The 72,089-nt window shown below is 38.0% G+C and overlaps 1 long non-coding RNA gene across 1 annotated transcript; it reads left to right on the forward strand.

The window, feature by feature from the left end:
* The first annotated feature begins 8,257 nt into the window (after window positions 1-8,257).
* LOC130456502 (uncharacterized) lies at window positions 8,258-35,809 on the forward strand. The gene is made up of 3 exons (XR_008915477.1): window positions 8,258-8,468; window positions 28,748-29,026; window positions 29,454-35,809. It is a non-coding gene; the product is annotated as an uncharacterized LOC130456502 (long non-coding RNA).
* Window positions 35,810-72,089: the final 36,280 nt, after the last annotated feature.

Here is a 72,089-nt window from a genome sequence, read left to right on the forward strand (position 1 = left end):
TAAGCTTAAAGTTCCCCAAGAAAGTTATGGGCGTCATCAGGAAAGTGGACAACTATGGTTTTGGAGAAATCAGATCTGGCAAACATCAATGATATGCCATTGGGACCAAGTCTAATCAGTTCAATGTATTAGGAAAAGGAGAATACTGTAGACTATAAACTGGAGACCATTTAGACACTATGACAATATTTGCCTCCTGGGTAGAAACCTACTGGGAGACAGAAGCCAATGGTCACAAAATAAGCATTCGTTAAATGCTTGGTAATTGACTGATGGATGGGCTTATTGAGACAATAGTGGAAGTTGGAGCTATGCAATAGAATGCTATATTGGCAATTAATTCCACTAATGGTACCAGAAAGCAATTGGTTCTACCCAAGGCATTTCAATCTATGGCAACGACAGTAGTGTACAATGATTTAAAATACTTGGGTTGAAAAAGGACACCTGAGCTAATAGGAAACACATTTTATCTGTTCAAAATGTCAACAGACATCTGCAAAAAGTATAAGACTTGCGCCTGTTATATTCAAACAAAAGAGCTTCCAAACCATGCTGCATACTTGGAGATTATAAGTAAGCCATTGGAACCTCATAGATAAACTTTTTATTTCAGGATGGAGATAGGAAAACTATAAGCAAAACTTCAGTGGTGACTGACGTGGTAGGCATGATAGTTTGAAAGTATTGACAGTGATGCAGGACAAATATTTCTTTGCATTTGAACACACCTCCTTGTATAGAAAAGTTCCCCCATTTTTAGCTTTATTTAAAACATTGTTTCCTTTAAAAATTCATTCCTTTCCATCCTCCCCAGTTGTTCTATTTATACATAATGAAAATTCCATAGCCCATGATGTCATCAGTAGACCTTGAAACTATTTGTTAGATCTCCAGACTGGCTACTGCCTTCAACTCTTCTTCTTCACCTACCTCTAGGCAATTTGAGGAAATTCTTATTGGGTGGAGAGTACTTTTAGCACTGATGCCCTTCATCTCACAGACTCAACAACACTGCCATCAGCAGGCCCAATGAGCTCGAGACTTATCTCAATTGTGAAAAAGTCAGGGCTTCTTGATTTAAAGAATGGAACAAGTGTTCATGTTTCCCCTCCCTTCTTCCCAATTTTTGAGCTGAGACTACAAAATGAAAAACTAAAAGATCATAGATAGCAGATTATATTATATATGTTGCCATCTTAATGTTTGCACAGATCTACTACACTAACAATAAGACTGTCATTGTGGTACAAAACTGCAATTTGACTAAATTATAGACCATTCCCACTTAAGAGAAAAAACACAAGCTAACATTGGCTTGGATAGTTTCAATAGTACCATGCCCTGAGACTGGGGAATGACTTAGATGATGTCAGAAAGTCCTTATGATTTGATGATTTCAGAAAATTTGGGGGCAGAGAAATTCATTTTGATTATAGAATAAATAGAAAATATTCTATTTCCTTGTAATGAGAAACAGGTCATTGATAGCCTAGAGAGCCTTTCATACCCTATTCATAGCTTTTACCAGAAATGGGACTGTCAGAAAGTTGCTTGGTGTCTTAAAATGCCTAACATAGCTATGCTGTTCTTGGTGTAGTGGTCATGTCGTATATGGTGTAGTGGATCACCTTAGAGTCAGAAAAATCTGAATTCAGGTTCCACCTCTGACCCATACTGGTTGTATGACCCTAGGAAAACCACTTAACCTCTGTTTCTCAGGCAGTTCTCTAAGACTACAAATTTCAGAAGAGTTTTTAAGCAACTATCATAGCAGGAGTTTCTTTATCAGGAGGCAATTACACCAATGAAATCACAGGTCTAGACCAAAAGAAAAATGAAAAAAAAAATCCTGTTGTACAAATTCTTCAGAGGTAGTTTCCCTCAGGACCAATAAGTGGCTGGCTATTCCTGGGCTTCATATTAGCAAGAATTGCCATTTCTAGACCATGCTAAGTTTGCCACAATACTCTCTATCCATCATCATGCCATCCTGCCTTGATTTACTCTTCTTTTATACCCCATCTCTTAGCTTTCCAACTCTGCCTCTGGCAGCATAATCAACGCACTATAGACAAATTAAAAATTGCCCAATGATTCAATTCACTATCCATCCCTATGTCTTTCCTATTCAAAACACTTCCCCCTGGAAGTGCTCCTTGGGGAGCACTTGGGGAACACTACTCCCCATGTGTCTTGTCTTCTATGATAATATAAGCATATTGAGGAAAAGGACTATTTAACTCATATTTGTATCCCCAATTCTTAGTAGCTCTTGGCATATAGTAAGTGCTTCATAAATGCCTTATTTATTTTTGGCTTCTGTGACCTCAGTTTTATCATCTGTAAAATGACAGTAATACCTATTTCATGGGGATTAGTGGAAAGAAAATGTTTTGTAAACCTTAAAACATTACAGAAATATGAATTAATAAAATTTATCAGATATTCACTTATATTCTAGATGTGCTACAGAATATACACAGCATTATCTCTGACACTGAGAAATCTATAACCAGTATCAGAACATTAAAAATGCCAGGGAATGTCAGAAAGATATTCTGTTCAGCCTCTATGTTTTTGGCAAGGGTACCAAGAAGCCATTTGCTGAAGACCATTGCACCCTCTGTGACAAACAACTTGAAAATATTGGGGAGGGGAGCAGCTAGTTGGCTTTTTAACTATTCTGTCCCTTTTAGGGTGTTTTATTTGTGGGGAGGGGGTGAAAGAAGGGTAATCAATTATTTCTTGGAACTTGGCATAGTGGTTTTCCAGTACTGGCTAGAATGCAAAGGCTCAGACTCAATTTTTTACTCTGCTCCTTACGATTTGTGTGACCTTGAACATGTTGTAGTAAAAGAACTCTGAACTTGTAATAAAGAGGCCTACTTTCAAATCCCACCTCGTCCATTTACTAGCTTTATGGCTATATATCAAGCAGTCGGTTCCCAAGCATTTACTACATTGTGGCCATTATGCTAAGCACGGGGAATATATGGCCACTTCTCACAAGGAGTTTACATTTTAGTGGAGGAGACAATACACAGGCAAATGTGAGTGTCTAAAACAGATAGATTAAATGAGGGGTGTACAGGGTGCTCAAGGAAGGCTAGAACCCCTGGACTGAGGACTGTTCATCTTCCTTTGGCATTCTCCTGCCACCTGGCTTTCACCTTGGATTCAAGAAACCGTAGATTGTAGATTGTCGTGGCCAAACCCCAGGAAACCATCTCTACAGAGAGATTAAACCAGATGGAGGGGAACTGACAACGTTCAAACTCATTGGTGAATTAGAAGGACGTCTACACCAGGCATGTAAAGACTTCCCTTGGTGGAGGGGGCAGAGGAAAAAATTTGCTCCAGTGGCCATGAAGGCAGAAGAAGTAGGCGTTGTGGAGGGCTTAGAGCTTTTCCTTCCATTGGACTTTGATGACTCTGGAAGAGAGTGAGGCTGATGACTTTGTGTAATTCTGCATCATTTAAATTCAATTTATGTATGAGTCAAAAAACATTACCAGTGGTGTCATTTCAGTCTTTTTTGAGGACAAAGGATAACAACCAACCAACCAGGGTAAATCAAAGGTAATCTCTCCTATTAGAAGAAAGGCAGAAATTAAGCATTCGTGGGGAGGGCAGGAGGGGATAGAATGATCTGAAAAGATTTCTTGGAAAAGGGTAGGATTTGAGTTTAGTCTTGTAGGAAGCCAGGAGGCGAAGGTGAGAAGGGAGAGCATTTCAGACTTGGAGGATTCACTTAAGGCTTCTGGTCCCCAGACTCCTCTGTGATTTCTAGTGCTCAGCATAGTGCCTGGTGCAGAGTAGACATTTAATAAATGCTAATTGTCATACTGATTGTGAAGTGAAGGATGGAACTAGATGGTTTTAAAGGTCTCTAAAATCTCACAGTATCCATGATTCCTAAGGGGTGGCCCCTTGTTCTCTGAGTGTATCCCAGGCCTTACTGGACAAGGTCATATTCACATCTGACTGTAGCTTACACATCTTTGTAAGATGTGGTTATGTTATTTCAGGCCTTGTCTGTCTGGACAAAGATAGAAAGGTATATAAAGGTTAGCTATTATAACTAGCGAATCCCTCTCCTTCCCCAATTGTGTTTGTATTTTAGAGTTGACTGAATGAATCTTCTGAGATTAAGCAGAATAAAAAACGCAATTACTATTCTCTACCAACCAAACTCCCCCCCAGACACACACACACACACACACACACACACACACACACACACGTGCAGATGAACACACACACACACAATTTCCTCAATCACTTCTTACTTTTGGTGTCATTCCCTCAAAGGGCCAAAATCCACAAAAGTCACTCTGTGGTCCCCTCCCCATTCGCTTCATATTTGTATTTGTTCCAGCCTCCTGGCAAAACACAGCAGATGCAAAGAGAGCATTAAGTAGGCACACACCCAAGCTGCTGTTATCTGACTCTAAGCTGCCAAGCCCCTTCAGCATCTCGAATGTTAAGGCATCAGGCTCCTTTGAGGGCCGCCAGCATCTCATTTCTGGTCTATAAAAGGCAACTGATAATTCCGAGTCTTGTACATTTCAGCTCAAGTGGAGCCAGGCAGGATTCTGGTCCTGCTGTCCATTCCCAGCTCACTCTCCCTACTGCACACCCAGGCAGAAGCTTCATTTACAAACCAAGGATGAGTCATTATTTTTTCATTTATTGCCATAGATCATTGCAGACTCCCAGTGGCCTGGCTGCTGCCCCCTGGAAATTCTGGTTTCTAAGCATCTTATCTCATCAAAGGATACTGATGGAATAGAGAAACAAGACTGCATTCTTCACACTGAGTCATCTGTGTATTCACTTCAGTTCAACAAACATTTATTGAGCCTCAGCTGTGGATAGGGCACTGAGATAAGTCTTGTGGAGGGTGGAGTTAAAAAAGAAAAAGAAGATGACACATCTCAGCTCTTCAATAAACAGAGTGTATAAGAAATACAGGTAACTATTGCATAACAGGGAGAAAATGAATGGCAAATGGAAAGTACAAAGTATTACCAAATAATACAATTTAATAGGCACAGATATAACTCGGTTAATAAAGATTAATGTAATGTCTTATAGTTGGGTTTAAGAAATCAGTCTCTTGCATTTAGGGTATGGAAATGCAACTAGACAACAGCTCCACTAAAAAAGATCTGGGATTTTTAGTAGACTTTAAGGTGATGAGGGATCAACCAAATATTTTTAGATAATATTAGGCAAGATATAGCATCTAAAATCAAGGAGGTGATGATGGTCTTGAGTTACTCTGGACTAGTCAGACCACATCCATAATGTTCTTCAATTAAATATATCAGGAGCAGCTAGGTTCCACAGTGGAAGAGCAGCAGGCCCAGAAACAGGAGGTTTGGAGTTCAAACTTGACCTTAGATAATTCCTAGGTTTGTGGTGTTGGGCAAGGCATTTAACCCCAATTACCTAGCCCTTACCACTTGATACTGATACTTGGTATTGATTCTAAGACAGAAGGTAAGGGTTTAAAAAAAGTCTATATGCCATATTTTAGGAGAACATCATTGGAAAATGCAAACACATCCAAGCAAGAACAACCAGGATGGTTAGGGAGAGATAATTATGTCAGAGAGGATCAGTTAAAAAAGCAAGGGATTTTGGCATAGGAGAGATATAATGGCTATTTAATACCACAGATAGCCAAACATCACAAGGTGAGAACACGGGGTTCACCAAATTCCTTTCTTTTTACAGGTACTTGTGATTTGCCCTGGGTTCATGGCTCTGAGGTTGTCTAACTCTTCAAAAAGGGAACTAGGTTCCCTACCTCAGATTTCTAAGGGTCTCTAGATTAAAGGGATACCCAGAGTACCAACCCAAACTAGTACAGAACAGGCATTTTCTCCTCCCACAATGAAAAGTCAAATAAAGAATCATTGAGTGTTTATAATCAGTGAAAAATCTAGTATTCAAGCCTTACTGGGAAGTTTATAGCCTGACTGCTCATTATCTATTTCATTTCACCTATGCTGAGTCAAGTTGAGTCAACAAGCCCTTTTCAAGGGCTTACTATATGCTTGGAACTGTGCCATGTAAAAGGAAAGACAAATCTTAACTTCAAGGAAATAAATGCTAAGACAAGGTGGATGGGAGAGGACAATACATGGGAGGAAGAAAGGGGGAAGGAGAAGGAGAAAATAGTCTTGAGGGGGAAAGGGTGGAAAATTTTTAGGGAATTAGAAATTGAGTTTGGACAGAGATGAAGACTTGGCTGGCCTGGGCACTATGTTTAAAATGGAGATTCTGGGAGGAATCAACCAATAAGAGCAAGAGGCTGGAAGAGCAGAGTAAACTGCCATGATTTGAAGATTGCTGTGGTATGAGGTAAAGGGGAAGTCTAGGGGGGTGTGAATGGACCCCCAAGAGAGAAATCATCCATTAAAAACTATATGCAGTCTTTTCTTTTTTCTATTCACAGCTCCTTTTCTTCTTCATTGTTTTCCTCTGCCACTAATTCCATTACAACTGCTCCAGCAGATGGTACCATCCTTGTCAAGTGTCCAAGAAGCAGAGAAGACAACAATTGCTTACTGATATCTCCCAAGGTCCTGTAACAAAGGAGAGATCCCAAATTGGAGGTGGTTATAGACACAGGCTTGCCAGGAATTCATGGCTTGGGACCTGATGGGGAAGGGTATCCTCCCAGTAACCCTCCTGCCAGAGCCCAGCTATAAGAGAAGAGCTTAAGGGCATGGATTAGTCCTTTATGATATACTTGGAATTTTGGCTCAGTAGCCAATTTAAAGGGTTGTCATTGGCCTATTGTAAAAAATTCAGAAAATAGTACTGCCTTTTATGATGTCAGAGTGAAGGAGGAAAGTTTCCCCTTTCCTCTTTCCCCTGCTCCCCATCATACATCTGCAAGGACATACTGCAATTATCTTCAAATATTTAAAGGTTTTACAAGTAAAAGGAGATTATACTTTTTCTATTTGACCTTAAAGGGAAATATTAGGAGCAAGGGGTGCCTCTCATCAGTTCACCTCTATCTTCAGAAAGGGAAATAGAGAATAGACCTTCTCTAGGCACTTTTAGTTCTAGCTCAGCAGTTCATGAGTCATTGGGATGCTCAGGCAACCAGATTACCCAGTACTTGACCCTTGGTCACTCCTAGCTAGAAGGAGACTCTCCCCAGCTCCCCAGCTAGTTGGATTGGAAACAGCAGAGGATATCTGTATATGGTCCAAGGATTAAAACCAGGTAGGGAATGCCTGTGCCTTCCTCAAGAACTGCTCCCCTACCTGGCCAGTCTCTACACTATTAACAATCAATACTCTAAAATAGTATAAGGCGGCATGTACCATCAGTCACAACCACTTTCTTAGGCAGTTTTGTTAAACTTGTTTGGAGAAATATATTTGGTGTGTGTGTGTGTCGGGGGGTTCTTTGCATGATTTTTTGGGAAGTATGGTCCTTGGCACATAATAGGTGCCAACTAAAAATGTGTTGACTGACTTACTATGTAACACTGTGTCACAAGGCACTATGTATGCAAAGAGATGCCAGACAGTCCTTGCCCTCAAGGAGCTTACATTCTAATGAAAGAAGATAATTCATAAAGGGGAACAGAAAAGAGGAGGAGAGTATGTGATGGTTTGGTTTAAGGAAAGGTGAAGCAAAAAGCTCACCTCTCAGAGTCTACTATAGTTTCAGGGACATAATCCACGATCCCCATGAGAGAGGGATGAGGTTCATGATAATGGTAGGGATGAAGGAAGAGTCTGAGGTCGGGAGAGGTGAAATGATGTGCCCAATATCATAAAAGTAATAAGTGGCAGAGACTGGAAACCAACCCAAATCCTTTGATTTCAAAGCCTGTGATCTTTCTGTTGCATCATGATGAATAAGGAGACCTTGACTCTAGTTGTGACTCAACCACTGGGCAAGTCATCTACCTCTCTTAGCAACTTCCTCACTTGAAAAATGAGTATAATAATACATTCCATCATAGAAATTTCAGAATTAAAATAAGTAAAAATGCTTTGTAAACTGTATCAAACAAACTATTCCCACTATCACAGCCATAGAATGATCCAGGCTTTCCTCTGCCTCATCTTACCTTCTCTAGCTCTGGGGATTCCAATCTTGTTATTAACAGGATTTGACCCAGATTTTTAGAACATGATGTTGGTGGTCAATGCCAAGGCCAGGATCCTCTTTGGAACATTTAGCTTCATTCTATTATACCAGCCTTAAACATTCAGCTAGAACCTCCCTTATATTGGTCAAAAGCAGGACTAAGTGAGAGGCTGTGCAAACCCAGCCCTACTACTGGAGAAAATATTTCAAAAGTGGACTTTTCAGGAGTAAATGGATTGCTCAGTAGATAGAGAACCAGGCCTGGAGACAGGAGGACCTGAGTTCCAATGTTACCTCTACTTTTGCCTTGGAACTTAGTACAGATTCTAAGACAGAAGGTAAGAATTTTTTAAAAGTGACTTTTCAGTTCATTTTTCCCCTTTCCCATTTATACCCCTAGGACATCTTTTAAAACTCCTTTTCTAATTCAATCCTGTGTTAAAAAGAATGATCTATATTTACTTTTTTATGGGAAGGGAAGGAGAGAGGAAAAACAGCTTTTTGTTCATTGAGAAAAATATAAAATTTACTTTAAAATATTAAAAGAATGATGAATGGAATTATGTGTGAATTATATTTTTAGCCTTGCAACAGAGAGATTTATTGAGGAAAAAAATATTTCAATTCACCGGAATGAAGTGTGATATAGTTCAGAAACAGGAATTCACATCAGGTGGCCTGGGTTGGCTTCCTAGTCCTGCCAATCACTACCAGCTGAGTGACCTTGTGCAAAATATTTATTTCTCTTAAGTTTTCTCATCCATGAAATGGGAATAGTAACATCTGTGCTGTCTCACAGGACTGCTGTAATAGAAGCATTTCATAAACAGTAGAGCTCTTCATGAATATGAGCTCTTCTAAAAAAGTCACTGGTTCAGGTTTCCCTAAATGCTTTTTAAAAAGAGATATGGGTCATCCAAAATATTCCTCCAAAGTCCTTCTAAATTTGAAAAAGCCAAGCAAATTAGTGTTAATGAAAATTTTAATGTTTGTTATTGCAAAGCCAAATTTATAATATGGTAAAGTAGATTTTTATATACTGTATATATACTTTAATACACATCAGGGTCCTTTCTATAATCAATATGTATGATAGGCTCAAACTCATTTAATAGAGTTAAAATAAAGAGACTGTGATATAATGTTACCTAAAGAATATTGAATGGGGAATCAGGAGACCTGAATTAAAAATCCTAGCTCTGTCACTGTGTGACTTTAGGGAAGTTATTTAACTTCTGTCAGCTTCAGTTTCCTTTCTTATAAAAAGCACAGTTAAACTAAATTTTCTCCAACTCTCCAATTTCCTTCCATTTCTTTATTCTATGGATGTTTGGAGAAATTTGTACCACTTTTTATTTGTTGAGTTACCATTTGTTTGTCTTTGCTTTCACAACATATTGTCAATCAGATCTTTAAATTTTTTGTGCCAGACCTTGGTTAAGAATGTTATTCTCAATCATAACATCATTTCTCTAAGAGAACACAACCATCTCCTTTGCAAATGTTTACTTTATGATAAAGTTTTCAGGAATCCTTTGGGGCCAAAAATCAAGCAAACAAGCATTTTTAAGTGTTTAGTATGTGCTAGGCATTGTGCTAAACAGTGAGGAAACAAAGAAAAAGAAAAAACAGTCCCTGTTCTCAAGATGCTTACATTCTTATGGGCAAGACCAGATGTGCAAAAATGTACATAAATACAGAATAAACACCTTAGAAGGGAAGATACTGGCATATAGAGAGAGCAAATAAGGCCTCCTGCAGAAAGTAGCATTTGAGCCAAGTCTTAAAGGAATCAAGAGATTCTAAAAAGTGGAGGGAGGAGAGAGAGCACCCCAGGAATGATAGACAGTCAGTACAAAGACACAGAGATGGGAGATGGAACATAATGTGTGAAGAATAGCCAGGAGGCTAGAATGGTTTGAACAGAAAGCACATGAAGAGTAATAGTAATAATAATATAATAGCTGGTATTTATATTGTGCTTTAAGGTTTGCAAAACAGTTTATAAATATTATCTCAATTTATTCTCATGCTATCCCCAGAAATAGGAACTACTATTATTCCCATTTTACAGATGAAGAAACTAAGGCTCAAAAAGGTTAAATGACTTCCCTGGTAACATACAACTTATAAGTGAATAAGGCTATATTTGAATTCAGATCTTCCTGACTCACAGTCCAAAACTCTATTCACTTTGCTACCTAGTTGTATAAATGTAAGGTATACTTTTTAACTATAATTTAAGTCTTTTTAAGACCCATCTAATAGGGAGCAGTTAATGCTGACAATTTCTCAGGTCATAGAAATTTTTGTATGTGTGTGTAGAGAAAAAAATTAATAATGATTGGCCAACGATGTGGGATGTTGCTGACATAACATATGAACATTTTGATGTCTGAGACCAGTAGAACAATGGTTTTGTTTTTAACATAAACTGTGAAAATATGTGTATGAAGAAATACAGCTTTCAAATGGAATTTTAGACATTTTTCAAGAGAAGATGATTTCTGAGAGCCAGGACTAGAGAAGGGAGGTCTTGGGTTCAAATGTGACCTCAAATACTTCCTAGCTGTGTGAATCTGGGCAAGTCACCTCACCCCTATTGCCTAGCCCTTACTGTTCTTCTACCTTGGAATCAATATGCAGTATTGATTCTAAGATAGAAGGTAAGGGTTTTTTTTTTAAAAAAAGAGAGAAGCTGATCTCTTGGTGGTATAGATTTTAGAAAATGGCTCTCTGTGGAAACATGGTAGAATCATGCCTCACCTGTGTGGGAACAGACTAATGCTATAATCAGAAAAAGATCTTTATTATTTTTTAAGAGAGAACTATGGATGTAAAGAAACAGTTGTAAGGGCACTGAAGAGATAGGGAAATTGTTGGATATTTTTGAGCTAAGGCATGATGATAGGGCATGATATTTCCATTGATTTTCTAAATAAACATATATAATATTAAATACTAAACTAATGTAACAAGACTTAATTTCTAATATCTTTATAATATGTACTTATTGTATGTTATATATGTAATATAGTATGTACTTGTACATATGTGTGTATGAGAGAGACAGAAAGACAGAGAGAGACAGAGAGAGGCAAAGGCAGCAACAGAGAAAGGCAGAGAGAGACAGAGACAGAAAGCAAGAAGCAGAGGCAGAGAGAGAGTCAGTGAGAGACAGACACAGAAAGACAAATAGACAGAGAAAGGAAGAGCAAGAGAGAGAGAGGAAAAGGGGGAGACAGGGAGACAGAGACAGAGAGAGACAGCGGCAGAAACAGAGGCAAAGATAGACAGAAGAAGAGATGGAGGGAAAGAGACAAACAGAAAGACAGAGAAAGGGAGAGAGACAGACAGACAAAGACAGAGAGACATGGATAGAGACTGAGATGGAGGCAGAAACAGAGAGACAGAGAGAAGAGGTGGAGAGAGACAGACAGACAGAGACAGAAAGAGGGAGACAGAGAGACACAGAGACAGAGACAGAGTCAAGAGGCTCTCTAATGTATTGAAGAGACTAAAGCAAGAGAAGTAAAACCTGAAGAGTAATAGACAGAGGAGGGAGAATGTAAAACAATACCTGTGAAATTGTGGTTGATAGAAGCAGTCAGTGGAGAGAAGGCTTCAGCTTAGTAGTTCCTGATTGGTCAGAGAGAGAACTGACCGTCATTGGCCAAGAGCTCCAGTAACTGCTATTGACCATTAGCACCACCTAGAGTTGGAGAAAGATTTTGTTTTCCACAAGCACTTGTTGCTCTGTGCTGCCACCTCTGTTCTGAGCAGGAAAAACAGAGGAAGCTTTGCATTTGTGGTACCCTGGTGACTGGCTTAGGATAAAACCTAAATTGTGTTGCTGGGAGCTCCTTTCTGATTGGACAGCAGCATCTGATGAGTGAATGACTTGGCTCAGAAAACCTGTGAAGCATAGAAAGATCCAGTTTGATGAGCTTTGAAGATACCTTCAAATACCTTAAGGAGAGCTGCTATTCATCATCAAGCACTAGTATTTGTAAGCACCAATGCCTTTTTAAGGATGATAGTTAATTGAAAGAGTTTCTAAAGGCTATGTTTGAGTAGCAAGAGGATTTCCTTCTTGGAATGATGTTTTTAAATGCATAAAATAAAATACATAGGATTATTTTTAAAACCCATTATTTTGAAAGCCAGTTATCAAAAGATTTAAAACACAAAACAAAACATTCATGGAGCCCAGGTTAAGAATTGGCAATGTGGATACTCTGTTGTGAGCAGAAAGAATGCTAGTTATGGGGATGAAGAAAGATCTGAGCTTTAAATCTGGGCTCCATCACTAGCTGTATGACTTCACACAAATCATTTAGTCTTTCTGAGCTTTAATTTCCTGGTCTTCAAAAACTGGGAGAATAACTACCTAAATAGCATGAGGGAAAGATGGCATATGGGGAAAGAGTTTTGTAACTTTAAAAAATATTCTGTATTTGATTTATTGCCCTTTTCTACCTATTCTATCAGTTTCTGGGACTTCCTACCACCCTCTCCAAATTGCCTTCTATATATTTTTCTATTTAAATGTTGTATTCCCCAGTAAGATATAACATCTTTGGTGTTTTTGTATTTGTATTTTCAGTGCCCAACACTGGCACCTTGAATATAGTTGGTACTTAATAAATATTTGTTGAACTAAATGGACTGCATCCAAATAATTACTGTATCCTATATTATTGTTGTTCAGTTGTGTCAGACTTTTTGTGACCCCTCTTGGCAAAGATACCTGAAAGTTTTGCCATTTCCTTCTCCCACTCATTTTGCAGATGAGGAAACTGAGGCAAACAGAGTCAAGTGACTTGTACAGAGTCTTACAGCTAATAAGTGTTTGAGGGAAATTTTTAGCTCAGGAAGTTGAGTCTTTATGACTTCAGTTCTGATACTCTATCCACTGTGCCACCTGACTACCCCATTTTCTACAGGAAGTCTTTCCTAGTCCCTCTAAACTATAGTGTTTCTCTTACTTTTTTATATTTATCATGTTATTGCAAGGTAATGCTTAGTGCATAAGCATGATTGACAGGCAGAGAATTTTCAGCACTGTCAGGGGAAAGATTCCAAACGGTTGAGGAGACTATTGGACTTCTCTCTTGGGGGTTGGTAGCTACCAAAGAAGCTGGAGGTGGCTGATTGGTGCTCCTAGGACATCTTTGGATCATCCTACAAGCAGCCCTCTGAAGCAGGAGTGAATAGGAGCTTTTCAATACCCTTAGGTGGACTAAGGGACAATATTGGGAGCTCCAGCCATTCTCTGGACCACCTAGGATTCCTCATCTGGACTCCAGCCTCTCCTTGCCAAAAGACTCTATATGTAAGATCTCTGAACTTTCTGTTGGACTGGCCCTTAGGAGTTTAGGATAAGATAAGATAGGATTATTAGTGAGGAGTATTAAACTAAAGGGTTAAGTTGTAAGACTTCCTTCTCCCCCTCCCTCCTTTCCCAAACCTCTAACCTCTGTGGAATAAAAGCCAAAATATTTATATGTTAATCCCTATGTGTTTTCCATCCTAAACCCCTCCAAATTAACATTGTTATTTCAATGTACATAGTTTTTTTTTCTTTTCCAGGTCAGCAATATTTTCTTTTTTTCTAAATTACATGTTGAAGCAATTTTTAACATTTATTTTCTAACATTTAGAGTTCCAAAATATTTCCCTCACTTCCCTCCCACCTCCCCAAAATGGTTAAACACTTTGATAAAGGTTATATATATATATATATATATATATATATATATCATGTATATAGTTTATATACACATATATAATTTTTTTCTTGTTTTCTCCTCTTTTAGACTATGAGCTTCTTGGGAGCAAGGACTGTCTTTTGCCTCTTTCTGTGACTTTAGCACTTAGTGCAGTGCCTGGCACTTAGGAAGTCTTAATCAATGTTTATTGACTGACTAACCATTATCTTTCAATTCATAAACATTTTGCCTGCCTAGGGTAGCCCTTTACAAAGAACTAGGGTTCCATTCCTCAAGAGGGGCATATTCTATTTAGGGAAACAATATGCTGATAAGTCTTTGGGACAAAAGAAAAGGTGGAATATGTTACAGGAGGCCCCAGAATTTACCCAGGGCAAGGCTTAGCCCCAGGGGGATGAAAGTTAGAGGGCACTGACAACATCTGGACTCCTTCAGAAGATAGCAAGAACTGGACTCAGTATTTTATAGGAGAAGATATTGAAATCCAGAAGGATCAACTGACTTGTCCAAAGTCATATGGGTGGCAAACAACAGTTACAATGATGGCCACTCCAAGAGGCACCCTGCCTCTATATTCATCTCTTTCCCCATAAGATCTTTAGTCTCCTTCTTTCTCTTACTTAAAAAAATGGACTTGAATGGGGCAGACAGATGGATCAGTGGTCAAAGAACAAGGTCTGGAAATGGAAAGTCCTGGGTTCAAATATGGCTGGAGACACTGCCTAGTTGAATGATCCTGGGCAAATCACTTAACTCCCATTGGCTAAGCCGTTAGTGCTTTTCTGCCTTAGAACTGATACACAGTATTGATTCTAAGATGGAAAGTAAAGATTTAAAATAAAAGAACTTGGAGGGCAGCTAGGTAATACAAGGGGTAGAACACCAGGCCTAGAGTGAGGAAGACATGGGCTCAAATCTGGCCTCAGACACTTTATGACCATTGGCAAGTCACTTAATCCTTACTGCTCTTCTGCCTTAGAATCACTATTTGGTATCAGTTCTAAGATAGAAAGTCAGGGTTTTTCATGAACATGAGGAAGTTCTTCAGGCTATTTACTTTGAGCGTGTTTTATGATATTTCATGCTATTTGTCTTGAATATGTTTTATTAGCTAGTTAAGCCTCAAGGATGGATCCCCCCTTTCCTTATTAGTAACAATCCCACGAAAACTTCAGAATGATGGCTGAGAGTTTGTTTCAGGAACAGAAGAAGAGATAAATTATGAGCCTGTGTTCAGTAAATGTTCTTCATTACGTCTTCTAAAGAGAGGATCTATCTAATGAACCCCAAAGCTTTGTAGAGCTCTCTCAGCATATTTCATGGTGGTTAGTGCACTGCATTCACTGTCCATGAGATCTTTTGCTAAATGACATTCCTGTATTCCTGAATCTAAGAACAGATCTCTCTCCAGGAAAGGTGCTGCTTCTCTTTCAATCTTCAAGGTGTTAACAGACTGTTAGTGGTAACTGACTCGATCACATCAATATAGTTCACAAGTAATAGAGAGTGAAAACCCAGTAGGGAAGGAGGGGAAAAGACAGACAAAGTGTGAAGGACTAATTAGAAAAGGGTGACAGTCCTGATAAATACTTGACAAGTTGAGAGCTTAACAACTGCCCCAGGGGAAGAATTATGCTAAACAGTAATACCAGGTGTGCAAGTCTTGTAGATTTTATGGTTTACCATGTGTTTGTGTGTTCAGGTTTGTCTGTACAGGATGCATTTCATTGTTGACAGTGCCCAATAGCTAATAATGGCACCAAGAGCTCACAGGCCCTGCTCTATCTAATTGACTCCTGGTCTAGTGTTAGTTTATGCATTGTTCAGTTATTTCAATCATGACTGACTCTTCCTGACCCCTTTTGGAGTTTTCTTGGCAAAGCATTAGAGGGATTTGCAATTTCTTTGTCCAGCTTGTTTTATAGATGAGGAAACTGAGATAAACAGGATTAAATGATTTGTCTAGGGTCACATATCTAGCAAAGATCAAAGGCCAGATTTGAAATCACAAAGATGAGTCTCCTTGACTCCAGGCCTGGAACTCTATTCTATGCTCCCATAGCTAGTCATCCCCAGTTCATACACAGGGAAAATTAATCATTTGGGCTCAGGAACAGATCCAGGTAGCAGTATTGTAAGAGTAGACCCCTATCATAGGAAAATAGGCCACTGTGATGACTCTCAAATGACAGAATCTGTGTTCAAATCCAACCTCTTGTACTTAATGCCTATGTGACCTTGGTAAGTCATTAAACTTCCTTATACTCCAGGTTCCTTATCTGAAAAATGAGGTGGTTAGACTAGATGACCCCTGAGGTCCCATCTTACTCTAAATCTATATACCTATAATCCTACCTTCACCAGTTTCTAAGCAGCTTAGGGTGAAAGGCAAAGCCCTTTAAAGAGTTGGTCAGTGCTGAGAGGAATAAGAAGGGAAAGGGCTCTCCTAAGGGATGCCTATATACTCTGATAAGCTCTATGCACACCTATTGTCATCTGGTGAGATGCAGTTTTGGTAAAAGGGAATTAATACTTAAAAAAATACTTACTGTCTTAGTAACAAGTCCAAGAAGGGCAAGGGCTAGGCAAATGGGGGTTAAATTATTTGCCCAATCACACAGCTAGGAAGTGTCTGAGGCCACATTTGAACTCAGTGTGTCTGGACTTTTAAGTCTGACTCACTTATCCACTAAGCTACCTGGCTGCCTGCTAGGGGAACTAATAGTTAACTTAAAGTAAGAAATCCTAACTGAGAGTCAGGGTTCCACTCACCTTTTTCTAGCACTGTCCTTCTGGGTAAGTCACTTAACTCTTGAAACTTCATTTTTCTCATCTATTAAAAGGGGATGGAGGATGATTTTCATGCTATTTACCTCAAAGAGATGGTGGGAGGATCAAATCTAATAATGAAATTGTTTTTCAGGTTAGGTGCTAAAATTACATAGAGAACAAAGCACTGAACCTTGTAGAAAGGAAAACTGAAGCAAGTTTTGGACCTTCTGCCAATCAGGTGGAACAAATAGCAGTTGAAATGTTAGAGAGAAGATATTGACAAGAATGACAGTTGGTGAGGGGAGGGGACTTGGAGTGGCAGTTGGTCTCAGAAAGCTCTCTCTTCCTGGCCCTCGGACTGGAAGGAGCCTCTTTCCCTGTCTCAGGATAGAAGTACCTCTATTCCTGGATCTTTACCAACTGTGTGCTCTACTTGGATTCCTGTGATCCTGTCATTGAACAAAAGGATTGAAGGGGAGCAGTTTGAACTGTAAGGCCAGTCTTTAGGGGTGTCAGCCTGAAGAGACAGGCCCAGCCAGCACTGAAGGTCAGAACCTTTTCTTCTTCTTGCTGTCTACTGCTAAAGACTTTGAACTTAAGAAAGCTAGCACAGATTAGCTTAGACAGGAATAAAATAAACCCTCCACCAGTCTGCAAGGCCTGGCCTCAGCTCAAAAGCTGAGAGAAACTCAAACCCCATCTAGGGAAATCCCAATTCCCTCTTCCCTGATAACTCCCTAATACAAACATGTTAGTAAAATTCATCTTTATTTAAATAAACTGCAGTCAGATAAGAGGACTATCATTTCAGGGGGACATAGAGGGAGCTGAACCTCAGGACAGCCATTCAACCATAAAAGGTCCTTATTGGACCCCTACTGGGTGACCTTGGTCTGGGAGGAGTCTTGTCTCTCAGTTATGGGTCCATGCTTACCTGCTCTGGGGTATCTTCAAAATCAATGAATAGAGAAGACATCCCCTCAGGTGACCCATTTCTTGAGAACCCCAATTATCAAAGATAGCCTCTCAAAAGGGGTACCTCTCTCCTTTTACCTCACCAGCAGCCATATTCCCTCTTTCCCTTCATTCCCTCCATTCCCTGTTACAAAAACCTTCTTTATTTCCTGTCTCTCTTCAGTTGTATACAATTCCCATTAAATATTACAACCTTTAGCTTCACTGGTATAGGAATATCCTAGATGAGGAAATTCCATCCACTGATATAGGTCAGCATCTATGGCACTGGAGAGTTGCCTGGGACACTAAATGTTAAAGTACTGCATGCAAGGTCATTTAGTTGGTGCTTGTCAGAAGCAAGTCTCCCTGGTATTGAGACTAGTTCTCTATCTACTACATTAAGCTCAACAAACAGTAAATATATTTTATAAATATACACTTTTAAAATTATTATTACAATGGAAGGAAAGAAGAAAGGAAGGAAGGAAGGAAGGAAGGAAGGAAGGAAGGAAGGAAGGAAGGAAGGAAGGAAGGAAGGAAGGAAGGAAGGAAGGAAGGAAGGAAGGAAGGAAGGAAGGAAGGAAGGAAGGAAGGGAGGGAGGATATAACCTGACTATACTAAATCCCCAGCCCCAACTATTTTCCTTGAACCCCTAAGAGTGAAAGCAAATGTCACTGGAAAATACAACAAAGTCAAAGGATGAAGACTGTCTGACAGAAAACATAGACAGTGAGAGATCCCAGATTGCCTGCAGGTTGGAACCTGGACCTGCCTGGCTGCTGCCTGAATATCCCTTTGGGCCATGCAGCTGGCTTGCAGGAACTGATCTCAGCTTGGAAAGCCAGGTGTAAGATGGGAAAATAGTACCCGTTAGAGCTGGGAGCAAGCAACTGATATGGAATGAGTCTAAAAAATACCCTTAACAAGGTATTTATTCCCACAACTCTCCTTCATTACTAGGAGAGTGCTAACCATATGCCCTACTTGCCCCAGAACAAGAAAAAACTTCCTAGGTCCAGGATTGTGTCCCATCAGGCTTTTTGTCTGGGAAGAATCTTTTACATGTGGACAAATGGGCTATTTCCTGGTGTGGTATGGATTAAGGGGATTCTTCTTTGTGACAAAAAGAAAAAGGGAAAGTCTAACAAGGAGGGAAAATGGGATTTGTCTAAAGAGACCAAAGTGAATCCACAGAAAGAACCAAGCAAATTTGATTTTTTTAAATGTGCAAAAGATGGAAACAAAGCCAGAATATGAAGAATGAATATTTAAACATGTAAAAAACAGGAATGATAGAGCTCAGAATGAAGACTGGGAAAGGAAGCCAAGGACAACAGTTATTTTTTAATAGTTATATTTGATGATCAAAGAAAGTCCAAGACCTGTTGTGTATGGGATGATGATAACCTACAACAGAGAGAAGGCAGATCTCCTTAAATCTCACTTTGCTTATCTGCAAAGGAGAATGACTTTCACCCTGGAAATGAAAGAACAAAAATAACAGGGAGCTGATAAACAACACAATTAGGGACAGAGTAAGAGTGCACCCGGGAAGGGAGACAATTGTGATTAATTCAAGTCACCTGGCTCAGCCTTGAGTTCTTAAAAAAAAAAATAGCAAATGTGATGGGGGAAAAGCCCATGGAAAATAGGAAAGGTTCCTCTAGGTTGTTGAAGAACAAATGTCCTGACATTAAAAAAAAAAAAGGAAGCAGCGTCTTCAAACTATAATATAGGGGAATTTGATTTGTATTCCTGAGAAAATTTCCAGATGATACAAAGCTGAGAAGCATAGGTAATATGGTAAATGAGAAGCATAGGTAATGTGGTAAAGGATCTTGACAGTCTAGATGTATAAAGTAAGACAAAACTCAAATGTAAAGTATTATATTTGCACCAAAAAAAAATCATCTTTGTAAGTATAAATAGGAAAGGATGGATAGAGAGCAGTTAATCTGAAATATGGGATTTTCAATGGACTGCAACCTCAGTATGAGGCAGAAGTGATATAGCAGCCAGAAAAGCCAATGCAGTGTTGGGCCCACTTAGAGATCTTGCTTCCAGGAATTGGAAAGTGATAGTCTCATTGTACTCTTTTCAAGTCTCATCTGAAATATTGTGCTTAGTTGGGGGCAACGACTCCTGGTCACTCTGGAGGATGTTCAGAGGAGGTCAACCAAGATGATTTCCTTGGAGAGGAGGAAGCTCTGGAGGGGCATGATATCTGCTTTCAAGTATCTGAAGGGCCTGTCATAAGGAATAAGGGATTTCACTTAATCCATTTGGTCTCAGATGTCAAAATTTGGATCCAGGGTAGAAGCTGCAAAGAGACCAATCAAGGCTAGATGTCAGGGAAAACTTCCTAAAAATTAGAACTATCCAAAAAGCAGGCAAGGGTGATGGCCTCCCTCTACTTGGAGGTTTTCAAGAAGAAATTGGATGTGTATTTCTCAGGTATATCATAGTGGGGATTCCTTCTATTCATAGATTGGATTAGATGGCCTCTGAAGGGCCTTCCAACTCATATACTGTGATTTAGATAAAATTGCCCCCTTGTGAATGCCAGGCCAACAAGGGACAGGATGATGAGACAGCTGTTTTTGCCAGTGGCAGGGAGGGGAGGGATGGGCACATGCTTGTTCTTGTTCCAGGTGTGCTGCTGGAATAACAAGAAAACACCTGCCTTCCCAGCTGGCCCATTACGCTTTGTTTGCAACTGGCTTAAGGAACCCAGCAGGCCAACCAACCACTGACTCCAAATCATGAAGGCTGTTTTCTGAAAATAGGACATCAGTTGGCTTAAAAGGATTCATATAACATAGCTTTCCACAAACTCACTCAAAAGCGAATGGGGAAGAAAGAGTGTCCACGACTGGAGAAAGAATTCTAAAATATTACACTGACTAGCTAATACCAAATACCACATTTTATGGGTACAAACCCTTTCACAAAGTGGGGTCTTAAAGCACATTACTCATTTTGTTTGGTATTAAAGGCTAAGATTTCTACTATAATAATGGAAAACTAGACCTACACTATGGGAAAATAGTTTTCCTGATGTCATCAGAGAAGAAAGTGAAAGATAAGTGACTCATACTAGAGCTAGAAGGAACTTTGAATGACTGCTAGGAGGTGAATTGGAGGCTGACTATAGAGTTTGCAGTTGAGAAAGAGATCAATTATAATTTTCCAGTCTAAATATTTTCCCCTATCCCCTGAAATATGTATGCTATATAAGATTATTTGGGGAATTGCTACTATAGAGTCTTTGAATCAACCTTTGAGATGGGTAACATACATATTATTAACCCACATTTACTTTACTAAAATTATGCAATCATATTTTAGTCAGTCAACAAGTATTTGTTTATTAAGCACCTACTGTGTGCTAAGCACTGTTCTAAATATCAGGTCTACAAAAAATGAGCATAAAGAAAAGCAACCCTTTGCCTCAAGGAGATTAAATTTTAATGAGGAAGACAACACAGGAAAGAAAGTTATAAAGGAATTGGAGAAGGTTCTTGGTTTGGGAGCAAGATGGAGAATTCCAAAGGACTTAGCTTAGTGTTATATCAATTTTAGGAAACTAAGAGGAATTAAGTCACCTTTATAAATAGTAATAATAAAATAATATTCTATTATATCTATTGTACTTAAAGGTTTGCAAAGCACTAATAAAAGTCATCTCATTTTATCCTCACAGAAATTCTGTAAGGCAGGTACTATTATTATACCCATTGAACAGATGAGAGAAGTAAGATTGGCAGATGTTCAGTGATTTTCCCAGAGTCATACAACTAGTAATTATCTGAGTCAGGGTTCAAACTCAGATCTTCCTGTTCCTGTCCAGTAGTCTCATCTCATGGTGCCAGCTGAGTCACATAGTCACTTGTTACCTCTAACCAAGGTGATACAGCTAATAACAGAGCTGTGACTCAAGCCTAGGTTTAGTGGGAAGAACAGTGGATTTGCAGTCAGAGACACTAGGTTTATATTCCAAGTAGTGCTGCTACTTGCAAGCATAGGAAATACACTGGCTTTTTCTCCCAAAGTCTGTCTTCTATCATCTTTCTCAGGATTCCATTAAAATCTGAGTGTTATGGGGTTATTACTTCTTAAATGCTATAGATTCAAACCCCCCACTGGATAGCTTCTTCTTTGTTTAAGTGCCACTAAATACCTCTGGTTCCAATGAAGTAATTGTTATTGGATAGTTTGTGTCCTACTTTTAGTGACACCATTTGTAATTTTCTTGGCAAAAATATTGGAGTGATTTGCCTTTCCCTCTCTAGATCATTTTATAGATGAGGAAACTGAGGTAAACAGGGTTAAATGACTTGCCCAGGGTCATATAGCTAGTAAGTGTCTGAGTCCAGATTTGAAGTTAAGAAGACGAGTCTTTCTGACTTCTTTTTTCTTCTTGATTCTGTTATTTCATTTTAAGCATTTTTTAAATTTTAAATTTTTAAAACTTTTCCATGGTTCCATGATTCATGTTTTCTCCCCCTTCTCATCCCTTCCCCTTCCTAGAGTTGACAAGCAATTCCACTGGGTTATACATATACATACATATATATTATCACTTGAATTCATTTCCATGTTATTCATTTTTATAAAAAAGCAAATCAAGTCTTTCTGACTTTAGGTCTGGCACTCTATCCACTGGGCTACTGACAAAATTAAGTAATTACTAAGCCTCAATTAGCTTTTACAAAGGGATATTTTCTTCAAAGATATCAGCAACAAAAGTATAAAATATTTACCTCCAATATGTCGAGAGTACATTCTTCCCTATTCCACTTCTGTTTCTAGGGGGAATTGGCTCACCGTTAGCTCAATTTCTATATATAACATTGGTCTAACCAAATTCACATCCAGATGAGGCATACCTGCCAGGTGATTCCTCTTTTCACTCCCACAGGGCTGTCCTGAAGGTCACATACAAGGTTCACTCCTTGATCCTTTGGGTATCCTTTTTAATTGGCTGCAAAACCCAGCATGAGGTCATATTCCTGGGCTCCCAGAGACTACTTCTCCATATCTTTCAAAATTCATCATTTCAAATACTCCTTTACCTAAAATGGAAAAAAGAAGAAATATAAAGCCAAGGACTAAGGTTCAGTGGATAGAGAGCCAAGCCTGGAGACATGAGGATGTCCTGGGTTCAAATTTGATCTCAGATACTTCACTTAACCCTAATTTCTTACCATTCTTTTGCTTTGGAACTGATAGATTCAAAGACAGAAGGTAAGGATTTAAAATTTTTTTTTGAGAAATTGAGAAATGTTTAACAAAATAAATAAAAATGCAATATAGATAATGTTAACTGGTGGTTTTCTAAGTTATTTTGCCACCTACCCAAATCCTTTCTACTTGAATTTGATACCCCTGACCTAAATGATAGCTAAGGCCAAGAGCTAGACATAACTGAAATGACTGAACAAAAACAACAAAAAAAGATGTCCAGCATGTCAAAGGACTTTGAGATCATGTTATAGGGACCATCAGAGGGAATTAGAGGTATTTGTCCTATATAAGTGAAGACTTTTTGGGAATAGGGGTGATAACTGTCTTCAAGTAGTTGAAAGCTAAATTTGGAAATAAAAAAGGATTAGAATTGTTCTGTTGGGCCAGATAAGAAAAACTAGAAGCAAAGGATTTAAGTTTCAAGGCACATAGTAGGTGCTTAATAAATATTGATTGATTGATAGTTTATAAAGCAACAAACAGGCTTGGAATGAAGAAAAACTTCCAAAAGTTTGAACTATCCAAGAAAATAACGGCCTGACTCAAGACGTAGTGGGTTCTCCTTTACTGGAGAATTTCATACAAAGTTTAGATGACAAGGAAGGTAGGTTGCAGTAAATCCTGAGGTAGTATCTCAAGAAACAAAAGCCAAATAGAAGCTTAATTAGAAAAAAGTGAGCATGCCACCATTGTCCATATCTAGGATAAATTTGGCAAGAGCCAGATTTAACCATCCAAGATTTTTTTAAAACTTTTAAGAATTAGTGAGAAGCCTCCCCTCTCTGTCTAACTTGACAGATTAGTAGGTATGGGGAGGGTACAGTTGATTGCTTAGTTCTCTATTATGTCAGCTAGATGGTGCAGTGTGACCCAGGGCAACTGTTTGTCTCAATTTTCTTATCTCTAAAATGGGGATAATAGTACCCACCTCCCCAGGTTGTTGTAAGGATCAAATAAAATAATATTTAAGTGCTTAGTACAGTGCCTAACATGTTGTAAGTGCTTAATAAATGTTTTTTCCAAGCAACTTTCAGATGAAGAAATCAAAGCTGTCAATCATATGAAAAAAATGTTCTAAATCCTTCTTGATTAGAGAAATGCAAATTAAAATGACTCTGAGGTACCACCTCACACCTATCAGATTGGCCAAAATGATAGTAAGAGAAAGTGATAAATATTGGAAGGATGTGGCAAAATTGGGATACTAATGCATTATTGGTAGAGTTGTGAACTTATCCAAACATTCTGGAGAGCAATTTTGAACTATACCCAAAGAGCATATGCTTTGATCCTCTAATACCACTACTGCCTCTGTATCCCAAAGAGATCATTAAAAAGGGTAAAGGACCTAATTGTACAAAAATGTTTACAGTTGCTTTTTTTATGGTGATAAATAAGTGGAAACTGTTGGGAAATTGGGAAATGGCTGGACAAATTGTGAGATATGTTGATGATGGAATATTATTGTGTTTAAGAAATAATGAGCAGGATTATATCAGAAGAAGCTAGAAAGAGCTACATGAACCAGTGCAGAATGAATTAAGCAGAACCAGGAGAACATTGTACAGAGTAACAGCAATATTGTGGAATGACTAACTATTAAAGATTGCTTAGCTACTCTCTGCAATGCAATGATCCAGGACAATTCACTTAAAAAAAAAATCCTTACCTTCCATCTTGGAGTCAATACTGTGTATTGGTTCCAAGGCAGAAGAGTGGTAAGGGCTAGGCAATGGGGGTCAAGTGACTTGCAGGGAAGTGTCTGAGGTCAGATTTGAACCTAGGACCTCCCGTCTCTAGGCCTGGCTCTCCACTGAGCGACCCAGCTGCCCCCCTAAAGTACTTATAACAAAGAATTCTATCCACCTCCAGAGAAAAACTGTTGGAGACATATGTGGATTAAATTTTTCACATTGGTTTATTTGTGGTTTTATTTGGGAGTTTTGGTTTTATATGAGTTTCCTCTAATAACAATGACTAATATTGAAATCTGTGATGGATACAGGTATAATCCAGATCAAATTGCTTACCATCTCTGGAGAGAGGATAGGGAGAGAGGGAGGGAGACAATTTGGATTGTATACTTTCAGAAAAAGTATCTTGAAAGTTATTATTGCATGTAAAAAAAAGTTGCCATTTAGCAAAATAAATAAATACTCATTCCATCCTTCCACTACCTTATCAAGAAGTTCTCAAGGAGAGTACACTTGGGGGTAGTCTTTTTGGATTAAAAAGAATTTTGAAATAGGACAGTATGTCTTTCGACTCCACTATCCTTGTCCATCAAGAAGGGAACATACAAGGAAGAAAATATGGAATGACAAGAAGTTCAATCTCATTCTCAAATAGTAGGAAGAAATTGCAACCAAGAGAAAGAAGAACATTCAGCAACTCATTGAAAATGGTCAAACTTGGTATCTTCTCCACAGGGAATAGGTGGGGAGATCTCATTCAGTGTCGTCTTCCCCTCTATATTCATAGCACAAGCATGTGGACAGAGTTGTGATCTTTGACTGAAGACCTTCTCAAGCGTAAGAGAGTGATTACAATGCAAGAATCTCTGCATCACAACTACATGTTGGACATTTCCACCTGGATGTCCTTTAAATATTCCTAATTAATTATATATATTCCAATATATTTTTCATCCTACACTTGCCTTTCTCTGGACTTTCCCATTTTTGTTGTGAATAGCACCATCTTCTTAGTCACCCTAGTTCATATCCTCAGATCCACATCTGACTCTTGCTTCCCTCTCATATCTATTCTGTTGCCAAGTCTTATCAATTCTAAGCAGCCAAATGGCACAGTGGATAGAGTGCCAGGCCTGGAGTTAGGAAGACTCACTTTCCTGAGTTCAAATGTGTCTTCAGACACTTCCTAGCTGTGTGACCCTGGGCAAGTCACTCTACCATGTTTAACTCAGTTTCCTCATCCATAAAATTAATTGGAGAAGGAAATGGCAAAACACTCCAGTATCTTTGCCAAGAAAACCTCAAATAGGGTCAGAAAGAGTCAGACATGACTAATCAACAAAACAAAAAAATAATCAGTTCTATCTCTACGATATCTCTCTCATATGTTCCCTTTTCCCTATCCAAATAGCTGCCATGTTCATTCAGGTGCTCACTATCTCTTGCCAAGACTAATAAAATAGCCTCCTTATTAATCTCCTTGCTCCATTCTTTTCCCATCCATAATCCTTAACACTGCCAAATATTCTTCTTAAGACAAAGATCTGACCATGTTACTTCCCTTTCCAAAAATCTTCATTTGCTCCCAAATATCCAAAAAACACAAAATCATTAGCCTTCTTTTAATGTCATCTATCACCTGGGTCCCACTTTCCTATCTAGTTTTATTTTATACTACTCTTCTCATGGACTTGTTGCTCAATTCAGCATCTCTCACCTCAGTACATTCAAAAAAACCATTTCCCATGCATGAAATGGTCTCCCTCTATACCTCTGTCTCTCAGAATCCTTCCTTCAAGAATCAGCTCAAATGCCATAACCACTGAATACCACAGTTAGTTGTGTTAGTAAATGAATGAATGAAAAAGCATTAAGTGCTTACTATGTACGAAGTGGCAACTAAGTGGTGCAGGGGCTAGAGTTCTAAGTCTAGAGTCAGGAAGACTCATCTGAGTTCAAATTTGGCCTCAGACACTTACTAGCTCTAAGACCCTAAACAAATCATTTAACCCTGTTTGCCTCAGTTTCCTCATCTGTAAAATGAGCTGGAGAAAGAAATGGCATACCCACTCCAGTATCTTTACCAAGAATACCCTAAATGGGGTCATGAAGAGTCAGAGGAATGAAAATGACTAAACTCCAGACTCTGCTCTCAAGTTCTCACTTAAATGTTCTCAAAAGTTCACATTGCAAATAAAAGATTCCATCTGCAAATCTTTCCCCAATTTTTCATGGACCACACTTGTTTGTGTACATAATGTCTTCCATTAAAATGCAAACTCTCTGAGGGCTGTGACAATTTTTTTCTTTCTATCCCAAGGTTGGGCACTTAGTAAATGCTTAATATATGTTCACTTGAGTCATGAGATCATAAAGGTAGAGATAGAAGAGACCTCAGAAGCCACCTAATCTAACTCCTTTCTTTTAAAGTCAGGAAAACTAAGGATGAGGGAGATGGGATGATTTAGATATAGTCAGGTCCTCTGACTTCAGAGATGGAGCTCTTTTGTCTCTACCATACTGCCTCAAAGAGAGAAGGAGACTCTCAATTTTAAGCAATTCAAGATTTGGGGCCTCTGGGCCCCAGGCCAGACATTTAAATGATCCCTTGGGACTCTTAGAAAGGAATTCCCTTGCTTATTCTATTTCTGTGCTACTTTGCAGGAAAGGAAAATATGAATTTTTCTATTTGGGCAAAATTCCCATGCCACGAAGATAATTAGCATATTTTATTTTGAGTTAAAGTGTTCCCTAAATAATCAATGTCTATTTTAATCTTGTATGTTTAATAAATATTCATCCTTGTTTTAAATGGAGAAATAGTTCCACTATGTCACTTATTGCATATAATTTAGGGACTTGTGGAATTGCCAATTGTCAAAGTATCCTAGGTTTACAAACTAGTTTTGCTGGTAGAGCTATGAGTTTGATTATCGGTTCTGAAGAAGAATAATGGCTCCCCAGCAGAGTCTGAGGAGACTTGATAACATGCCCTTGGTTTTCCCAATGCCTTTTTGGGGTGGGAATGGGAAGGGGTCACAGTCAGAGTGCTATCTAGGCAGGCAGGAGACACTAAAAAAGGGAGAAGAAGAAGAAGAAGAAGAAGAAGAAGAAGAAGAAGAAGAAGAAGAAGAAGAAGAAGAAGAAGAAGAAGAAGAAGAAGAAGAAGAAGAAGAAGAAGAAGAAGAAGAAGAAGAAGAAGAAGAAGAAGAAGAAGAAGAAGAAGAAGAAGAAGAAGAAGAAGAAGAAGAAGAAGAAGAAGAAGAAGAAGAAGAAGAAGAAGAAGAAGAAGAAGGAGGAGGAGGAGGAGGAGGAGGAGGAGGAGGAGGAGGAGGAGGAGGAGGAGGAGGAGGAGGAGGAGGAGGAGGAGGAGAAGAAGGAGGAGGCGAAAAAGAAGAAGAAGAAGAAGAAGAAGAAGAAGAAGAAGAAGAAGAAGAAGAAGAAGAAGAAGAAGAAGAAGAAGAAGAAGAAGAAGAAGAAGAAGAAGAAGAAGAAGAAGAAGAAGAAGAAGAAGAAGAAGAAGAAGAAGAAGAAGAAGAAGAAGATGATGATGATGATGATGATGATGATTTAGGAATGCACTGACTCAGGAATTACTGTAAAACACAAAAAGACCTGACCATTATTTTCCTCTTTCTGGACTGGTGTGTAGTTATTTCTATTAATGCAGCATAACTATTAATGCATCAGGTCTTGTATTTTGCTTTTCAGAATAACCAAACTATCTGGAAGCTAATATTCATTGAGCTTGTGGTGGACTAAAACTTCTAGACCTTTTAAAAATGCGGTCCAATCAAGCTAGCTCCCACCCCCCTCCTTGTTTTTGTTATTTAATCATTTTTCAGTCATGTCTGACTTTTCATGACATCATCTTGTGTTTTCATGGTGAGATCCTGGAGGGGTTTGCCATTTTCTCCTCCAGCTCATTTTACAGATAAGGAAACTGAGGCAACAGGGTGAAGTAACTTGACCAGGGTCACACAGCTATTTGGTGTGTTGGAAGCCAGATTTGAACTAAGGAAGATGAGTCTTCCTGACTCCAATTCTAGCACTGTAGAGCACTTACTCCTAACCTTTACTTGTCATACTCTAGACTTGGATGAGTCAAATACCTAAATATGATCGATCAGTTGACTTTCTTCTTCTTCTTTCTCTCCCTATTCCACCTTCCCTCCCCACCCCCCTTCTTGCCTACTCCCTCGTCTTCATCTTAGTGAGGAGAGATCAATAAGGCTCCCATGAAAGCCAGAGCCACAACACAGAGATGGAGTGAGTCACAACACGTCAACTCCAAGCAAACTCCCAGGATCAAACCTGCAGTCTGAGCCCCTGGGTCAGCTAAGGAGGGAGGAGAGAGACACGGAAAGATCTGAGGAACAGATGCTCTGCCAGCAGATGATTCCTGTGGGGCTTCCCTCTCTCCCTCCCACCTTCTTGACAGACTCAAGACAAAGAGTCCCGTGCTTTCCTGGGCTCATTAAATGTTTATCTGGGTGAGCTTCAAACAGTTGGATTAGTGCTAGTTCCAGCTCGGAGAATCTGCAATGCTAATCGTGGGGAGCAGAGCGGGCAGGGAGCCAGAATCCAAAGCAACTGAATCCCTGTACGCTGGGAGCCCAGCAAGGACTGCCAGAGCCCGCTCAGCTTAGGGGATCTGGGAAGGCAGGCAGGCAGGCAGGGAGGAAGGGAGCCGCGGAGCCTGGGAGTAGGGAGGGGTCGGGAGAGGAGGTAGAGCCGATGCCTAATTTCCTAACAGCGTGTTGTACTTGGATTACCATCGGAACAGCTCGGAGCTGGTTGCAGATGTTGGCTTCCTAAACTTCATTAATATCCCCAGTGAAATAGGCAGGTGGCAAATAGCACTCACCTTGGTTTTGGTTTTGGGTTTTTTTTTTTTCAATTTTCCTTTATTTCTTACAGGACATTCGGGGAAACAAAGAAATGGAGAACGAAGGAGACTTTTCCAGAATCGTCCAGTCGCTGGATTATAGCAAAAGGGACACTGGATTTGGAGTCAGAGGCTTCCAGTCCTTATTTTTTCTGTCATTCTCCGAATGACCTTGGCGAAGACACTTTGGAAACTTTAACCTCAGCTAGGGCTAGTAGATGGGGTCTGTAGTTAGGAAGAACCGAGTTCAAATCCAATCTCAGACACTTATTAACTGTGTGAGCCTGGTTGAATCATTTCACCCCCTTTGCCTCAGTTTCCTCATCTGTAAAATAGATGGAGAAGGAAACAGAAAACTACTCCAATATTTTTGCCAAGAAAGCCCTGAAAGGGTTCACAAAGAGCTGAACATGAATGAAAATTACTGAACAATTCTTCCTCTGAAAAATGAGAGCATTGAACTAGATGGCTTCTGAGATCCTTGAAAGACTATAAGGATACTGAGAAACAATGATTAGGGAAGAGTGCATTTTAGGCATGGCAGACAATTTGAGCAAATGCATAGATATGTAGGAGACTAATGCCTGTTTCAAAGAATAGCTAGTTATCCAGTTTAGATAAAATGTAGAAAATGAAGATGAAAAGAGAGCATGGCAGCTAGATAGCCACCTCAGAGCCTGACTCCAGTCTCAGACCCTTTTAGCTGTGTGATCCTGGGTAGGTCACTTAATCTCTTCCTACCTCAGTTTCCTCAACTATAAAGTGAGGTTAATAATAGCACCTGCCTTCCAGGGTTGTTGTGAGGAAAAAACATAATAATGATAATTATTGACATAATAATTATTATGATTATATATATATAAATAATAATTAATGACATAATAATGGTAAAGAGGTTAGTACAGAGCCTAGCACACAGTAGGCATCTAATCAATGTTTGTTTCCTTCCTTCTCCTAAAACCCCACATAGTAGGGTTCATATGTTAGGATCATAGAATCACACATTTGGAGCCTGAAAGAGGATTGAAGTCTTTTATTATAGCCCCTCATTCAGTGGATACAGTAACAAAGATCCAGAAAGTTTAAGTGAGGTGCCCATTGTCAAACAGCTGGTAAACAGTACTGGTGGAATTTGAACCCAGTGCCTCTGACTCCCAATGCAGCAGTCCTTCAATGTGGGAATTGCTAAAGGGTCTATAAATCAGAAGAGTGCATGATCTGCTATGTGTATCATTCATTTTTCCTTTTCTTGAAATAGCCTTTAACTGATCCTGAATAAAGCCTGGGAGGTGGTCTAAACAGTCTCTAAAGGACCTTTACTTCAGGGTCCCTTCCCAGTTTCAGAGATGCTCAGTGCCTCAGATGAAAATAACACCACTGGAAATGGAAACCTCAAAATGTAGCAGAGGAATCCAACCCAAAACTGGTAAAGGTTCTAAAGCTTGTAAACAACAACAAAATGAAGATGTCCAGAGGAAGGATGGCACAAAAGACAGTTCTTGGCAGTGGAACTTTCCTACAAACCCTGAAATTTAGTATCCACTTCTCCAGTACCTTCAGAGGTGGTGCAGTGGACAAACTGATGGACCTAGAGTCAAGAGACTCATATTCCTGAGTTCAAATTTGGCCTCAGACACGTATGAGTTATATGACGAGGGCAAGTCATTTTAACCTGTTTGCCTCAGTTTCCTCATTTGTAAAATGAACTGGAGAAGGAAATGGCAAACCACTCCAGTAGCTTTGCCAAGGAAATCCCAAATGGACTCACAAAGAGTTGGACATAGCTAAAATGACTGAACGTTTAGTGTTTATCTAACAGAGAGCATGCAAAACCACAAACATGTACTTAATAGAACAGATTTGGCATTGGGGCAAGGAAGAACTCTGATACAGAAGAGGGAAAGGTCCCTTCTAATAATCCAAGACCCTTGCTTTCCATGGTTCCTTGATCTCCTATTGCAAGGGTCCCTCATCCTCTGGCATTAGAAATCCCAAGAAAATGAGGAAAGGCTCAAATGACATTGACAAGGATGTTGTTGCTGACCCTGTGAGATATGAGTGCTCTCTGGGCATGACATACCAGGCAACTTCCAGCACAGTTAAGTACACAAGAATCCCCAGATGTATACATAAACCAACAAAAACAAATGCAAAGGGAAACTATGTGGGAACGCCAGACCTTTGAAGCTGCCTTTCTGCCTTCAATAGGTTATTTAATACTTTCTTACTGGTTTCTTCAGAGGCATATGTGCTCTTGCCCAGATGTGGCTACTAGGAATGGAGGCAAGGAGTAAGTGGAGGTGGATAAACCACAATAGGAAGAAATAAGACCAGAGCAAAAGAGACTTCATTATTGCTTGTTCTGACTCTAGTGGAATACTAACTACCAAGATCTTGCCTACATTTGTTTGCTCTGAATAAACATCTCTACTAGATGTAGAGTTGGAAGGGATCTCAGAATTTATTTAGTATAAATAATCCCCATATTTTCCAGATGAGGAAAATGAGACCCATTCAAGGAGAAGCAGTTTCTTATCTAAGTAGTAAATTCTTTCTGAATAAATAGGTGGATGTAGGATGGATGCCTCCTGTCCTTCTACAATTTCCCCATCCTGTAAACTTTTACTCTTCTCTAACTCACCCTTGGCACTGCCTTATATTAAACCAAGATAATGAACATTGATTACTCATTCAGTGTCCTTTGTCTGTAGACAGAAACAGGCTTAAAATTAGGTTCTCTGACTTCAAATCGAGTTCTCTTTCCACTATATATCAGCGTCCCCTAGAGATCTAGAAGTACTATTGGCTAATGACCATGAACCCTAATCTCTTCCTGTAACCTAAGGTCTTTCTTTGTCTGAACCACCTCCACCAGTTCACATACATGTTCAATCATTCTTGCCCTCTCCTATCTGAGTGTGAGTTTCCCAATATCCCCTATCCTTAATGTGATACTTTCCCTTAGCACCTAGATTCCCAGCTACTTATTTTATGTTTTCTATCACCTTTGCTATTACTTTACTTAATGATTTAATGTCAGTTAATGTCTTTTTACACTGTAACCACTTCTCCCTAACACACATCTTTCTGAAATCTTGTGATGATATTCCTAGGCTTCCCACATTCTACTTCTGGTAGTGAAATCTCTGGCAAAGAAACATGTAATTCACTGTAAGACATCCTCCTTGTTCATAGAGAGGTGCTACTGTACATACAGATTAAATGCAAATCCATAGGCAATTCTACTCAAAGATCTCCTAGTTCTCTCATTCACCTGGATGTGAAGATCAGAAAAAGGCTCAGAGACTCTCCTGTTTGACAAGCTACCAAAACCAGCCTCTAGGCATGAATACAAAATCTTAACTGGCAAAGCATCAACTAAGAGTGGGAATGGAAGGGACCAGTTTGTTCTCATGAGAAAAACAACATGGTGGGAAGTATTTAAAAACTCAATAGACTGGCTAGTTTTCAGAGAAGAATGTTCAGAGGTTTTTAGCAACACCAGGTTTGAAATACATGTCTGTTTGCAAAAGCTAAAATCAATGGATAAATTTCAGTTGTCTATAGACAGAGTGCATTGTATGAGTAATTATTGTTCGTTATCTTGATTCAGAGGTAGGGATGGGGTAGAGATAAGTGAATGAGACAAGTTTACAGGATGGGGAAATCCCAAATGGACAGGAGGCATCCATCTTATGCCCATAAATTCATTCAGAAAATATTTACCAACTATCAATTTTGTGCAAGACACTGAGCTGGGTACAAGATGGTAGTCAAAAACAAATAAGATATAGTTAGGGCTTAGTGAATAAAGTCAAGCTTAGAGACAGGAGGTCCTAGGTTCAAATCTTATCTCAGACACTTCCTAGCTATGTAACCCTAAGCAAATAACAACCCTAATTGCCTAGCCCTTATTGCTCTTCTGTCATGGAACTGATAACTAGTATTGATCTAAGACAGAAGGTGAGGATTTTTAATTATAATAACAATAAAAAGAAAACATGGTCCATGAGAAATGAAAGATAATGCATTCTTTCCATAAACGGATCTTTTGAAGGAACTAGAGGTTTTCAACCTAGAAGAAGAGAAAGAAGATTCAAGATTGAGGCAATAATAGGGATATGATTGAGGATGTAGACTCTAAATGATCACCCTGGTGCAAATATCAATAATATAGAAATAGGTCTTGATCAATGACATGTAAAACCCAGTGGAATCGCATGTTTGCTATGGGGGGGGCGGGAATGAAGGGAAGGAAAGAACATGAATCATGTAGCCATGAAAAAATATTCATTTTTTAAACCCTTACCTTCCATCTTGGAGTCAATACTGTGTATTGACTCCAAGGCAGAAGAGTGGTAAGGGATAGGCAACGGGGGTTAAGTGACTTGCCCAGGGTCACACAGCTGGGAAGTTTCTGAGGCCAGATTTGAACCCAGACCTCTAGGCCTGGCTCTCAATCCACTGAACTACCCAACTGCCCCCTCATGGAAAAATATTCTAAATTAATTAATTAAATAAAATTTTTCATTAAAAAAAAGATTGAGGCAATAACTAACCAAGTATTTTAAGAGTTTTCACTTGGAATTAGATTTATTCTGCTTTACCTCAAAATGCAAACTGAGAGAAATCCTTTAAAGCTACTAAGAGATAAAGTTAGGTTTTATGTTAGGAAAAAAGATTTCTTCATAATTAGAGTTGTCCAAAGTAAAACGCCCTGCCTTAGTGTGGTAGTGGGTTTCCTCTCCCTGGAGACCCATAAGCTTGGATGATCACTTATTAGGTACATTATAGAGAGGGTCTTTTTTAAGTATATGTTGGATTTGAAGGCCTCCAAAGTTCATTTAAACTGTAATTATGGGATTATGTTATGGGCCCTCCTTGTGAGTAGCTTCTAATCTCATTGGGGAGATGACATATATGAAAATATCTATAATGAGAGACTGAGAATTCTAAATAAAAAGAGTTATCCCTTCTCTTTGCCAAGGACAACTCCTATGTTTACATTCTTTATTCCATTCCCTTCCATAGTTAGTAGTAGTCTCTCGGTAACCGAGGATGACGATTGTCTTTGTGTGCTTTCATCTGTGATGTAGATGAGTGTGCACAAAAACACTTGTGTGTGAAGGAGATTTAAGTGGAAAAGCCAATGCACAGACAGTCCCACTCTCTCGGCATTGGAAGCCTGGGTCCAATGGCACGAAAAGTCGTTACACCTGGAGACTTCCTCAGCTGCATTGGATGGCCGTGTTGTCTTTTGTGCTCCAACACACCCTAAGCACTCCACAGTGCTTTGCTGCGTTGCCCTCTCAGCCGTTGAACCTTCTTATTGGTTTCTTCCATCTGTTCAGCCGAAGCAGTCTTCACATGCTGGGTGAGCAAAGCCCTGGTACACCAAGGGTAGACGACCTGATGGCTACCCTCACAAGGTTTAGCCAGCCTGTCGAAGCCTTTCCATATTCCCCATCCAATTGCCTACATTGTCAGATCCCTCTCTCTTTAATTCTCAATCTCTCTTTATGTTATTGGTCACTTCTCTGCTCCTTAAGAACACACCTAAATCTCCAATTTTTAAAAATTCTTCACTAGTTCTTATGATTCCTACTAGCTGTCATCCTATGTATCTCCTCATCTTAACAGATAAGTCCCTTGAAAATGCCATCTACACTTAGTGGCCCTACTTCCTTCCCTCTCATCTTCTAAATTCCTTGGAATTTGACTTCTCATCTCATCATTCAACTGATATGACTCTCTCCAAAGTGAACAATTATCTCTCAAATGCAAGAGACTATTCACCCCCGATGACTTTCCTTCAAAGCTGTATCTCTATCTCAGGAAATTATACCAACCTGACTTCACAAAGATCTTAAGGTCTTCTGCGACTTAGATCCATAGACCTGAGCCTCAATCCTTGAAGAAACTTTAGGTAGAAAATAGGATAGGGATTTCCTATTTCCCTCTTCCCTAACATGCCTTTCCAGACTTATCAACTAATAAATAGATCTTATAACTTAAAGAAGAACTAGACATATTTTCTTCAATTATATTGAGGGGATCACAGATAACAATCATCCAAAGAAAAGAACAGAAACCAGAGATTGAAGAGGATTTCCTCTTACCTTTCAGCTCTGGAAAGAGATCCAGATTCACTTTCTCTGAGGCTACTCTGTCTGGGAGAGGAAATAATGTTTCTCTTTATCTGTTCCCTCCCTCTCAGAGACCTGTCAAGCTTTGGTTCCTGATCCCTGGCTAGTAAAGCAACAATTGCCATTCTTTGTCCACATCTCCCATAAATATCCCTATTTTTCCACTCACACAGGTACTATACATATTTAGAACTTCATTACCTCTTGCTTGGACAACTAAAATGTCCTTCTAACTGATTATCCTGCCAAAGCTCTCTCCCCACTCCCATCCATTCTTCACATGGCAAAAGAAGTGATTTTACGGAAGTAGAGGCCATCCCATGCTAGCCATATATTCAATAACCCTCAGTGGCTACCAGTTACCAAGACTGACTCCAAACTTTTCTGTTTGCCCTTTAAAGTTCTTCACAACTGGGTTCCTTCCCATCTTTCTAGTCTTCTTACACATTACTTCTCTCTATGCCCTCTGGGGCCAAGTTCTATCGGATTTCTTCCAATTCCTCAAACACAATTCAGCAGTAAATGCCATACTTTGTATTAGCTATTACAGATGCCTGGAATGTTCTCTCCTTCCACACCTCTACCTTGTAGAATCTCTGTCTTCCTACAAGATTCAGCTCAAACACCAATTTGGGCAGGAAGCTTTCCTAATCCCCTCAACTTCCAATGCTTTTTCCTCTAAAGTTATCTTACATCTACTTTGTATGTACCTACACATATGTCATAGGTATGTGTATATATATTTGTTTTTGTTGTTCATCCTTCATTTTCAAAGAAGATGAATGACACCATGGGGTGATGTCTTGACTTGCACCTGAATTGAATTTAAGTGAGGCAGAATTGCACAGTCATGAGCCTCACTCTCTCTTCCAGAATCATTGGAGTCTGGTGGCAAAAATAAGGATGCAGTGGATAACCTTGGTGTCTGACCAAGCTCTAATACTTCACAGCACCTGCTTCAGTGGCCCTTGTGGCCATTGGAACAAATTGTTCTCATATATCCATTCCATTAGGGGAAGTCTCCACATTCTTGGGGCAGACATCCCCCAACTCATTGATGGGTTGGAGGCCTATGGTTACCCACAGGAATACACACACGTATGTGAGAATGTAGAGTGTGCAAAGAAGAATCCAAATCCAACTCTAAATAGATCAGCAGATGCGTAACAGTATGGAACTTTGGACTGGGTGAATTCATCTTGTTCCCATTTCAGATAAATGAAATCACTTTCTCCCAGGGATGAGATCAGTAAGTTCTGTTTTTCAGGTAGTGTGAATAGCCAGAGGCTTGGTTTTAATGGAAACTGGTCATTAGAGAGAAAGAGATAGTGGAATACTATCCATTAAGAGAACTCCAGCCTGTTACTCTAGCAAACTGGAATGCCAATGTGCTGTAATAATACAGTCAAGGTAAAGAGCATGTTTTTCAAAGCACCAGCACAACTATTCTCTGTGAGCTGAACATATATGCAAGTTCCTTTTATATATGAAAGGAAAGAATTAAAAGACATCAAGCTCTAAGAAAAAGTACTTTAAGTTCCTCAAGAGTAGGAATTGTTTTAGTCTTATATCCCCAGCACCTTGGATAGTGCCTCAAACTTACTAGATGCTTAATAAATACTTGTTGATTGATTATTTTATATCTTTCTATGGATGACGATGATTGTTTTTCTTTTTTTGCAGCTGAGATATAGAGTTTGAGAATTAACATGCATAGTGGAGAAAGAACTGGCCTCAAAATCAGAAAGAACTGAGTTTACGTCCTGCATCTGATTCCTGATGGTTATGAGATTCTGGGTTTTAGAACTTGGACTTTCAATGCCCCCAGGCAGCTCTCTAAAACTGTAAGTATAGAAAATAGCTGCTGATAGAGGCTCTTCCCCACCAAGAGTTCTTAAACTGATGAAGTTACATATATATGTGAATATATCATTCATGATCAAAGTAGTCACACTTGTTTGCAAATATATATACAAGTGACTACTTTGATCACGAATGACATTTCTAATGTACTGGTACAACTCAAAGCCTGGTCCAGGATCTGGACAGGAATATGGTTGGGCAGGGTCCTTAGTACTGATTTTCCTAGCTTGAGGGGTTTTTGAGTGGGTAGCAGGGAAAGGTAGAGGAATTTCAATGCAAATTAAAGTCTAGAATGTGATGCAAAAGTTTACAAAGAAGGGAGAGGGGGGCTGGGGAAACAGTGCCAAAGACAGAATCAGGGTTGAATTGAGGAATTCACAGCAAGCTACAAGACTTTCTCTTTTCTTCAACCAATACAAATAAATCTCCAATGAAGAGAGCCTCCATGTCATCTAATGGCTTTCAAGAACTTCTCAAAAGTAGACATTGGACTACTTGGTTTGTCATTGATTTGATAAAGCAATTCTCGTCTGGTTGAAGTAGTTCCTTTAAGCACAGTGGATCGAGTGTTTCAATAGGGAAGTTTTGGCCTTGTTCACACCTAGTTTATGCCTCTGGCTGATTGTCTTTTTTTATATATAAAATAAATACAAGAAAAATGGAAGATGGGAGCATTAACAGCTAAGACCTCACATGGGAAGTTTTTCAGTTGAACTTTAAAGGAAACTAGAGATTCAAACATATGTCTGAGATGTAATTCTCACCCAAGAAATGAGAAACTCTGTGTAAGTACCTATGTGTCTACCCTAAAGCCAAAATGTTAAGGGATCATATACTTTTGATTGCTGATGAAACAGTCCATCAGCTACCAGGTACCACAAATTTATGGGGAAGCTCAAGAGTGGATATAATGGATAGCTGGCTCTGAGAATTGGCATCCTGCTTGTAATCAGATCATTTTGGAGTGATCTTGGTGGGGTTATATGGCTGTGAAGTTTTCCTAATGTAGCTTGCTCTGTGCCAGGTACTGTGCTAAGTCCTTTACAGACATCTCATTTGATAGGAAGAAGAGTATAGTCTAGCTTTCACAACTGGGCACCTATTCTTTGCAAAGGTTTCAAATATATACCAGGATGAAACCAAGGCAGTTGAAGAAAAGCAAACACCTTCTTTATCAGTTAGTTGAGTTTTCAAGACTACTGGAAAAGTTCCAGTAATGACTGAATTACTATGGCGCTTTGGACCCCATCCAAATAATGAAGCCAAGCCTTAAATGCTGCCTTCCTGGTTAGCAACTGTTTCTCCCAAATTGTATAATTTCTGTCAGCTGCAGAGAGCTACCATAAAAAACTATGCATAAGGTTTTAGGTTTGGGGTTTTAGTAACCTCATCCTTCTAATAGAAGGCATATAGTTCCACAACTTTTAGAACTTTTAGAGAAAGTGTGATGTGGTATAAAGAGTGATGGACTTAGAGTCAGGGAAGCCTTTTAATCATATCACATTTCTGACACTTATTGTGTTACTATGGACAAATCATATGACTTCTCATGACCTCAGTTTTCTAATCTGTAAAATGGAGAAATAAGTCATTTTTTGTATATGTGTACTGTTAGGAAGATTTGTAATACCTGTCTATACAGGGCTATTGTGAAGAAAATGTTTTTCAAGCATTAAAGGGTTATATAAATGCAAGTTATTATGAGCATTATTGTGAAATCTTGGTGTTTTAGTAATCAGTCTCAGGGTAAATCATCTAAATTCTCTAAAATTTTCTCAGCCATGATCAGAGTGTCAAAGACTTAAGGTTAGAAGGGATGTTAGAGTTCAAGGCTAACCCCCACCTTTTACAGAAGAAGAAACTGAGGTAGTGGGAGGTTAAGTGATTTACCCTGGGATACATACCTAATATGTCTTGGGCCAGATTTAAACTCAACACTTTCTGACTTCAGGTTTAGAAATCTTATCCATTGTGCCATCTAGATGCCTCTAGGCAATTTCCCTGAGGTTGACATTAATCCATTCATTCAACTAATTCCAAATCCACTTAAATGTTATTATCATCTTGCCACAAATCCCTGCAGTACTTGTCCACAAAGATAGCAAGATAAACTTTGCCAAATGTCTCATTGAAGCACAGGCATATTAAGTCTACGATATTCACCTGCTATATGAATCTAGTGACCCTGTTAAAAGAAAAAGGAAATGAGGTTAATCTAGCATAACCAGTTTGTGATGAAGCCATCTTTTGGCTCTTATCTCTTATTATTTCCTCTTCTAAATGCTGACAAAGCACCTTTTTAATAATATACCCATGAATATTGCTAGGAATACAAATCAAGCCACCTGCCAATAATGTGAAGACTCCATTCTCCTCCTTTTTTTAAAAAAACCAGGACATTTGTCCTTCCTCTACTTTAATAATCTTTCCTGTTCTCCATGTTTGTTGGGGTTTTCTTCAAAGATCTCTGCCAAGGTATTAAGCAATCCTGTTCACCAATTCTTTCAGGGTCCTAGCTAGGATAGTGGGCCTTATAACTTTAACTCATTGGGATCAGCTATACAGAACTTGGGTTTCAGCTCATTATTAACCATTCTATCTTTCCTATTCTGAAGATTGCACTCTTTGGTGGAGAAAACAGAAAAAGAAAAAGAATTAAATAGTTTCAGCTTCTCTCTTGATTATCTTTTTTGTTTTTCCAAAATCTAGGTCACATCCCAGATGATCAATTAATCAACATTAATGAATAAACATTTATAAAGTACCAACTTTGTACCATTCACCATGCTAACAACTGAAGATACATAGAGGCAAAAGAAAGCCCCTATCCTCAAGGAGTTTGCAGTCTAATGGGGTAGACAACATGCAAACATAAAAAAATAAAAAAATATAAAAAAATAACTACAGAGCAAACTATATGCAGGATAAATAGAAGATAGTTAATAGAAAGAAGGCACTGGAATTAAGAGGACATAGGGAAGACTCCCAGTAACTTCTCCCTTGTTCTTTATCACAAATGCTACAACAAAAAGGTCACTGACTCTCAAGATCCCTATCATTAATCCTTAAAAACCAAAGAGGACAGTTTTCCTGTACTCCTGGAAACCAAAAGGTCCAGGGTGTTCAGCCAAATTGTTTATTTCTTTTAAAAGAGAGAATTCAAATGCACATGTTGGTGGCTTGGACAGGAGTAGGAGGATACAGGTGTTTATAGTGCTTCAAGAAAGAGAGAAGGGAAAAAAAATAAAAAAGAAACAAATAAAAATAAAAGAAAGAGAGGAAGGAGTCTGAGGGAGAAACTTCTGCCCAGGAACAGGATATGTTGGTCAACCATTTAGAACATCCATCAGGCTATGACTCCAAGAAGATAGAGGGAAATAGCCTTGCTGTTATCTGCAAAGGCTCCAGGACTGTTCAGAGCATTCTGAACTGTTCTTGTGCAAGAACCTTGCAAAGTTATTCCAAGGGCATCCCTCATTATTTTATCAGATAAATCCTAATGTTTTAAGGCAATTTTATATATCACAAAGCCATTAGAAGCCTGTTAACCCTTGCCACTTCATTTTAATTTCATCAACCAGTCTCTCCTTGTGAGTTAGAATTGAGTTCAGAAGGCAAGTTCCTCTCATCCCTTGCTTAATCTTTGAAAAAATGAAACATTAAAGTCCAGAATTTATCAGCTATTCTTCTTTGGACAGAGAGAGCATCATGGCAGCTGTCCAGAGAGTTGAAATCTTCTATCCCTGGAGGTGTCTACATTCTTAGTTTGTGGTCTATTTCCCAAACTCATCATCCATTTCTTCCTTCTGGTTAGGTTATTCTGTAGTATACTGCAACTAAACATCCCTTCTCTTTCTTTGTCTGTTCATCCTAATCCAAATTATATTTACCTTATTCCATCTCTGTAGATCATAGATTTTCTCACAAGTCCATTTTCTCACTCTTTAATTCTCCTCCACTATTCCTTTCATCTAATTTCCTCTTTATAAATAAGGTATATCCTTTCACAGCCAAGTCTAGTCACAAATCCTATCCCAGCAAGTCACGGTGATCCCTGTAAGGGGGTATTTGCTTCCTTGTGTCAAGATCTCTAGTTCACTTTGTTATTACTCATACTTTATACACTTTTGAACCTGGGACTATGGTTTTTATTGCAGTCTGTTTTTTGAATGATCCTTTCCTGTAGGTGATTGTTCCTTTCCACTGATATTTTTCTTCTTATGTCATACTTGTCATATTTGCTGGATTCTTTGGTATCTGGCCTGGCAGATGTATCTGGGACATTTTCTTCCCTTCATTTTCAATTTAAAGTTTTCATGATCAGATTTACAAGTCTCTAGGCAAATATGTATATTTAATAACCCTGAGAAGGATCCTCATCTGACAACCAGTGCTATGGGAAGTGTAAATTGAAGATTCTAGGGAATCTATGCTGTTATACCCCTTTGCCTATTCAAAGGAGGACCCAAATTGTATTTAGTGTAGAATTTTTAGGTTTTATTGGGACACCTTCATGGTATGGTAGATAGAGCTCTGGGTCTTGGAGTCAGGAAGACCCAAGTTCAAATCTAGCTTATTATACTGAATACCTGGGTGAACCTTTGTTTGCCTCAGTTTCCTCATTAATAAAATGGGGATAGTAGCTCCTAATTTCCAGAGTTGTTGTGAGGATCAAATGAGATAATATACATAATAAGTTTAGCATAGTGCCTGGCATATATTTGATATTATATAAATGTTAGCATCATGATCATCATTAATTTAGGTTCTGGTTGGTCCTATGTCTGGGGGGAAAAGGATTTTCAGGTTTCAGGAAAGTAAAAAATTAATAAAATATTACTATGTATTTTATTATGTAATGTTACCTTATTCATCTTTTCATCTGCTTCTTGAAATATATAGACATAGAGACTTGATCTGTAATTTCATTAGTTTTTCTTTATTTTTACTTTTTAAAGTTTTTTTTTTCCTGTGATTTCATGAATATACAGGCTTCATAGTGAGGATATTCTTCTACCAATATAGGTCTTCACCTTCTCTGCAATTTGCATCTAGGACAAGGAGAGTTTAAGTGACTTGTCCAAGGTCACACAGCCAATCAGAAGCAAGATTCTTGATTCTATTTAAGAGTAAAACCCCTATATGAAGCATTATAACACATGTGTCATCTTCCTTGGGGAAAGAGTTCCATTACGCCAAGATCACAGAATCAGAGTTCAATGAAAGACAGCATAGCTAAAAGAAAGCAGTTAAGTCAGCAAATGGAGGCTCAGATTTAAGTCTGATTAAATAGAGGGATAATATCCACACATTCCTAGACAATGAGGGGTAATGGGAAGTGGGGCAGAAGGGTAGGTCTCTGAGTCTCAATAACCACTGAGAGTAGCTGGTATTTCTGCCTCAGTGATTCATGGACAAATGGCCAAGGTGAACACAAAGCTCCCTTGGGAATAATAATAAATAAGGATTTCTGATTCTAATGGTCCAGTGGATTAGCGAAGGCTACATGAAGTCTCCTCTGGAGGAAGACAGGGATTCTGAAAGGCAGAGATGATAATAGAATATACTCTAGATATAGGGTCTGGCCAGTGCAAATGCAAGGAATCAAGGGATAGCATGTTAACTTCTGGTGTAACAGGTGCATATTAACTCATTAAGGACATGAACAACCCAGGAAGAATATGCTTGTGCAAGACTTCTTCATTGATGAGGCCCTTCAAAAATATGAGTTAAAACAATGGTCATCAGGTGCATGGCAGCTTTTCCATCACTGTCTTCCCCTCCATCTCCTATTTGCCTTTAAAGGGCTTCTAATAGCAAACACTGGCTGCTATGGAGAATTCAACAAAATTTGTTCTAGAATTGAAAGGACATAAATATTAAGGAAAAATAGATAAAAAGCAGGAAAATTGACATTCTTTGATCACCATTCACTATCTTACAAGATCCTATGTTCCATTTGCTCATTTCCACAGCCAAGAGGGCTCCCCAAGATTTTAGTGTTAATCATATATAGTTTTACTGGATTTGGGGGGGCAGTTATGAACAGGTACTAATGATTATTAATCCAGAACTCAGGGATTGGTACAGGTGGTGATCCACTTGTGTTCATACACTTTAATAAAGAAGCCATTTTTGCCTTGGAAAAAGCCTAGATTTGTAGACTGAAAGGAATGTACAGTCCATCTTTGCAATATGTAAGCAATTCTTCTATTCTTAGTACCTTTAATCTAATTTGACTAAATTCATTATAAATTAATGACCTGGGGAGAGACAAAGCAACAAAACATTCAGCAAGTGATGCAATAAACAGAAGTTACTAATGGTTGGGGGCAACAAACCAAGAAAAATAATTGGTAGAATCATACCATAATCCTAGGCAGAAGATAGAGGTTAGAGACCCAGGAATGTAGGAGCAGAGCTAAGGGGATATTCAACAACCAATAGTCTGTGGTTATGACAGAATAGGCAGTTTGGCTAAAAACCCACAGAACCCTCTGGCATCTGGTGAGCCACATGGGGGGGGGGGGGAGGGGGGAAGAAAGCAAACTGGTAATCTATGCTGCTCACATCCAAAGTGTGTGGGAGAAAATAAAGTTGAAATAAAATTGGGTAGGGATGTTGAATCTAGATTATGAAGGACCTTATCAATACCAGGATAAGAAATAAAACAGATGCCAAAATGAGAGGGCAAAAGAGCTCAGAAGCTAACTCATGAAGAAGTGTTTGTTGATATGTGGATGGCAGCCCAGAATAACTGTTTTAGAGCACCTTTTTGCACAGAATTACGGGTGAAGATGACTGGACACGAAAAGTAGTATTTCTTCATAAAACAGCAAAAAGCAGCAAAGTATAAAATTAACTTCAATGAACTTATTTTTATTATTTTTAAAGTTGACCAGGACATTAGCATCTACGAAACCATATTCCTGTTTTGTCACCTATAAGAGATTAATACAAGGATGGCATAAGCATCCATCAAGGGTATCCTTGATTAAAGGGGATGAAGTTGAGGAGAACTTTTAAGATTCCTTCAAGATTTGCTGATTTAGGATGTTCCCAATTCCATTCAGCAAAGCCAAGATTAGAATTCAGGTATTCTAACTTCTAATCTAGTGTCCTTTCAGCAATCCCATGCTTCTTGAACCTAACTGGAAAAGAAATAGGAAAGGAAAGTATAATTCTATGTTAATATGTCAAGGATCAAAACTGATTTGTAGACTCAGAATGTTAGATTTGGAAAAGACCTTAAAAATCATATAAACCAATCCTCTTTTTCCCCAGAAAAAAGAAGCTGAGGCCCAAGGTCACTCAGATCATAGGTTTATATTTCAACAAGACCAGAGAGGTCATCCAATGGAACACCCTCATTTTACAGATAAGAAAAAATGAACTGTCATGCCCATGGTCACAGGTAATGAGCTGCAAAAATAGGATTAGAACCCACATAGTCTGACTTCAAATCCAGTGCTCTTTCTGCTATACTATAGTGAATTCCCTATAACCCAAGACTTCAAGTTTAGGGTTCTTTCTAACACATCAGAAGACATCAGGCATAGAAACATTTCATTCCACTGGTTATCTCTTATCTAGTCTGGACAAGATGTAACATGCAGTAGACCCAGGAACTACTTCATCAAAGGAAGTCACTCTCACACTGGAATTTCATTTCCCTCATTAGAAAAAAAAAAGAACAAAATTCCTGATGGGAGATATTCTTTCCTTGTAAATCCAACTGCCCAGTAGAATAAAGCCTTTGGCCATCATGATAACTACTTTCTGCCAAGGTGGCATATTTTCCAACACATTATGCAAAATCCCAGTTGGAAAAGATGCCAAGGACTGTTTATTTTCTAATTTAATTCTACCCTTTCTAGTAATGAAAAGTAGACTACTCACCATCTATTATGGTAAGTGACAGATTCATTTCATTAAAATTTCCTTAACTAATTTCTTATAGCTTCAAAAGATAAAAAAAAAGAGAATTATTATTATTTTGCCTTCACCTTTCTCACACACTTCCACACACAAATACACATACTCAAAAGGTGGTTTTGAGAACAGTTAAATATAGGCAAAGTCTCCACTTGAGGATTAAGAGGCCAATCAGCCACAACCAAAGTGTACTTGGATGTCTGATTGGCTCATTGGGTAACCCATGGAAAGCTGTGAACTGTCACTAGTAAGTGATTAACAATAATGATGACAATGTATGTCATTTCCTATCACATCTTCGGTCCTCAAATACACTGAAAAGTGAAGGCACATAACTCTTCAGACTGATAGCATAATTTTTCAGGTCTCTGTGGGTGAATAGGTACATGAAATCATAGAGGAACCAGCAGGTACTGGCACTACAAGGAACCCTTCCTCTCTCCACCAGCAATCTTGATCCTCATTCCTGTGCAGAAGCTCTTTCCAATTCCACCCCTCTCTTGGAGCAAATGCAGAGCTCCTTCTCCACTTTGATCTTTAATCCTTGTGCCCATTCTTCTCTCCATTTTCCAATAGTTGTAGGTCAGGATTTGAGCTTGTCCATCCTTTGTGGGCAGGATATGGCCATTTGCACTGCTTACAAGAGCAGGGAGACACCAATCATTGGCTTCCCAGGAAAGTGGAGGACCACTAGGGCCAAGCTGAATGCCCTGTTGCTACATCTTCTAGACCCCTAAAACCTGAAGATGAGTCATGACATCCTCCCTGTCTTGGTAACCTAGGAACCTTTTCATCTACTGATAAATCCTTCCTAAACCCTTCCTTACATCTTATTCCCCTGAATCAGAATGTGAGTTCCTTGGTAGTATGGACTATCTTGATTTTTTGTTGCATATTCAGAATTTAGATGAGCTAGATGGCACAGTGGATAATATGTGGGTTCTGAAGTCAGAAAGACTCATCTTGATTTCAAATTTGGCCTCAGATACTTACTAGCTGTGTGACCCTAAGCTAGTCATTTAGCTTTGTTTTACCTCAGTTTCCTCATCTGTTAAATGAGCAGGAGAGAGAAATGGCAAATAACTCCAGAATTTCAACCCAAGAACCACAAATGGTACCATAAAGATTTGGACATGATTACACAACAATAACAAAATCAGAATTTAGGATAGTTCAATACTTAATAAATGCCTTTTCATTAATTCATTTATTTATAATGTGGGGAGCAGTGATGTATATTGGAGAGAGTACAAAATGAAAAAACCAACATAAGAGGATAGAAAGAAAACCAGTGAAGAAGCTACTGTCCTCCTGAAAAAAAAAATGATGGATTCAACATGCAGAATGATTCATTCATTATCAGATATGCCCAATGATAGAATGTGTTTTGCTTGAATATGCATATTTATTGCAAGAGTTTTGTTTTTTCTTTTTTCAATGGAAAAAATGCTAGATTTGGAGTCATAGGACTTAGATTCAAATTCTATATGTTGCATCTTACCCATGTCACCTGGAGCAATTCACTTAACCTAACTAGGTTTTAATTTCCTCATCTGAAAAAATGGGGAAGACAAGATTATATGCAAGGGGGGGGCAGTTAGGTGGCTCAGTGGATAGAAAGTCAGGACTGGAGTAGGAAGGATCTAGGTTCAATTGTGACTCCAGGCAAGTTGCTGAACTGTTTGCTTCTCTCTTACTCTTCTGTCTTAGAGTTGCTAATAGGACAGAAAGTCCTATTAATAGACAGAAAGTCCTATAATAGACAGAAAGTCACAGTCTTCCAAGTAACTCCATTTTCCACTAGCAGCTGTATCTGTCTTGATTTCAGGGAATGCACAGAATACCATAACTCAGTACTTTTTCAGTTTTCTTGTGTGTTGTCTCTCCACAATCCCTTAGACTGTAAGCTCCCTGGGGACAGAGACTGTTCTCTTTTTCTTATTTGTATTCCTACAATTTAGTATTGTGCCTGGCACATTTAGTGTTGTTCAATTGTTTAGTCCTATCCAACTCTCCATGACTCCATATGGGGTTTTCTTGGCCAAGATAATGGAGTGGTTTGCCATTTTCTTCTCCAGTTGATTAAAGTAGAGGTTAATTGACTTGCCCAGGGTTACATTAATATTTAGATAGGTGGTCGCCAGGGATTTAGTTTCTAAAATCCCAGAATGAATTACTAAAGTAAGTAGAATTTATGGTAGTTTATTTACAATATTTACAACAGAAGGAAGATAGTAAATATTTGAGGCCAAATTTGAACTCAGGTCTTCCTGTCCAGCATTCTGTGCATTGAGGCATCTAGCTGCCTCATCTAACAACATGTTAGTATCGAAGCTATTCTGTTTTTTTCTGAACATCCATGTTCTCTTTGATGCATTTTCTAAATGGTGTTCAACTGTTTTTTGCAACATTATTGGTAAATAATGCCCTAAACCACAGCTCCATTTTATTTTATTTTTAAACCTTTACCTTATGTCTTAGAATTTGTTGATTCCAAGACAGAAGAATGGTAAGGGCTAAGAAATTTGGATTAAGTGATTTGCCCAGAGTCACATAGCTAGGAAGTATGTGAGGCCACATTTGAACCCAGGTCCTCCCAAATCCAGTCCTGGTGCTCTATTCATTGAGCCACTCAGTTGGCTCTTCTCCATCCTCATTTTCAAAAAGGGAACAAAAATCTTGAAACAAAAATGAATATTCACATAACAACTAATGCATACATTAGCCATGTCTGAAGAAGCATGTCTCCTTCTATATCTAAGGCCATCACCTTTGTCAGGATATGGGGAACTGGGCTCATTATCATTATTTATGATGCAATAAATTATTATATAATAATAGATTATTGTATAATACAGAGTCCTCAACTCTTAAATTTTTTTTTCTTTACAGTATTATTTTATAGTCTAGACTGTTCTCCTGGTTTTGCTTACTTAATTCTATAAGTCTTTCCAGGTTTCTCTGAAAAAATTAATTTTGGCATTTGTTATGCAACAATAATAATTCACACATTTATTTACCACAGGGGTTCAGCCCAATTAATTTCCCCAATTAATGGGTAGTTCTTTTGTACTGAGTTCTTTGCTTTAATTCATATTATTGTTTAATCATTTCAGTCATGTCTGATTTAGAATCCCATTTAAAGTTTTCTTGGAAAAGATACTTGAGTGACTTGCTATTTTCTCCAGCTTATTTTACGGATAATAAAACTGAGGCAAACAAAATTAAGTGACTTACTCAGGATCACAACATTAGTGCCTGAGGCTAAATTTGAACATAGGTCTTCCTGAATACAGTGCCACCTAGCTGCCACAATACAAATAGCAGCTATAAATATTTTTTACACATATGGGTCTATTTCCTTTTTTTAATTCTTAAGAAGAGCCTAGAGAGTTCATCCAATGTCCTCCTCTGACCCTCTCTCTTTCAAACCTGGTCTGCTAGCAAAGGCCTCACAGTTTTTATTTTTTCTATCTTTTCTATCCCAAGATAATTTCTTAGAGCTGTGGTTCAAAATTCTTGTTCACTAAGTTCCAACTTCCACTTTTCTGTGCTACATTAGATTTTGAGCTGTTTGTGGGTAGAGATTATCTTTGCCATTTTTTTTTGCATCCTCAGTGCTTAATATAATGCTTATTTATAGCAGACATTTAATAACTGTTCATTGAAAAATACTACTTAAATATTAATTATTATTAATAATATAGTATAATATTATCATATTTTATTATTTCATATAATACTTTGATATAATCATGTTAGTTATTAATATTATTTACTAGATGCTTTCTATTTCCCCACCAACTAAATTGTGGGGAAATTTCCTAGTTTTGTCACTGCTGATAATGTTTAGTTGTCTAGGTTTTTATTTTATGAATACAATATAATTAACTCATTGTTAGTACAATGCCTAGAATATAGTAAGCACTTAATAAATGCTTGTTGACTTCCCTCTCTCTCTCTCCTTCTGTCTCTGTCTCTGTGTCAGTCTCTCTCTCCCCCTCTCCCTTTCTCCCTCCCTCTCTTCTCTCTACTCTCTCCCTCCTTCCTCTCCCTCTCCCTCTCCCTCCTTCTCTCTCTCCCTCCTTCTCTCTTCCTCTCTCTCTCTCTCTCTCTCTCTCTCTCTCTCTCTCTCTCTCTCTCTCTCTCTCTCTCTCTCTCTCTCTCTCTCTCTCTCTCTCTCCCTCTCTCTCCCTCTCTCTCTCCTCTGCCTACCTGCTTAGTTGCTCACACTTAAGCCTCTGCTCTCCCTGGCCTAGCCCAGCTGCTTTCAGCTTTTTTGAATATTGCTCAAGATTTTTTGCCATCTGTTTGGACTGTGGAGGGAGTCTTGCAGGCTAGTTAGAAATATTAATTTTATTTAGTATGTAATCATTTAATTTTAATGAATTAATTTAATAAATTAGTAGTTTAAAACAAAAAATTCAGCATTTATAGAATTTCATTTGTTACAGAGGAGGGAGTCTGGTAAGGTACTCACATGATAAGATGAGGCTTAACCTTATGGAAGGTGGACCTGGGGTGAGCCTGTGAGGGGGAAGTCCACAGAGGCAGGAAACAGGGGAGTAGAGATGTCAGGTGGATCCTAGGCTGGAGCTAGTTGGGCCAGGAGCCACACTATATAGTAGTACTGGGAAAATCTCAAGTTTTTAATTATATGCCTTTGTGGATGCACAACATTCAGAGTCATTAAAACCATTAAAGGACTTTGCAAAATCAACCTAGATCAATCTCTTCCTCTTCACCTTGTTCATTCTCTGTCATCACTGACTGCTGAAGTCATGTATTCTGACAGACTGCCTCAAAAGACTTCCTAGCATCATCTAGACAATTTTAGGTTTTCATCCATTTGGGTTTTTTAGTGTAGGCAATTTCTTTTGAATGGTTACGGATTTTATTGAAAAGCGTTTTGCGTTCTGAGCTTCAGTATAAATAACATGATGTGATCTTCCAGGAGGAGCATTGAAGTAGGTTGCCTCAGGAGGGAATCCTCCAGTCTAGAAAATCCTCTGTGAAACTGGCCAATCTTGTAGGAATGATGTTTCCCCATTTGGTGAATGTTTGATGTTGGGCCTCAGTCCTTGGATGAACAGTTATCTCTACAGCCACACCTAACTGAATCTTGGTGATTTTTAGGTATACTTGCTAGATGCTTCACTTGAGGAGAGGCTTTAAGTTTTTTGTTCTACCTAATTGAATGATTTAAAAACAAGAAGCCATAGACACAGTAGAATAGCTCATTCTCCACACTTCTTATTCATGTGTAGTTTCAAACCTATTCCCTATTGTAAGAAATCAATGGCAAATATTTGTTGCATTCTCTTTCATATTTTCATTAAGGACATCCTCCATGCCCTACACCAGGGGTTTGCAAACTAGAGTCCACCATCGAGTAAGCTGCCTGTTTTTATATGGACAGTGATGTAAAAATAGTTTTTACATTTTTGTTGTATTTTGTATTTAAAATGGAAAAATCATATTTAGTTCAAAAGCAATACAAAAACAAGCTGTACCTGGATTTCCCAGTTACAAACCCAGATAGTTTGCCCACCCTGGCCTAGATCATTTCAACAGTGACTTCTTGTGGTACTAATTGCTTTTATTTTATTGGTAATCCATTGGGGGGGTAGAGATTTGTAAAGTTACCATCTGATTTTTTTTTAATTTGGAAAATTTTAACTAATTTATTAATTTACAATAATTTTCCATGGTTACAAGATTCATGTTCTTTCCCTCCCTTCCTCCCACCCCTAGCTAACGCCCAATTCCACTGTGTTTTACATGTATAATTGATCAAAACCTCCAAATGATGTTTTTATTTTTCTTCCTCTTAAAAATTGATCTGTTATGAATATAAAGAAGGAAACTATAAGTAAATTAGGTGAACATAGAACAGTATACATGTCAGATCTTTGAGAAAGGAAAGATTTTAAGACCAAATAAGAGTTAGAAAAAAAATTACAAAATGTAAAAAGTAATTTTGACTACATTAAATTAAAAAGGTTTTGTACAAACAAAACCAATGCAAACAAAATTAGAAGGGAAGCAACAAATTGGCAAAAAAAATCTTCATAACAAAAACCTCTGACAAAGGTCTAATTACTCAAATTTATAAAGAGCTAAATCAATTGTATAAAAAATCAAACCATTTTCCAATTGATAAATGGGCAAGAGACATGAATAGGCAATTTTCAGGTAAAGAAACCAAAACTATTAATAAGTACATGAAAAATGTTCTAAATCTCTTATAATCAGAGAAATGCAAATTAAAACAACTCTGAGGTACCACCTCATACCTAGCAGATTAGCTAACATGATAGCAAAGGAAAGTAATGAATGTTGGAGGGGATGTGGCAAAATCGGGACATTAATTCATTGCTGGTGAAGTTATGAATTGATCCAACCATTCTGGAGGGCAATTTGGAACTATGCTCAAAGGGCACTAAAAGACTGTCTACACTTTGACCCCGCCATAGCACTGCTGGAATTGTACCCCAAAGAGATAATAAGGGGAAAGACTTGTACAAGAATATTCATAGCTGTGCTCTTTGTGATGGCAAAAATTTGGAAATTGAGGGGACGCCCTTCAATTGGGGAATGGCTGAACAAATTGTGATATATGTTGGTGATGGAATACTATTGTGCTTAAAGGAATAATAAAGTGGAGGAATTCCATGGGAACTGGAACAACCTCCAGGAATTGATGCAGAGTGAGAGGAGCAGAACCAGAAGAACATTGTACACAGAGACTGATACACTGTGGTACAATCAAATGTAATGGACTTCTCCATTAGTGGCAATGCAGTGATCCTGAACAACTCAGAGAGATTTTCAAGAAAGAACACTATCCACATTCAGAGAAAAAACTTAGGGAGCAGAAACACAGAAGAAAAACAACTGCTTGATTACATGGGTTGAGGGGGATATGGTTGGGGATGTAGACTAGTGCAAACATCAACACCATGAAAATAGGTTTTGATCAAGGACACATGTAAAACCCAGTGGAATTGCCTGTCAACTATGGAAGGGGTTGGGGGAAGGGAGGGAAAGAATATGATTCTTGTAAGCAAGGAATAATGTTCTAAATTGACTAATTAAATAAAATTTTAAAAAAAGAAAGTTGATCTGTTAGTATCTTTTTAAATGGTTTTAACCTTTGAACAAATGTCTTCTTCCTCATTTCATTGTAAAGATTGCCACTACTTTCCCACAAAGATGAAATACTTTGAGTATTAAATTGATAGAGTCAAATATGGTGGTGCTACTATGGTCACATAATATTTGTAAAGGATTTATCATAGTACCTGGGACATAGTAGTCACAATATAAATGTTTATTCCCTTTTCTTCATTGATGAATGTCATGATACAAATGCTGGAAATCCTGTTCCATTTTGCATATGTTTATTGCTCTTTTCCCAGTTGCATCTCAAAATATTCTGAAATAATCTTATTTAGTTGGATCAAACTCTCTATAAACTGACTTTCCCCTCTGCTGGTTTTGGGTCTTCTGTGAGGAGAAGTTACTGCTAAAATTTTTCTGTTATTCTTTCCCATAATATTTTACAAATGATTGTATTTCCTTTGGTTTGATTTCCTGGTGTCGGTTTCTGGACTCTTAAGGCCTCCTTGTTATCTTGACTGACTTGCATCTGTTCATAGGATTATAGAACCACAGAATTTGTGCAATGGGAAGGTTATCAATCCAACCTATATATCAAAGGAATTCTTTCTATAGCATAAACAAATGGTCATTTACCCTCTGCTAAAAGACCACTAAAGAAGATAAACTGGTTATTCCATTCCAATTTTGTTGTTATTCAGTCTTGCCTGCCTCTTTGTGACTCCATTTGGAGTTTTCTTGGCAAAGATCCTGGAAGGGTTTGCCAAAATTTCTTTCTCCAGCTCATTTTACAGATGAGGAAACTGGAGCAACCAGGGTTAAGTGATTTGACCAGGGTCACACAACTAGTAAGTGTCTGAGACTAGATTTGAACTCAAGAAAATGAGTTTTCCTACCTCCAGGACTGACAATTTATCCATGGTACCACTGAGCTGCCCATTTTTAGGTAGCTCTAATTGTAATGAAGTTTTTCCTCACATCGAGTCTAAATTGGCTTCTTTGCAGCTCCCACATTTTGCTCCTGGTTCTTCCTCCTGGGATTAAACAGAAATCTTCCTCATGATATCTCTTCAAATATTTGAAGATAGATACTATTTCCCATCCATGCCTCCCCCCCACTTAGTCTTCTCCAAACTAAACATAACCCTTTTCTCCAATCGATTCTCATACAAAATGAACTCCATGTCCTTCTGTATCCTAGTTACTCTCCTTTGGACATTCTCCAGTTTATCAATAACCTTCTTAAACCATGTCTAGAACGGGACACTATTTCAGATGAAGTATGATGAAGAGAGAGTATAATGAGACTCTCACCTCTATATTCCTGGAAGCTGTCCTCTTCTTAATTCAGCCTAACATTGAATTAACTTTTCTGGAAGGTATATCAAACTACTGACTCATATTGAAGTTGTAGTCCACTAAAATGCCCATATCTCTTTCAGAATGACTCCTCTTTAATCTTGCCTTTCCCAACTTGTATCATGAAGTTGATATTTTTGTACCCAAATATAAGACTTGCCTTTTTTGAGAGAGTCTTCTTATAAAGTGCCACTTGTTGCTTCTGATTCTCTTTTCTGGGCCTAAATGGAATAAATCTAACTCTTCCTCCACGTGATATTCAAATACTTGAAGACAACCATCATGCCCCCAAGATTCTTCTTCCTTTATTTAAAACCAGGTTAAATATTCACTTTTCCTTCAAATGATCTTCACATCAAACACTCAAAGCTTTTTATCAACTTGGTTACTAATTGAATTTCATGTTTTAGATTCAACCCAATACTTAAGCCTGTCAATGTCTTTTTAGAGCATGAATTCATCATCTAATGCATTAGTTACACATCCTAGCTTTGTGTTATCTAACTATACCTTTATTAATATCACTGATATAATCCAAATAGATAGGGCCAAGTATAAATACCTGGAGTACTCCACTAGGGACCTCTGCCATGTTGACAGTGATCCACACAAACTAATTTTTTATTTCAGTTTTCCAACCAGCCCTAAATCTATCCAATTTTATTGCTAACAATAAAGATATAGCAGAACCAGATTAAAAGAATTAGAAAATATTTCACAAAATAAATAAAATACAACAAAATATAGATAATATTTAAATGTGGATTTTTAAGCAATATGTACCCACAGTGATATTTATCTATGGTTTAGTGATCTTATTTTGATTTGTGTTTGGCAACATTAGTCTGGATCATATCTCTTTATCTTCTATGCCCCCAATTTTTGTTATATGTCTGACTTTGTGACTCATTGAAGTCTTCTTGGTACAGATACTGGAGTGATTTTCTATTTCTTTTTCCATCTCATTTTATGGATGATGAACTGAGGCAAAGGGTTAAGTGATTTGCCCAGGATCACACAGATAGTAAGTGTCTGAGGCCAAATTTGAACTCAGGCATTCCTGAATTCAAATCCAGTGCTCTGTCTACTGTATTTTATCAAAGATTTTCTAAAACCCAGGAAAACTATATCTGAGGCATTCATCTCATATCCTTGTTTAGAAATATTGTAAAAGAAAAAAAGAAATGAAGTTTATTTAGCCTAATCTGTTCTTTTTTAAAATATAATTTTATTTTAAAAATATTTTTCCATGGTTATAGTTGGCCTAATCTATTCTTAATACAATTATATGGCCTCTTGACCCTAGATGCTCACTACCAGCCTTTACCTCTTTCCTAGGAATGAAAGCTAAACTCCCTGGCCTATATAGTTTGTATATTCTATTCTGACCCATGTTTTGAAAGTTAGAACATTTGCTCTTCTCTTGTCTTATAATAACTCCCCTGATTTTTTTGTTTTTTAAATATCACTAATGGTGGTTCTGCAATCCCATCTACCAGCTATTTTAGTACTCAAAGATGTGGTTCATCTTAGCATAACACTGGTGATAGTTCTGCTGCTCAACTAGGCTGGCTCCTTGCATAGGATGATATCTCAGCTGGAAGGGTAAACCGGGTGTTCCAAGAGGACTAGCACCTCTGGTGAAAACTTGTCAATCACTTTTCAGAATCACTTAGCCAACTGTTATGTTTACCTTTTGCCTAACTCTTACCTATGGCTCCAAGAAGCTATAGTATGCACAGTAGCTATAGCCTGGTAAAACTGTCTCAGCAGATGAGCTAAACCTGGATGAGGGTAACCAATGGACCTCAGGCCCATCAGTGAGTTAGAGAAATGTCTACCCCAAGCACATGAAGATATCTCCCAGTGGAATGGGCAGGTAAGAACCATTTGTTCCAACAATCAAAAAGGTGGCTAAAGCAGGCACTATGGAGCACTTAGAGTGTGGCCAGACATCAAAGACACATAGATCATCCACTGCACCCTCTTGCCAGTGGGCTTTGATGACTCTGGGAGAAAAAGTGAAGCCAACAATTTTGTGCAAATCTGCTTCACTTAAATCTAATTCAAGAATAAGTTGAAACATTACCATTTTGAGTTTGTTAGTCCTCCTCAAAAATGAAGGGTAAACAACAACATACTCTAAAAGGCCCTTATACTCTCCTTTGATGGGTAAAATTGCTGCTGGTGCCCTCCCTCTGAGACTACTTTCCAAATTATTTCTCCTTCCCCCTCTCCCTGTCTTTCCCTCTCTTTTTCTTCTCTATGTATTTCTCTCCTTCTCCCCCTTTCTACTTCTTCTCCTCCTCCTCCTCCTCTTTGTTTTTCTCACACTCTTCCTTTTTGTCTCTCTCTATCTCTGTCTCTGTGTGTCTCTCTTTTTGTTATCTCTCTTTTGGTCTTTTTCTTTTTCTTTGTCTCCTTCTCTCTCTCTCTCTCTCTCTCTCTCTCTCTCTCTCTCTCTCTCTCTCTCTCTCCACATATATATGTGTGTGTATACATATATTTAAAAATGCATATATGCACATATATACACATATCTTGTGTGTATATATATCTATATATAGTTATTTAAATCTCCATCATTAATATGTCAACTACTTGAAGGCAATGTCTTTGTTTTTGCTTTTCTTAGTATCTTTGAAACCTAACACATCTCTGGCACATATAGGAAGCTCACAATAAATACTTATTGATTGATTGACTGAGGCTTAGAGAGGTGACAATGAGTTACCTAAAATCACATAAGAATTCAGTGACAACACCAGAATTCAAACTCAGATCACCTAGCACCACCAAATCTGGCATTCTTCCTACTATAACACATGCACTCTCTCTCTCTCTCTCTCTCTCTCTCTCTCTCTCTCTCTCTCTCTCTCTCTCTCTCTCTCTCTCTCTCTCTCTCTTTCTCTTTCACACACACACACACACACACACACACACACTAATGCACACATACACATTTCCTCATGCAATAGCCTATAAACTTGAAGTAGGGAGAGATGTGTCATTTGCTTGGGTTTTCATATCAAGCAGATTTAGAATACCACTTAGAGTTCAGCCGCCTTACCTACTAACAAGTCATCAAAAGTATGTTTTCCCTGAGTGCTGGGAGAGTTTGGCAGTGCCCCTTCAAATCCTGAAGTATGGTCCCTGCTTCCCTGAATATGGAATAAAAAAAGAGTAATTATAGGGGCAAACACCATGATCTAAATTCTGGTCATTCCTTTATCTAATATATACTTTGAAAGTCCAGGCTTTAAAAGTAGATTAATGTAGCTTTGGAGAGAAAGATGGATAGGATACCTCAGGATATGATAGACAAATGAAGAATTAGAGTTTAATCTATTATTATGGTAACAGCTTTCAAGGAGATGTCATCCTTCAGGAAGTACCCAAGCTCTAGGTAAGGGATACTAGGCAGTTAACAGATAAATGAAGTATCATATAGGGCAAAGCTGAATGACTTTGGGGCTCGTCTTTTCCACATCCCCATATCCCAGGAGAGCTCTGATAGCTATTCCAGGAGTTCTGTGGTTAAGATGCCTCTATTGATTAGGAAAATTCCTATAGACCTCCCAACTCAGACAGTGCTTCAGTTTGGACCACAGCAATCCCCATATAACTGGCCCATAGAAGAATCCTTTCTGAGTTTGCTTGGATCAGAACTTATAGCTACCATGAATGAGTCTATTCCCAATTTGACCATACTTCAGAGCTTGAAAAGTTTCTGGAAGGATTATGCTACAGTGCCTTATTGATTCTGGACTCCTGAGCATTTATAAGGAGGACCGTATGATTTAGCAGGATCTTGCCTTATTCTCTTTGCTTCATATGTTTCTGTTTGACCTTCCTAACTAAACTCTAAGCTATTCAGTGACATTCTGCAAAACTACTATGATGATATTTTGTAGAGATAAATGTAAATTCTCCATTTGGATTTGAAAAGGTCAATATTACAAGGACAAGAGTAGGGAGGGATAACTAAAATAAGTTAATCCCAAAAAATATCTGGAGCCTTTAGTAGAGTACTAACTCAATATCAATCAGTATATGATATTGCAGTCAAAGAAGTTAATTTAATCTTATTGTTAAAAAATGCTATGGTGGGGGCAGCTGGGTGGTTCAGTGAATTGAGAGTCAGGCCTAGAGACAGGAAGTCCTAGGTTCAAATCTGGCCTCAGACACTTCCTAGCTGTGTGACCCTGGGCAAGTCACTTAACTTCCATTGCCTAGCCCTTACCACTCTTCTGCCTTCTGCCTTTACCACTTGGAGTCAATACACAGTATTGACTCCAAGATGGAAGGTAAGGGTTTTTAAAAAAATGATATGGTTTCTAGGACTTGGGAGGCAATAGCCCTGTTATAATCTACCATAATAAACTACCTATGCAATGTAGAGTTCAGTTCAAGGTGTAACATTGCAGGAAGAATATTGATTAGCATTAGCAAGACAATATTCAGTGGAGGAAGGCCACAACAGTAAAGGGCCTCAAGATCATGTTATATAAGGATCAGGTGAAGAAAATAAGTATGGTTAGCCCAGAGAACAGAAGGCTAAGGTAGAATATCATTTCCTTGTTCCAAGTTTCTGAAGGATTGTATTTCTTTTAGTCCAAAGGGAGTAGAGGCTTGGGGCCACAAGGATTTGGGGGCCCATCTAACTAAAGATCAGAATGAAGACCAGGATGGTAGTGACCATATTTCTCCTCAGATCACATCACCCTGGAAGCATTAAAAACTTCCAATCCCCCAAGAACTAGCTCTGAAAACAGCAGCACAAAAAAAGTCTAAAACTTGGGACAGCACCTCACTCTTCACCCCTACCTTGGGTACAGAGCTCAATTTTAACATAAAGTTCAAAGTCAAGAAATTGCCTAGGAAAATAACCAAACAATAAAAAAAGGAACCTGACTTTAAAAATCTATGATGTACCCTTTGATCCTGTAATGCCCCTACTGGGTCTATATCCCAAAGAGATAATGAAAAAGGGGAAAGAATCCACTTGTACAAAAATATGTATAACTGTTCTTTTTATGGTGAAAAATAATTAGAACTCAAGTGGATGTCCATCAATTGGGGAATGGATGAACAGACTGTGATACATGTTGGTAATGGAATACTATTGTGCTATAAGATATAAGCAAGATAATTTCAGAAAAAGCTAGAAAGATCTGCAGGAACTGATTCATAGTGAAATAAGCAGAACTGGAAAACATTGTACACAATAACAGAAATATTGGACGATGATTATCTGTGAAAATTTGGCTACTTTCAGCAATGCAATGATCTAGGATCATCCTGAAAAAACTTGTTAATTGGAATGCTATCCATCTCCAAAGAAAAAACCATTGGAGTCATCTTTCACATCAATGTATTTTTGCTTTTATTTTGGAGTTTTGGTTATGTATGACTTTGCTCTCACAACAATGAGCAATATGGAAGTATGTTTTATGTGACAATAAAATAAATGAAAAAATCTATGATGGTGACAGGGAGGATTAAGATCCAAATGTAGAACAAATGATATTAAAATAGCTATAAACAAAGCCTCAAAGAAAAATGTGAATTAGATACAAGTCCAACAAGAATCCCTAGAAAAGTTGAATACTTAAAAAAAATTTTTTAATGTTAGTAGGAAAAAATTTGGGAAAAGAAATGAGAGCAGTTAATGGAAAGACAGTTAATAACTTGTTAAAAGAGGCACAAAAAACACTGAAGAAAATAATAGTCTAAAAAAACATATTGTCCAACCAGTAGAAGAGATAAGACTTCACTAAGGAAAAGAACTTCTTAAAAAGCAGAATTGACCAAATGGAAAAAGATTTACAAAAGCGCACTGAAGAAAGCAATTTCCGAAAAATTAGAATTAGGCAACTAGATGCTAATGGCTGCAGAAGACATTAAGAAACAATAAAACAAAGTCAAAAGAAGAAAAAAATATAAAATATCTCATCAGAAGAACAACTAACTTAGAAAATAGATTTAGAAGAAATAATGTAAATATTACTGGACTATCTAAAAGCTATGATCCAAGAAAAGGAGACTAAATTATTTTTCTTAATTATAGAGGAGAAATGTTTGAAATTGACCAAATAAAAATAATGTTTAAAATAAAAAAATAAAAAATAAAATTATAGAGGAGAGAGCAGAGTCAATATGGCAGCTTAGGAGCAGCAAAAGCCTAAACTGTTCTGACTATCCTTCCATATCAATTTTTAAAAAGCACTTCAAAAATACAGGAATCCAAACCCAACAACATGATGTGACCTAGATTTTGGAAAAACAAAAAAGATAATCAAGAGGAAGGGAGAGTAAGAATGGGGAAAATTATCTTACATAAAATAGGTAGGCAAAGAAAAGTTTTTATACTGAACAGAAAAATTGGAATGGGATAGCACTTGAATTCTATTCACCTGAATTGGCTCAAAAGAGGGAAGATGAGATATGCACACTGAGTTGGGAATACAAATCTAACCCAACAGGGATATAAGAGGAAATTGGGATGAGAGAAGAGAAGATGATAAAAGTGAGGGTGAATTAAGGGAGACAGTGGTCAAGAACAAAATAGATTTTTGAGAGACAGGCTAATAAGAGAGAAATGAATAGTGAAAGAAGAAAATAGGATAGAGGGAAATACACAGTTTTGCAAAATGGATAAACACCCATAAAACAGAAGGAGAGAACAGAATGGATTAGAAACCAGAATTCAATTATATGGTGTTTACAAGAAACATTTGAAATAAAAAAGATACACACAGAGTTAAAATAAATAAGAGGTTGGAACTGAATTTATTATATTTCATCTGAAGTAAAAAAAAGTCAGACAGCAGTCTCTGACAAAGCAAAAGCAAAAATATACCTAAATTTAAAAAATTATCAGAGAAACTACATCTTCTTAAAAGGTATCAAAGAAAATTAAGTAATATCTATACTAAACATATATCCATCAAATGCCATAGCATCCAAATTTTTAAAGGAGAAGTTAAATGAATTACAGAAGGAAATAAACAACAAAACTCTACTAATGAAGACTTTAAATTTCCCCTCTCGGAGCTAGATAAATCTAACCACAAAACAAATAAGAAAGAAATTAAAGAGATAAGTAGCATTTTATAAAAGTAAGATACGATAGACCTCTGGGAAAAAATGAATAAGAATAGAAAGGAATCTATATTTTTCTCAGTGGTACATAGCATCTTCATGAAAACTGATCATGTATTAGGGCATTACAACAACAAAATGCAGAAAAAGTAAAAATATTAAATTCATACCTTTCAGTCTATAATGTTATAAAACTATCTTCAATAAAAGGCAATGGAAACATAATCCTAAAGAGTGAGTGGGTCAAAGAACAAATCATAGTAATAATGAATAATTTTATTAAAGAGAATTACAATGATAAAACAACATATTAAAAATTTTGGGATGCAGTCAAAGAAGTACTTAGGGGAAAATGTATATATTTAAACATTTACATCAATAAAATAGAGAAATAACAGATCAATGAATTCAGCATGCAAGTAAAAAAAAACTTGAAAAGAACAATTTAAAAATCCTTTATTAAACATCAAAGTAGAAATCCTAAAAATTAAAGGAGAGGCTTATAAAATTGAAAGTGTAAAAAAAAAAACCATACTGATCTAATAAAACCAGGAGCTAGTTTTATGGAGAAAAGAACAATAAAATAAATAAATTGTTGGTTAATTTGATTTTTAAGAAAGAAAATAAAATTTCCAATGAAATTAAAGCATTTATTAGGAACTATTTTCCCAATCATATAAGCAGTAAAACTGACTATTTAAGGGAAGTGAATAAATATTTACAAAAATATAAATTGCCTACATTAACAGAAAAGGAAAAAAATACTTCAAAAAACCCTATCTAGGAAAAAGAAATTGAACAAGCTATCAATGAATTCCTTATGAAAAAGTTCTCAGGACAAGATTGATATATAAGCAAATGCTACCAAATATTTAATTAACAATTAGTCCCAATACTACATAAGCTAATTGAAAAAATAAATAAAGGAGCCCTACCAATTTTTTTCTGTGACACAAATGCAGTACTGAAACCAGGGAAAGAAAAAACAGAGAATAAAACTATAGACCAATTTCCTTAATGAATATTGATACAAAAATGTTTAATAAAATACTGGCAAAGAAATTAAAACAACATATCACAAAGATCATATACTATGATCAGGTGATATTTATACTAGGAATGTAGGGCTGGATCAATATTAGGAAAACATAAGCATATTTGACCATGTCAATGAAAAGGACAAGAATCATGTGATTATCTCAATAGACACCGAAAAAGCTTTATCAACTGATAAAATTTAATGCCTATTCCTATTAAAGACATTAGAAAGCAGAGGAATAAATGTGGCCTTTCTTAAAATGACAAATCATCTAAAGTACCAACTATCAGATTGGCTAACATGACAGAAAATGAAAATCATAAATGCTGGAGAGGACGTGGAAAAATGGGTAACTAATGCACTCTTAATCAATTGCAAACTGGTCTGACTATTCTGGAGAACAATTTGGAACTCTGACCCAAAAGGATAAAAAACTGTGCATGCCCTTAAACCTAGGTATTCTACTACTAGATATGTGTCTCAAAGGAAAATAAAAGGCAGTGGGGAGAGAACTTATATGTACAAAATATTTTTTTGTGATGGCAAAGAATTGGAAATTGAGTGGATACCCATCAATTGGATAATGGCTAAATAAGTTATAGTATATGATTGCAATGGAATTTTATTGTGCTTTAAAAGACAAGCAGGATGGTTGAAGAAAAACCTGGGAACACATATGAACATCTGATGCAAAATGAAATGAACAGAACCAGGAGAACATTGTAAACTTTAACAGCATTATAATGATAATCAATGATGAAAGATTTTAGTTACTATGATCAAGACAATGCTTTTAGACAATTGCAAGGAAGCCACAATGAAAAGCTGTATCCACCTCCAGAGAGCTGATGAACTTTGTGTGCATATTGAACCTTTCCCTTCCCTTTATTTTTCTGGTATTTTTTTCTTTTTTTGCCACATAATTAATGTAGAAACATGTTTTTCATGGCTTCCCATGTATAATTGATATCACATTGCTTATCATATCATTGGGTGTAAGAGGGATGGGAGAGAAAACTTGGAAATCCAAAAATTTTTAAATGAGTATAGCGACCCCCCCCACAGGAGTCCTATATTATTTATCTGTGGGTAATAACCTGAGGTGGAGAGAGGAGGCTAAGGAAATGGGAGAATAATAATGACTGAAAGACAAAAGTTGAAACACATGGGAAGTAATGTGAACTCTGAGGAATAAGAGAATAGGTGGGGAGTACCAACTCCTTGATATTCTATAGACAAGAGAGTCTGCTTTGGGGGCAACAGTGTCGCTAGAAAAAGTGAGGAGTCGCAACTCCTTGGTGCCTCCTATAGCAATAGGGGGCACTGGGGGCGATCCCATCGCTAGGAAAGGGGGAGTCTCAAATCCTTGGTGCCTCCTATAGACAAGGGAGTCTGAGCATTAGTAGGAGGCACTAGGGGCGACAATGACGCTAAAAAAGAGGGGAATCACAACTCCCTGGTGCCTCCTATATGTAAACCTTAAAATTTCTTAGACTTATGAATGTAGGAAATTTCCCCATTGGGAAATTTCATACTTGAAAAATTTCCTACTGATAGTAAGAACTCTATTGGAATGTGAAAACCCTTGGCATGGGAGGGTCCTTCTCCTCCCTACTTTTGACTACTTTAGGACAGAAACCTTTTGCTAAACAATGGAAAGGGTTTTGACCTATGCTTAAGCATAGAACAGGAAGTTCTTTGAGTCATGATTGATTTTAGAATTGATACAATAGAGATACTTGGAATGACAGAACCAGGTCTTGGAACTTACAATCTCCACCCTACTGAGTCTAACAGGATTTAGGAAGGGCTGTAGCATAGATCAAGATTTAATTATTTGAGAATATGACCTTCAACAGACATGTGCAAAGCCACAGACCTCTGGGTGGTCCTGGGTTAAACTAGAGCTACCATTGGCACAGGGGAGACATGGACAGTGATTGGTAGATGTGAGAACTGAGGGGAGGGAACTTAGATGGTTTCCTTAAAGATAGCGGGGTCTGAGGACAGAGGGAGGAGAGTTTTTTGCTCTGAGAGGAGGTTTTGCTCTGAGTGAGGTGGCTCTGAAGGAGGACTGAGGAGGTTGCTCTGTTGGAGGACCAGGAGAGAAGGCTGGCTCTGAAGGAAGAGAATTCTCTGGAAACATTTCTTGAAAGGAGGCTCTCTTGAAGGTGGAGCCTGAGGTTGGCATGAGAAGCCTTACCTAGAGAGATCTTGGGTGAGTGATAAAACCAACTGACTGATTTATTCATTCTTATTCCTTTCTTACTTTCTCTCTTTTTCTATTGATTAATCAGTGTATTATAAATTAGATTTTTCTATAAAACCCAGTTGGCTTGGGCATATTCATAAATTGGGAATATATTCCCTGGCGACCATCTTATATTTATATAAAACCAAGACACAATAGAAAACATATTTCAGCGGTCATAATTGATATATATATTTCCCTTGCTCCCAAAACATTTTAATTATTACATATAGCAATAGGAAGCACCGAGGCAACGTCGCAATGAAAGAAATATAGTGAAGCAAGAGGGTAAGAGGAGAGGAGGGGAAGAGAGAGAAAGAGTAAAAGTAAGGGAGCTTGTAAGAGAGCTTTTAAGAGAGAGTTTCGTGCTAGTTCCCCAATATTTATTGAAAGTTTTAGGAATGTGGATCAACAAATACGTAACATGGCATAGGTTTTAACATTGGTTAAATTGACAATAAGGAGATCAAAGAGGTGGAGATTAATCCAACCTGCGCTTTGCAAATGAGTGTAGTCTGAGCCGAGGCTTGGCTATCAATGCCCTAATTGAACCGTGCTTTGCAAATGAATGTACTCCCAGCCAAGTGTGGCCCTCAAGGCCCAGCCCATGAATTTGCCTGTCCTTTGCTAGTGCTTCCACCTATCCCTTTCCATACAATGACCATCAGGAAGTCTGACCATGTGTCTGGTAATACAATATCAATACATCCATCATACTTCCCAGATGCCAACATGCCTGGTATGCTAGAATGAGTGTTAAAGGGGTAAGGTAGGTGGCTTAGTGTATAGAGAGCCAGACTTTCAAATGGGAAGTCCTGGGTTCATATGTGTCCTCAGACACTTCTTAGCTGTGTGACTCTGGGCTAGTCATTTACCCTTCATTACCTAGACCTTACTTTTCCTTAGAACCAATACACAGTGTTGATTCTAAGACAGAAAGTAAAGAGTTTTTTTAAAAAATGAACGTTAAAAATAAATACATAAATATATTTTGTAAAAAAAAGTAAATAGTGCCATCTATAAACTGTTACTACTTGTAACTACCTTCTTCACAGGGCGAAAGTTCAAAATAAAAATTGTAAACTTTAAGTACTTCTCAGTAAACTCTAGCAGCAACTTTTTACCTCTGTGGTTAAATTATGAAACCTGTCATTTAAAATTTTTTACAGCATACCTTCTTCCTAGTTTTATACATTTTCAGTCTCCTCTCTGTCTCCGTTTCTGTTTCTGTTTTTGCCTCTGCCTCTCTCCCTCTCTTCCTCATCCCATTTCCTTCTCCCTCTCTCTCTTTCTCTGTTTCTATCTGTCTGTCTCTCCCCATGCTCCTCCTTAGCCAAATTCATCTTCTTCTTGTTCCCCAAAATACTCCACTCTTCCTTCCATTGCTGTGTCTTTACCTTGGCTATCCCTGTTCCTAGAATATACTCCTTCCTCTTCTCTACCTTTTGGAGTCCTCCCTAGATTCCTTCAGGACTCAGTTGAAGATTCACCTTTGGTCTGAGACCTTTTCTCGTTCCCATCCTTGCCACACTTCCAACAGCTAATGTCTTTGCTCCAAGGTTACTTTGTACCAGTTTGGTATGTTTTTTTTTCTTTTTTTGTGAGGGTTTTATCTACCCATATATGTGTCTCCCTAGTTAGAATGTAATCTCCTTGAGGGCAAGGACCACCTCACATTTGTCTTTGTAACTCCAGTACCTAACCCTGTATATGGCACATAACCATAACCAGCTATGAATGAATACTTAGAGACAGATAGGTTGATGATCACAAATTGGCAAGAAGACAACTTCAGCTCACAGGAATGAAACAAGAGGAACGGATGGTCATACTTTCTCTAAAGAAGTGTCTTCAGGAATATTCAGGTGCCCCAGATTGAAGAGAAAAGGCAGAAATTCCACCTCCTCCCTCTGTCATTCTCCTACCCAGTCCTGACCCAGGTCACTCGTTCCCTTATACACCCAGATTACTTTCCCAGGTTCCCACTCAAAGAGTGACCATCATTAATGATTAAAATAGACCAGCCTATCTATACCTTCTTACATGACACTTTGCTCTGAAATTTCCCCAGTTGATTTGGGATGCAAATCAGCAGGTTCCAGAGAAGCAGTGGCCCAGAATACTCAATTTATTTATAGAAAACAAATTTTTAATATTTAAAGCAGGAGGACTAATGACTAAAATTTGGAGAAGAGCAAGCCCCCCTTAGGTGAGAGGCAGCATCTGTGTATTAGCATTCCTATTGATTCCTGAGTTGGATCTGTTTTTATGGGTTTCTTGGTTATAACTACTTTCTGTGTCTGTGCCCAGATTACTAGTGAGCTTTATGGCTTTTGGAAGCAATGATAAAGAAACCCTTTTTCATTTCCATCCGAATCTGTGTGGGCCCACCCTCCCAGGGCTCTCCCTGTGGATACTTTGCCCCCTGACACATCTCCCCTTCCCAGGCTTGGCTTGGAGTAAATGATGCAATGGAGCTTTATCATTCTCCAACTGCCTCCCTGACCTTGTCTCCTGCAGCCTGACCTTTTTTTCTGGTGCTCTGTGCATCGCCAGCTTCAGCCATTACATTAGCAACACACAATTACACCTTCAAGGTAGAGTCAAGTACAGGGTCTCCCTTCACATAAATAGCTTAATGAGTTGACAGCCTTGCAAAAACGTCTGAGTCACTCCAAGAGGACTTTGATCTATTACCAAGGTATCCCTCGAAGAGGGACCTTCTCCTTAGGAGGGAGAAAAGAAACTTCCCTACATGTGTGTGTGCCTAAAACTGAGACCCTGGTATAGAATCCCCTCGACCCTGAATGTTTCCACTAAAGCAATCTAGTGTTGATCTTTGGGCTGTTTCTGTTAGTTGAGATTCTGTCTGCTCTGGCCACACTATTCTCAGTGGGCATGATATAGAAGTAGCAGCAGCAGCAACAATAATGATGATAAGATTGTCAACTTTGTTTATGGAACCCCCAAGTTTGCCCCTGTCCTTTGGGAACTTGCCATAAGAGAAGTCCCAGACTGACCTTGTCTTAGATTGAACAATAAACTTTAAAGTACCCCATGATCTCAGTTTGGCTAGAATTAGTAGATATAATCAAACCTTTTGTCTTAGAAGTTTCTCCTATTGTATCAGAGTCTTCTTCTAGGTAAGTTCATCTCCTGGCTGGACTCCTCCTTCCCTTGTGTCCACTGTAAACCAATCAATTGAAGCTTCCTGTCCTATATTCCCCCCAAAGGTATCTAAGAGCCCAAGTTCTTCAGTCCATTGGAAATTCTCCTTTGGAGGGGCTTTTTCCTGGAGACATTGTTCCCAGGGCCCCTGAGCTTTGTCTCTGTGTGGTATCTAGTGCTTGACTCCCTGTTGTAGTGGATCAGAACCTTGTCTTCCTTGAGCTGATTAAAGACTTGTTCTTTCTAACTACTTCAGTGGCTCTGTATTTTTCAAGGTAAGAAGATACAGACCCCTGCTAGGATCACTCTCCTAATTCTCAGCAAGGGATAATGCTGGCCACATGTTCCATATAAACCACCAAGAGGGTTATATCAACATACTCTCTAAGGACTAAGCCTTTGTTGGTCAACCATCTCCTACAAAAATAAAATAAGTCCTCTATTCTACTTCAATGCCTTACATTGGTGAAGAGGTAAACTTTTCCCTTCCTGATTCTAGGAGTAAATCTAAGGGATTAAGATTTCAAACACTGGTGCTTCCCAGCACCAATCAAGTATGCTTCCCTTTATTAATAAGTCAGTTCCCAATGACTCAATCAAACAACTGGCATCAACTATTATAAAGTAAAAGAATATTTGTTCAGTTGTGTTTGATTCTTTATGACAACAGTTTAGGGTTATCTTACAAAGATATCAGAATGGTTTGCCATTTCCTTATCTAGCTTATTTTATAGATGAGAAAACTGAGGCAAGCAGGGTTAAGTGATTTGCCTAAGGACACATGGCTAGTAAGTGTCTGAGACTAGATTTGAACTCAGGATCTTCCATCTCCAGATCTGGCTTTCAATCCACTGAGCCACCAATTGCCCCTGAGGTCACTTTCTAAAGACTTATCCAGCTAAGTACAGAGAAATCCCATCACCTCTGTGCTAGCCATCCAACATTTTTGACCATGACAGCATATGAAACAAAGGAAAATTTTAAATGATCCTCAGATCTGCATTGCTTCTTTGCTTCTGTAGTGATGGTGAAAGAGTGATATGGAGTTCTAGAGTTTAGAGTTTAGAAAGTTCTAAAAATCACAGTTTTTGAACTATCCAGAAACTTTAATTGAATCACCTGCACTCTAAATATGGGCTCACTATCCAATAAAGGCTGAGTGGTTAACCAGCATATGGTTAGAGAAAGTTAATCATATCAGTCTTCACATTCTTGCTATAAATGAAACCAAAGAAAAAATAAGGCAATTTCCACTAAATGGAAGAATGGATCACAGGTATTCTTTGGAGAGAGAAGGAAAGGAATTGGACAGTTTGATCTACTGTCCAAAAGCAACCAAAAATATTATTTCATAGGATATCTGATTGTTTCTTTTTATAATAGGGAAGATAAGTACTTACATGGAGACAACCATGAAAATAATTGCCCTTATGTGTCAATATTGGTTGCTCAAGATGAAGAAATAGACCCTCCTCCAAAGAATTCAATAAAACACTCCTAACTAAATCACCCTACACTCTCATAATTGGAGATTTCAATGCAAGGCTGAGAGCAGCAAGAAATATATGGGAAAGCATAGTTTAGGAACAAAGAAGGAGAGAGGCCAAAGGTTTGTCAACTATACAGAAGACTCATAATTTCATATCATGACCCCAATCATCCAAAAGAGAATTAGTAAGTGCTATATATGACAAACATTGAGAAATATTATACACATATACATAACAAGGGAATAAATTATACCTCAATAAGGAAAAGATATAGTCATGTGGGAATTATCCCAGAATTAGCTACATACTGTACAGCAAAACCTCTGCCTTGACAGTGCATTGACAAGAATTGGTACAAGCAAGGATAAAAAATAATGATAAGAAAAGGATATGGGAGACAATTGAAAAAACAAATCTGAAGGATTTAAGTGAGTAATCAGCAATGAGAAATAGACATCTGACTATCTTATTTTTATACAGGAGTTTAAGCATGGTGGACTTATTGAATATGATCTAAAGAAATCCTAAAATACTTAATTCAAGAAACATTTGACTTGCTTGCCAAGCAGAGAGGGTTGGTGGTTAAAGGAACACTAGTTTACAATTATACTTGTAAAATTTTACAAAGAATAATAGGTAACATCGAGGTGATACAATGCCAAATCAAAGCAACATTCTGCCTCTAGAATACATGACACGTTCTTATTCCACCATGCCTTTGGTCAAGGTGCTCACTATGCTCCCATACTCTCTCCTTCCCCCTTTTTCAGATGATGGCATGAAATAATGGCCAGAGTGCAGTACTTAGTATTGGCAATACTGTTGTTTAGTTGTTCAGTTGTAACTCTTTGGGACCTCATGGAGGGTTTTCTTAGCAAAGATACTGAATCAGTTTACCATTTCCTTTTCTAGTTAATTTTATAATTAGAAAACTGATTCAAACGAATGTCAAGTGACTGGCCCAGGGTTACACAGCTCATGAATATCTGAGGTCAAATTTGAATTCAGATCTTCCTGATTCCAAGTCTATTGCTCTATCCACCAGCCATTTAGCTGCCTCCATACTAGCAATGCTTTGGTTCCAATCCTGCTTCACAGTTATACGGTTCCTCATCTATAAAACAGAAAAAAAAATGCCCATAGTACTTACTTCACAGGGTCATCGTGAAGCTCAAATAAGACAATATAGATTATATAAAGGTCAGTTAGGTGATGTGGTAGATAAAATACCAAGGCATAAATGCTATATAAATGTTAGTTACTATAATAAAAGTTATTACCTAGGCCATTCTTTGTTTATCTGTGAACTAGCCTCTTAAGTGGTAAAACAATTAAATGAGATAGGCAGAGTCATGTGGAAAAGAGTGCCCATGTGCTGGTGGTGACTCCTGGCATCCAGAAAACCCTCCTCATGTTCAGACTGGGGTCGGAGTCCTTGAATCAAAGAGGTTTGGGAAGTCATTCAATCTCCCAGTTTCAGTTTCCACACCTACCAAAGATAGAATGATAGTACAGCGTTATTGTGAATATCAGAAGAAATAATGCATGTCAAAAACTGCAAAAATTAAAATTCTATATAAATGTAATCTTTGGCAGCCAGGTGGTCTAGTGGATAGAGCACTAATCCTGGAGAGGGGAAGATCTGATAGTCTGATGTGTTCTTGAAACCTGGGTCTTTAGCCACGCATGGAGCATTTTGCATGAGTACCTCCTAACTGATGCAGAGAATGCTGGTGTGGAGGCATATATGCCTGTTTTGAGAAACAGAGTTTGTCTGAAAATTCTGGGTATCCCTGACAATCAGTATAGTATTTGGCACTAATTAAGAACTTAATAAATCCTTTTCAATTAATTCACTCATCATCTCTTTTCCAGCAGAGATTTCTATCTACATTGTCTGATCCGGTTACTTTTCCTAACTTTTGTAACATCTCTTACACTATAAATACATCCAGGTTGTGATATTGGGGTCCAAGTATGGTGGTTGCATTGCCTTAAAGGTGAAAACAATTTGTTATAATAGTCTTTATCTTCTGTTTGTTACTTACTTCCATTTCCTTTTTTCCTTTTTGTTCCATGTCTTTGGGTTGACTTTGCTCAGTTTACTCTCTTGATAAACTTTCTTTATACTGATTTTATTTTATACTTATTCTCTCTGCTTTATGCAATGATATTGCTTATAATCATGATGTTATATTTTATATATCATATCATAATATTATGTAGTTCATCCTTTATTTCAAAGAGAACCAACAACATCCCAGTGTGATGTCTTGACTAGTGTGTGTAAGAGAAGGAGAGTTACACAGTCATCAAAGTAAGAGCCAACTCAAGTAAAGGAGTGGTGGTCAAGGCAGATTATTCTGGTTTGGAGAGTCACAGGAATTTTGAATCAAATGATAAGGTAATAGATTAGCCAATCCTTTCCAGAAATAAAGGTGATATTGACTTGATTATTGTTCTAGAACTTGAATGGGAGAGAGAAGGATAATAATGAAAGTTATATATATATATATATAAGTAGCATGGTAGCTGCCAAGAAGATGGCCAGGGAGATACATATAGCAGATATGAGCAAGCTGCAACATATGAACGACAAAAAAAAAATCCCATTGTTTGTCCTTCATTCTTCATAATCACTGAAGACCAATGACACCATGATGTTGGAGTCAAAGTACAGTGTGGCTGATCAGTATAATATAAGCTTGGAAGGCTTTATTAATGGTTGGGCACAAATAATCTGTTTGAACATTTGAGATACCTAAATCTACAAATCTCACATTTCTTTTCTTATTATAATTCTTCTTAACTCGTAGAGGATAGCACTTTTTTTGATGTGGACACATCATGTTGTGCAGTTTTATGTGAATATTTCCATATCTCACAATGGATACTAAAGTTTTTCAGAGAAACCTTGAGAATGTCCTTGTCCTGTGTCTTCTGACCTCCATGTGAGCCCTTGTCTTGTGTGAGTTCTTTGTAAAAGTCTTTTAGGTAAATGCATGTTTGGCATTTGGGCTATGTGGCTAGCCACATGAGAGGGACCTAATGGCATTCAAACCCTCTTCTTCAGTTGGAGGTTCAGGTAGAGAGAGATTGATTTCCATCAGTTATACAGTCAGTCTTCAACATTTATTGATGCTAATCTGTTGAGTACCCTGTGGAAGTTTTCAGCTCATTTCTCCAAGGGC

Source organism: Monodelphis domestica, chromosome 1 (genome assembly GCF_027887165.1).
Source record: "Monodelphis domestica isolate mMonDom1 chromosome 1, mMonDom1.pri, whole genome shotgun sequence".
Classification (NCBI taxonomy): Eukaryota; Metazoa; Chordata; class Mammalia; order Didelphimorphia; family Didelphidae; genus Monodelphis; species Monodelphis domestica.